This window comes from Pagrus pagrus, assembly GCF_965226575.1.
Source record: "Pagrus pagrus genome assembly, chromosome: 3".
Taxonomy (NCBI): domain Eukaryota; kingdom Metazoa; phylum Chordata; class Actinopteri; order Spariformes; family Sparidae; genus Pagrus; species Pagrus pagrus.
This window is the reverse complement of record NC_140187.1, coordinates 36,120,561-36,176,269: the sequence shown is the minus strand read 5'-3', so window position 1 is coordinate 36,176,269 and position 55,709 is coordinate 36,120,561. Positions and strand designations below refer to the sequence as shown.

Genomic DNA, 55,709 nt, shown 5'->3' with positions numbered 1-55,709 from the left:
AGGAGAACGTAGCCATTTCGGCGTGCGTTTTGAAGCCGTTAAACTCCTTCATTGCATCCCACGATCGCCCGTTTAAACAGTTTCCAAGCATTGGTGTCAGAGTAAAGACCCGACCCGGTCCGATCCGCGTATTAAACTTGTAAATGAATGTTGCTCTGTTCTGGCTGCAGAGGTGGGTAGTAACGAGCTACATTTACTCCATTTGTTTATGTTTTGATGGAGACACTTCCAACACAGGCTCTGTCACATGACAGCGTTTCACCAATCACGAACCTGGCAACCCGACTGCTGGAATTATTTTTTGTTGTTGCGACTACGACCTCGAGACACTAGATGGCGGTGTTCTGCTCATTCTCCATATTATACCTGTATACCATATACTATACTTGTCTCTAGAACTTTACACTCGCGGCCATGCGTCTCTTGTGCTTCGTCACGTCTCTCCTCTTTTTCTCCGTCAAGTTTTTTCCCCAAAACACACACCTCTCACCTTCACTCACTTCCAGTCTACACCTGTCAATCACACCTTAACCAATCAATGACCAGGATCACACTTCTTCTCAATCAGTACTTCCTCTCTCCCTATGAGTTCCTTCAAAATAAAATAAAATATTTAACCATGTACATTTGTGTCATTTTAATCTCATCTCTTACACCTTACTCTTATCACACTATTTTAACCTTCATGAAATATTCCTTTTACATTTTTAATACACTTTTAATAACATTTTCAAACAAATATGAACTTTTTTAAACCATAAATTATTCATTATTTATTTTATGAGTAAGGATTTTTAAACAGGGTTACACCAGTATCGGGTGAATTTGTTTTTGGAGGTGGACAGTAGGGGGTGCTGATACTATGAACTGTAGGAGATGAGGACAGTCAAATGGAGAAGGTTTTGCAGGAGTGCAGTGTGAGTTCTATATTGCGGGATAGTAGGCGGGCTCCTGCTAAATTGAGATGGAGACGGTCCCGTTTAAAGAGATCCGGTCTGTTCAGGAAGGTGGTGAAATTATCAACGTAGGGGATGCCAGTGCTTATAGAGTTGACAATTTGGAATATGACATTGTCTTCTATGATTGCAGTGCGGATCTGTCTCAGTGTGATGGCATTATTTGCCCTCACCATGTTACAGATGTCTTGTTCTTGTTGGTCATTGAGAAGTTTTCTTCTGCCACCCGTGTGAGGTTGTCATCCAATCCTAGACATACAATTCAAAGGACAACACTGTATTACCATTCGTAATGTATGCCTGATGTATTTCTTACAGAATGAGTTACCAATGTAATTGTATTGTTGTTTTACTTAAAGTAACTTTACCACAATTGTAATGCATCACTGCGCAGTGACTGTAATACTACTGTAAACTGTGTCATCAATAATTTGATATAATATTCGATCCAATATCTTTCTTGTCATTTTTAGTGTCATAACATCCCATTGAGGTAAGATATTACTGTAGGCCTATAAAACACACACACACGCACACACACACACTAAAGGAATAGGTAAATGAGTAAATCAATACATCTCTTGCTTTATGCACAGTGTCCTGTCCTATTCAACATATAATTTTCCATCACTGACTGAGTACGTACCTGTTTTCCCTGTGAAAGGTTTGGATGATGGAGGAGACTGTAGAGCGGGGCACATTAGGCTGCACTCGGCGACCTGCCTCCGCCATTGTGAGGCGATGGTTGATAACATGGTCTATAAGTGTGGCCCGAATTTCATCCGGGACAGCATGGTGTCTTCGTGCTCCTCGGCCTCTTCCCCCTATTCTACCACCACGCACCCTTACTCCTCCTCCTCTTCTTCCTCTTCCTTGAGCAGGCAGTTGCCATTGTTCAGTTACTTGGCCAGGTGCCTCCATGTTCAGAAATTGTACTGGTCCTGGTCAAGCTCTATACATACATGTTTGGCAGAATTCACAATCATGGACAGCACCTGTCAGGTAACCAAACATGTTGTTTGATTGGTCATCTGAGATGTGTGAAACTCCTCCTTTGTTAGTCAAGTTCTATTTTCACCTGACTGTCAATTAATCAATTTATCAAATGTTCCAAGAGATTCATATATGGTATTCATGGTATTGGGTTCTTGACTAATTTTGACAATTGAACAGACTATTGTGCATGTGATTACTTATACAATGAAATGATGCTGACATGTTTTGGAGAGAACAACCATTAGACTGAGAATCAACAATCAGTTTAGATCAACAAGATCTATTCACTTGGAAATTGTGCTAAATGTAGGCTAACTGTGCTAACTGTAGGCTACCTGTACTTAATCATTTGCAAAGATGTACTAAGACATTTGCAATTTGATGGAATGAATGAGAAATTCAATTCTGTTGTGAACAACTGTCAAGTGGTTAGGAGGTTTGTCCATGTAATTTTGAGAATGTAATTTCTGTTTCAAGAAATGAGCCAAACCAATGGAGAAAAACTGTAATATATATCTATTGTTCCAAATTTACAGAAGAGGATTAGGGCCACATGTGAATTTTTTTTTTTGAGTTCTGACTTTAAACTCAGAATTCTGAGAATAAAGTCAGAATTCTGAGAAAAAAGTCAGTATTTTGAGATTAAAGTCAGAATTCCGACTTTAAAGTCAGAATTCTGAGAGAAAAGTCAGAATTCTGAGAATAAAGTCAGAATTCTGAGGAAAAAGTCAAAATTCCGACTTTAAAGTCAGAATTCTGAGAAAAAAGTCAGAATGAAGTGAGAATTATGGGTAAACTCCCTGTAAGGAACCAACTTCAGTGAGAGTGACTGTCATTACATGTGAACGGCGTTGGTCTGCTGAAGTAGCATGCTGAATCCCACATTCAGTATGCAGTATACAGTATATACTAACGCAGTATGTAGTAGGCAGCACGGTACTATGCGGTTTCGAAAACAGCCGTTGTTAGCTGTCTAATAACAGTCCCATGATGCCTTGGGTTGAGTCTGTCGACCAATCAGGGGCTGTGTTTCTGACTGTGTGGCAGCTCTGACCTAAGACTGACCTCTGTTGGCGCATGCTGTGTACTACAATACATCACCTCAATACAGCGTCTCCGTCCGTATCAGTTTAAATAGAGAGAGGAGCCTCTGTATTTTTAATGGTATTAAAAGTCATACCTTCGGAATTAATAAATACCCTGGTCTGACGTAATACCTTGATACCGCCCAAGTAATAGCTAATAACTAACAAACGTGCTAACGCTACTAGCTAACCCGTTTGGATTTCACATCCTTCATATCCGTAACCTTTCTTTGTTTTTTCAAACGCCAGGCACCAAACCAACATATATTTCTTTTTCACTCACCTTTTGCTCTTCCATTACTGCAATGGCTTCCTCTGGGACCCCTCGAACACGCAGAAACTCCAACAACTCTATTTAAAATTCTGACTTTAATCTCAGAATTCTGACTTTTTTCTCAGAATTCTGACTTTAATCTCAGAATTCTGACTTTAAAGTCAGATAAAATTCACATGTGGCCCTAATCCTCTTCCGTACAAATTGGTGTATCGTGGGGAGAGAAATTATGTTTAAAGATACATTTCCAGTAATGGAGGACCTGTTGGTGGAATTTAGATGATTTGACTGGTAGTTTACTAATTTCAAAATCACATTTTAGTAGAAGTTCAACACCCCGAAAATCCAAAAGAATTTTAGTAGGAAGATTAAACCAAAAACTTTTATACAGTTTGATAAAACTGTGCAGCTACTTCAGTTTTAGGGAACTATTAATGGGATCAAAATCAATTGCATTCAAACCTCCTTCTTCCATAGATTTAATGACATCATTCTAATATAGTGCTGTCTGTTTCTCCAAATAAAATTAAAATTAAAGCTGCAAGCAGCGATGAACGGGCCCTCGCAGTCCACGCGCGTCGGGGCATGCTGCTGTCGCTTCACGTTGCCGTCGGGGCATGTGGCTGTCGGGGCTTGTTCATGCAACAACTTCCGCTGAGGAATCAAAAGTGAAGGCAGGAAGGCTGTTCTTTCGTCATATAGCAGTTGTTGGAGCCATATAACAATATTTTGGTTTGTTCTATTTTTATTTTACTTGTAGTTTTTTGGTCCCAACACAAGGTGTCACAAGCGCCAGAGAAGGCATATAGGTATGCGCCAGGTAATGAGTGGCAGGTGTGTGAGAGGGAACCTGCATATAGTTTTTTGACCGTGTTAGAGAGAGAGTGTGTTAATATAGAAATTAGAAAAAGTATTAACGTTTTGAGTTCAATTTAATGACATGGATGTAAATGAATAAACGGGTCGCTGCACCGAAAGTTACAGAACAACTGGACATTGGTTTATTGTTTTTCAAGAACACGCGTCCGAACAAAGAGTTCTCCCTCATTGCCGCCTCAACGACGCAAATATATGAATCTTTATAGGAAAGACTATATATTTAAGTCAAAAAACTTGCTAACGAACTCGTTAGGATTGCCGTTCACGGGAACAGCTGATCGACTGGACATCGCTGGATTTCCGTGGCTCGAGTTGGATCGACTGGACATCGCTGGATTTCCGTGGCTCGAGTTGGATCGACTGGACATCGCTGGATTTCTGTAGGATCGTTTGGACTGTGTGGACAAGCAACACAGCGTTTGCTAGCCAGCAGCAAGGACCGCAAACCGGGACCACGGACCACCACCGGGACACACAGACAATACATTTGGACCGGAGGTATGTGTAGCGCTACCAACTATTAAATGGCCAATTAAACGTTGTGTGCACACTTTACCAACAAATCCAATGCATTGGTTCGAACTGGTATTTTATGGAAATGTGGGGTCGTGTATTATTGATCTGTGAAAGGTGTTTATTGAAAGAGTTTTCTGATTGTGTGTGTGTTTGGTCATGGATTCAACGGTACAAAACAAAAATAATGTTGATGAGTCAGCCACGGCTGACGCGCAGCCCAGCGGGGGCGCAAACAATACAGAAACTGAAACGCAATCTGCCATTAAACATCCAATTAAACTAACAGAAAAGGCATTTTTGGATAAACTGGAAACGTTGCAAAAAACAAGAAAATCTAAACTAAATAAAGCATCTAATCTAAAAGTAACCATTCAAGAATTAATGCAAGGTAGAGAATATGAAACGGAAGTACATTGTTCTTTCGGCAAATACAAAACTCTGTGCAATGAAGCAAAGGAAACACACAATTCTCTGTTGAAATACTTACCCTCTGCAGAAAAAGACAAACATGAGGTATGGTTCAAAGCAAAATTTCTGAGCATAAATGAGTTTATTGATGATGTGAACAAGTGGATGGAAAAAACAGATATTCCCAGACCTGGTGAAAATGAGGATTGTGCTGAAAGTGAGGTCAAACCCAGTGACAGCATCTCCAACATCGAGACGAATGTTTCTGGTAAAAAATCAAGCCTGAAAAGTTATGCCAGCTCAAGAAGCGGAAAATCATCCACTGCATCAGCACGCATTCGGGCTGAGGCAGAGAGAGCTGCACTTGAAGCTCGCGCTGCGGCATTAAGGGAGAAACACGCTCTGGAGGAACAAACAGAGGAACTGAGGAGGAGAAAGGAAAGGCTGGAGCTCGATACTGAAATGGCTGCTACTGCTGCTAAGCTAGCAGTTTTATCATCTTCCAGTCTCCAAGCGCTCTCAAAAACACAATCTGATGGAATGCAATCATATTTTGAAAAAGGAAAACAATTAAAGGAAGCTTCCACCACTCTTAACCCAAAGGCAAAAGAATATCAACCTACACTTGTGGACTCACAACGCCAACCATTTATAAAACAACATGCATATAGGAATGCAACACAAAATAACAGTCAGGATGCTCAACTAAGTGAAACAACAAATCATGGAAAAGCAATAAGCATACCTCCTTTGGGCCCTCAACTAACAAATCCAAATGTTTCACAGTCTCAAATACCTCTTCAAAGAAATGATGAAACATCAGCACTTTTTGACCTACTGCAAAGGCAAAATGAAATATCAACGCTGCTAATACAACAACAAGCTGCTCATTTACTACCACCAAGGGAAATTCCATTTTTCGATGGGGATCCTCTGCAGTATAGAACATTTATCAGAGCCTTTGAACATTGTGTGGAGAACAATGCCAGCAACAAAGGGGATTGTTTGTATTTTCTGGATAAATACACCAGAGGTCAGCCTAAGGAGTTAGTGCGCAGCTGTCAGCATATGGCTCCAGACAGAGGCTACACTATAGCTAAACAACTTTTAGAAGAACACTTTGGAAATTAACACAAGATCGCTGCAGCATACATGGAGAAAGTTCTCAACTGGTCAGTCATAAAACCTGAAGACGTCCAATCCCTTCAAGCATATGCACTATTTTTGCGGGAATGTTGTAATGCAATGGAGGATGTGCAATACATGAGAGAACTGGATATGCCCTGAAAACAGTCATCATGAAGCTTCCGTACAAGCTGAGAGAAAAATGGAGAGTTTCTGCTTATGAGATACTGGAAGGATTCCATCGTAGGGCACAGTTTATTGATATTGTCACATTCATTGAGCACCAAGTTAAAATAGTCTCTGACCCAATCTTTGGGGACATTCAGAATACACAACTCACTGCAGGAAATAAAAATGTTAACACATCAAAATCCCAGTCAAAGCCAAGATTTAAAAGAGACAGTTTTGCAACCACTGTTACCACCATTGAAACCCCTGCATCTGAAGGATCTAAATATTCTAAACCGGTTCAAAGGCAAAGAATTTCACCTGCAAAGATCACCAGCATTTGTGCGTGTTGCAACAAAGGTCACCCACTGGAGGAGTGTACAAGATTTGAGGAGAAAATGCACAGGGACAAGATAAACTTTCTCAAGGAGAAAGGAGTCTGCTTTGGCTGCCTTCGCATTGGGTATATGAGCAAGGACTGTGATAAACGCTTGACTTGCAAGGTGTGCAGCCAAATCCATCCCAGTGTTCTCCACATATACCAAAAGGTGAAAACAGGTAACGCAGACCTTAAACAGCCCAAGGAACCATCAGTGAGCAGTGCACTGGTCTCTCTGCAGCCATGTGATTATACAGGGGCCGGAAACAGTGATGGGATTCTGTCTATGTTACCAGTCCAAGTAAAGTCCAACAAAGGAGACAAAATCATACAAACATACGCATTTCTGGATCCAGGCAGTACAGCCACCTTCTGCTCTGAAAACCTAATGAAGAAGCTGAATATGACAGGGAAGAAGGCTCAAATCAGTCTACGAACCATGGGCCCAAGAACATCAGTGTCCAGTTACAGATTGAGAGGTCTGGAGATTTCCGGTCTTACTGGAAAAGAGTACTATGACTTACCAGAGGTTTACACCCAGAAGAGGATGCCTGTGAACACGGATAACATCATCCACAGAGAGGAATTGGCTAAGTGGCCATATTTGAATACTGTTGATGTTCCTCGCATCCAAGCAGACGTGGAGTTGTTGATAGGAACCAACGCCTCCAAATTGCTCGAACCCTGGGAAGTAATTAACAGTCATGGGAATGGACCCTATGCCATTAAGACCCTATTGGGGTGGGTTATTAATGGCCCCCTTAAAGGATACAGTGATGAGTGGTGTGAGAGTGGCCACCTCGCTGCTACTGTTAATAGGATATCCATAGAAAGGCTGGAGGAGTTGCTGAATAATCAATACAACCATGATTTTAATGAACATACATCAGAAGGCAAAGAGGAGATGTCAAAAGATGATGAAAGGTTCATGGAAATCATGAAGGAGTCAGTAAAGCTTCAAGATGGACATTACATCTTGAAACTTCCTTTTAAGAAAGAAGATGTCTCTCTGCCAAACAACTAATGTGTTGCTAAGCAACGCATGCTTGGATTGAAGAGGAGGTTCGAGAGAAATGAGAAGTTCCACAGGGAATACACTAACTTTCTCAGTGAAGTTATCAAGGAGGGGTATGCTGAACTTGTTCCTGAACATCAGTTGGAACGATCTGATGGAAAAGTGTGGTACATTCCACACCACGGAGTGTATCATCCCAAAAAAGGAAATCTTCGTGTTGTGTTTGATTGCGGAGCCGAGTTCAGAGGAAATTCTCTCAACAGTCAGCTTTTACAGGGCCCTTACCTTACTAATTCCTTGTTAGGAGTTCTCACACGATTCAGACAAGAACCTGTGGCCGTAATGGCTGACATCAAGTCTATGTTCCATCAAGTCAACGTAGCCCAGGATGATCGAGATTTCCTGCGTTTCTTGTGGTGGCCTGAAGGCAATTTGAAGCACGAACTTGTGGAGTATAGGATGACTGTGCATCTGTTCGGGGCATCATCTTCATCCAGCTGTGCTTGTTATGCTCTACGTAAGACTGCAGAAGATAACCAAAACAGTTTCCCTGCTGAGGTAATTGACAGTCAATTTGAACTTTTATATGGATGACTGTCTCAAAAGCTTGCCGTTTGAGGAGGAGGCCGTCAAATTGGTCAAAGACTTGACAGCTGTTTGTCATAAGGGAGGCTTCCATTTGACAAAATGGCTTAGCAACAACCGTGGTGTACTGTTATCCATTCCAGAGGAGCAGAGATCAAAGATTTTACATGAATTGGATTTGGACAGAGATCAGTTGCCAGTTGAGAGAGCCCTTGGCCTTCATTGGTGCGTTGAGACAAACGCTTTAAAGTTCAAAATGGCACTCAAAGAGCAGCCCCATACCAGACGTGGGATTCTATCAGTGGTCAGCTCTGTTTATGATCCTTTGGGATTTCTTGCGCCACTCACGCTTTCAGTTAAGCTCATACTACAGGATCTGTGTAGGAGGAGCTTTGGATGGGATGATCAAATTCCCTCAGTTTTCCAACAGCAGTGGATCAAATGGTTAAAAGACCTGGAAAAGGTAACAGCATTCAGTATAGACAGATGTCTCAAACCGCTGGATTTTGGACAACCCACTCATTGTCAATTACATCACTTTTCAGATGCCAGTGAACGTGGATATGGTACTGTGACATATCTCAGGATGCAAAACAACCACAACCGTATCCATGTCTCTTTCATGCAAGGCAAAGCCAGAGTGGCACCACTCAAGCCAGTGACGATTCCTCATATGGAACTCACTGCTGCACTTCTTGCTGTTAAAGTGGACACAATGCTTAAAGTGGAATTGCAGCTTCCACTTGAGAAATCATGTTTCTGGACTGATAGTACATCAGTACTGAAGTACATCAGGAATGAGGACAGGAGATTTCAAACCTTCGTGGCAAACAGGATATCTTCCATTCGAAGAGCAACTGATGCCTCGCAGTGGAGGTACATTCATACCACCCAAAATCCTGCAGATGAAGCCTCAAGAGGATTAATGATGGATAATTTCTTGACAAACAAAAGATGGATTGAAGGCCCTGAATTTTTGCAGAAAGCAGAAGAGGCATGGCCAGTAAGCAGCTTTGATTCCAACATTGCTGCTGGCGACCCAGAGGTCAAAAAGGAGCTCATGATCAATGCAGTGATTGTCGAAGACACACCAACTGCCACCCATCAACTGATAACCTATTTTCCGGACTGGTCAGTTGCATGGTTTCTGAAAATAAGGACATTTCTACAGGAGATGGCTAAGAAAAGAAAACTACTCAGTCAAGAGATTGCAAACATCAGCAATAATCAAATGGAACAGGAAATGCAACAGCTTAAGGCTGCATTTGGAGTACAGAGCTTGACTCCAGACGACCTTGTTGAAGCAGAAACCTCAATCATTTGCTTTGCTCAACAGGAAAGTTTTCCAGACGAGTTTGCTGCATTATCATCTGGCAAATGTGAAGTGAAAAAACAGAGTACGATCTACAAACTGGACCCCACCCTGGAGGATGGATTGCTTAGAGTTGGAGGGAGATTGAGTAAAGCGGCCATGCCTGAGGAGACAAAACATCCAGTCATCCTATCCAAAGACCAACATGTATCCTGTTTAATATTAAAGCACATTCACGAACAGCTGGGCCATAGTGGGAGAAACCATGTTCTCTCAAGATTGCGGAGGAAATACTGGATCACCAGTGCTAATGCTGCAGCGAGAAAGATCCTGTCCAACTGTGGATTCTGTAGGCGCCATAAAGGAAAGTTGGGTGAGCAGAAGATGGCCGACCTGCCCGTGGAAAGAATCATCCCAGATCTTCCTCCATTCACCAATGTGGGGGTTGATTATTTTGGACCAATCGAGGTCAAAAGAGGACGTGCCCTGGAGAAGCGCTATGGAGTCATTTTTACATGTATGGCATGTAGAGGAGTACATTTGGAGGTTGTGTACTCATTGGATACAGACTCCTGCATAAACACTCTGCGCAGGTTTGTTTGTAGGAGAGGAGAGTCTCTCATTTACGCTCTGATAATGGAACCAACTTCATTGGTGCTAAAAGAGAGTTGAGAGAAGCTCTTGCTGCTTTAAATCACAGCAAAATACAGGACGCTTTTCTGCAGGAAGGAATAAAATGGAGCTTCAACCCACCAACTGCTTCTCATCATGGAGGTGTGTGGGAGCGCATCATAAGAATGGTAAGACGGATTCTAACATCAGTCTTACATCAGCAGACCCTGAATGATGAAGGATTCCAGACAGTTTTGTGTGAAGTCGAATCAATTCTAAATGACCGCCCCATCACCAAGTTATCTGGAGATCCCAATGATCTGGAAGCTCTCACACCGAATCACCTGCTCACAATGAAAAGAAAACCAGTCTTACCACCTGGACTGTTTGAAAAGGACGACCTTTACATCAAGAGAAGATGGAGGCAGATACAGTATATCTCTGACCTTTTTTGGAAACGATGGCTAAGAGAATACTTACCTTTGCTACAGGAGCGTCAAAAATGGAGTAAAGAGAGACGAAGTCTTGTGTCAGGAGACATTGTGCTTATTGCAGATCCTACTGCCCCACGCAGTTCGTGGTTGCTTGGAAGAGTCTTACAGACTTATCCAGACAGAAAGGGGTTAGTGCGCTCTGTAAAAGTGCAAACTAAAACTAGCATACTAGACAGGCCAGTGACCAAACATTGTCTTCTACAAGAAGCTGTGACATGAGCTGCATTTGCAAAATATTATTGGTAACCTCTGACCTACAGAGAGGGTTTTGATTTAATGATGTATGTAAAATTATTTGCTGGCTCCATTATGTAATATATGTGTTATAATTGTTTATGCCCTCCTGCCATGAACAATTAGGGGCCGGTGTGTTGGAGCCATATAACAATATTTTGGTTTTTATTTTAGTATTTTATGTATTTTATGTAGTTTTTTGGTCCCAACACAAGGTGTCACAAGCGCCAGAGAAGGCATATAGGTATGCGCCAGGTAATGAGTGGCAGGTGTGTGAGAGGGAACCTACATATAGTTTTTTGACCGTGTTAGAGAGAGAGTGTGTTAATATAGAAATTAGAAAAAGTATTAACGTTTTGGGTTCAATTTAATGACACGGATGTAAATGAATAAACGGGTCGCTGCACCGAAAGTTACAGAACAACTGGACATTGGTTTATTGTTTTTCAAGAACACGCGTCCGAACGAAGAGTTCTCCCTCATCGCCGCCTCAACGACGCAAATATATGAGTCTTTATAGGAAAGACTATATAGCAGTAAAAGCGCTCCCTATTGGCGGATTTGCACAACATTTTTCACAAACCGTCATCGGGGCATGGAACACAATTAAAAAAACTAAAGTGTTAATGGGACTGCATTTGATGAAGATATGCAAGTGTAACCCACTCCTGGTTAACACACTGATAATCTAGGTTCGTAAGGAGCTAAGGGAAAGAACTGCAATAACCATACAGGAAAGTACAGACGACAAGGTAGGTTGCAACAGAATGTTTAGTAAAACGAACTTGCAGGTGATAATTCACACACTATGAATAACAGATTAATGACAATGAAACAAAATGGGCCCTTTAAAATAATAAATCTGGTCTGTCAAAAAGTCAAAGTCTGTGTGTCTTGTGATCACTGTCACAGTAAAACGTCTTTCAAATCCACCGTCTGAAGATTCCTTAATATTCAAGTGTCCAGTGTTCTCATGAATGTTCATGGTTTATGAGTGAATGTATGTGAATGTGTGACAGTCCTGGCGGCTGGCACCACCCTACCAACAGCTGGAGTATTCGATGAATCGGTTCTGGATTTCAAGCAGAATCACGCTGGGAAGCTCGCCATCAATTGGAATGGATCTCCTGAAGAAGCTCTCACTCCGTCCATAAGACCTGACCTGTTTTGTTTTATAAACAGGAATTTAACATTTTATCTAATCTATTGTTGTACAACTATTACTCCAAAGCATAACAACAATGTAACACTAAGCAGAACATACTGTATAATACTTAATTATTACATTTTAAGGCCTTTCATTACACTTCAGTAAATCTCAATCAATAGCTGAATCATTGCACAGCAATATTATACAACCTGCATACGTTATTGTATTCTACCGTAAAGATTATAAGCCGTATACCTGCCACATATGGCTCTGCTGACATTTGCAATGCCCACTCTCAAGTGAAAATACAAATACATTTACATAACTTACATCTCTCACAGTGAAATGTTTAACCATTCACTTCTTCAAAAGTATAACACAAATGAACATTTTATGGTATTTCAATACCCCTTTCTCATAGAACACGGTTTAGTTGACTAATTAGCAGCATTAGCATGACCATTTTGCTTGCTATTAGCAGCTAGGCTGCTAGCATCGACTATCTCAATAACAGGCAGGCTACTTGACCTAGCATACACGGTTAGCAACATTAGCACAACACTGCTATCTTACCGAGATCGACCGAGGAAAAACCCTGACTTTTCCACTCCAGATCCCCGGATAGTTCACTTATCTTCTTTATTGATTCACTGGCGTGCATAAACTATACGTTTTAGCAATAGGCGGTGGGGGCCAAGGGGAGATTACGTGTATTTAGACGCACCGAGGGAGGACCAAATTTTTTGTGGACAACATCTTAATTTTTCAACAAATTAAACAAAAATTGTTGGCACTCTTACCTCTTGCACATTTTTTGTTTATCGGTAACTTTGAGTTACCGGTTCCGGCAAACCGAGCGGGCAGCTATGCTCGGGGACCGACATGTATGACGTCATTGTAGGTATTGTCCAATGACAATTGGATTACCATGGTTACCATGGATCTGTTGTTTAACTCGCCGCTGCGTTTAAGCTACCGGCATCGGAGTACAGTACATCAACACTTTGCACACACATTGCTAATATAACACGAATTTTGCGTATCAATCACTTTAAGAGGAGGTAAAATTAATCAAATTAACGGTCTATAAAGTTCGTTATTAAGCTTGATGAAAGGAGGAAAATGTATAATGTCCTGTCATCCCCTCATTTGAAAACTTCAGTCTTCTGTAACATTAATGATGTCCTCAAAATGTCATTGTGAATTTTGCACATAATATTACCAATTTCCAACATCTGAGGTCCAGTGAGTTTTCTTTCCACCTGTCAATCTTGACAAAAATTATGAGCATAACGTCACAAAAATTAGTCACACACACTACACCTCTCTAACTACGTTTGCTAGCAAACAAAACAAAACAATAAAAATGGAAATTAGCTTTGAGATTATATATATATCAAAGCTAATTTCCATTTTTTTACAGGTGGAAAGAAAACAACTCACTGGACCTCAGATGTTGGAAATGGTAATATTATGTGCAAAATTGTAAAAAAATGGAAATTAGCTTTGAGATTATATAATCTCAAAGCTAATTTCCATTTTCAGTCTCTTTGCAAGCTAAAGCCATACACATAACACAACCACTATATAGTATGACAACAAACCTGGGTTGTAAGGTTAAATGTCAGCACTGCCTCTTCTGCCACAGCACTCACAGCAGTAATAAATTTCTTCCATCCTGTGTCTGTAAACAGGGTTACAGGAACATCTTTTTCAAAAACACCTCCATTGTTTTGTGTGCTAGCAAACGTAGTTAGAGAGGTGTAGTGTGTGTGGCTAATTTTTGTGACGTTATGCTCATCATTTTTGTCAAGATTGACAGGTGGAAAGAAAACTCACTGGACCTCAGATGTTGGAAATTGGTAATATTATGTGCAAAATTCACAATGACATTTTGAGGACATCATTAATGTTACAGAAGACTGAAGTTTTCAAAAGAGGGGATGACAGGACATTATACATTTTCCTCCTTTCATCAAGCTTAATAACGAACTTTATAGACCGTTAATTTGATTAATTTTACCTCCTCTTAAAGTGATTGATCCGCAAAATTCGTGTTATATTAGCAATGTGTGTGCAAAGTGTTGATGTACTGTACTCCGATGCCGGTAGCTTAAACGCAGCGGCGAGTTAAACAACAGATCCATGGTAACCATGGTAACCGGCAAACAAAGGGAAAAAAAAGTTAAACTCCGGGAAATTTCGAGGCGTGTCATTGAACAATACCTACAATGACGTCATACATGTCGGTCCCCGAGCATAGCTGCCCGCTCGGTTTGCCGGAACCGGTAACTCAGACAAAGTTACCGATAAACAAAAAATGTGCAAGAGGTAAGAGTGCCAACAATTTTTGTTTAACTTGTTGAAAAATTAAGATGTTGTCCACAAAAAATTAGGTCCTCCCTCAGTGGGGATTGTCTAAATACACGTAATCTCCCCTTGGCCCACCGCCTAATAGTGCTGGTATGCTGTAGACGTGGGTGGTAATGTAGACAAAATTGTCTGCAGTAGAGGGTTAGGCAAAACACTGAAGCTCCACCAATGCAAGGGTTCCTGTTCTGTAATGACAGATTGCCCTTTAGACATGGTACAGTAGAAAGGAAAAATTTCCACTATAGTGAGCAAAAACAAATCACCATTTAGTATTGCACTTTCATAAATTTGGGGAACTCACAAGAGACAGATTTTGAGAAAAATCTCCTGACCTTTAGTCCATAGTTGGTAAACACTGAATTATATATTTCCCATAATGCAACCAACAGCATCTTAAACCCCCCCTGCTTGGTAAATACCAAGTGGCAAACTCAAGGGCTGAAAAATGAAGCTAGCCGTGACCTGTCTACCAGGCTTCACCTCATTTAATTTGAGTCACTGATCTTCATTCTTTATGTTTGTGGTGTTGGTGCCTTTTGGATATTTTTTTAATGCAAATATCAGACAAATAAATATGGCTCGCTGTGCATATAATTGGACTAACTGACCGGAGTGGAGGAACAGACACAGGTGTTTTGGATTAACAAGCAATCTTGTTAGTGTTAACTGGCAGACAGCTGCTGGAGCTGGCGAGTTGAGGGGAGACAGCAGTGGGCAGAGCTTGGAGCTTCTGGAGGAATAAACGGTAGTAAATCTGTAGTCGAAGAGAGCACAGAGTTTATGTTTTAAAGATCTGGGATTAAAAAGTCGATTTATCTTCACTGTCACTTCTCAACCTGTCTGCAGCAACAAGCTGCGGGGGTGCTGAAATTCACTGTAATGTATTGTTATTCTTTCCTATTTGACTAAGGAATGGAGGGTATATGTAGGCTACTTAATGAATGTATAGTGAGGAGACAGGGAAAAGAATAGAAACAGAGTATCTGGTGACTTTGTAAACACTGACACACACACCCTCAGTGTCTGCTGTGGCTCGCTATTTTATGGCTAATGTACAATTAGGTAATCTGTCTGTTTGGGTTGAATAAACCCAAGCAGACAGACATAAAGAGTTCTGACTTTCTAATTTTTAATATCAATAAAAATCAACATGTGTTGTAGTCTTTTGTCAAGAAAAGTTTGGGAATGCATAACACATTCTTTAGATTATTTATATATTCACAAAAAGTAGACTATCAAACTACTACCCTGGAGCGTATACATCTTACAAACGGAGCTGAGTTACCGTGATCAAACCAAACTAATGTGAATGTGAGGTGGAATTTGCTTCTGTTGTGTAAACACAGATAGCTTGTTAGCCTTAGCTAGCCTGTTAGCTTCCAACTTGGTTGTCTCATTTAACTAACTACGCTCACTTCAGCTCCACCCACACTCCATCTCTCTGCCCATTTTTGATTATCTGGGAGTTACGTGGATTCAGGTACTGCCCAGATGGCAAGCGCTTGTCAGCACGAGGACCTATTGTATCTGTAAGGATTATTTTTTTCCTTCCAAACGATTGCATATTTGGCGGCCTGAACATACCCCAAAACTCACCAAACTCGGAACATAAGTCACATTTGTGTGCCACTATTAGAATTCAACATGATTGTGGGTGGGTGTGGCCAGGGGACTCCATAGCGTCACCTAATGTCGAAAAATTCGCACACATCATTTTTGATCATCATGAAATTCACAGGACTTATAGGTCTCATCGATTTAGCCACAAATTTGTTTTATTGGAATTTTTGCTGCAACAGAAAGTCGGCCATCTTGAATGTCGTGCGGCAGTTTTAATTTTTCCGGCACTGTTTAGAGGACTTTAGGATGTTCGCAGACTCACCAAATTTGACATGTAGGTTCAAACTCAGGAGTAGTTTAATTTGATGCCACAACTGCCCTCAGGTGCGGCACAACAGCTCAGTAGCGCCCCCTAATGCCTTTTCCCATTTGGTACATACAGACAAACTCCTACAAACACCAAATTTGGTAGATCCATCACCAGTCACAAACATTGATATCTGATATGGGTCTGGGCCTTTTAAGTGCAAAGATGGCACCACAGCGCCCCCACAAGGATTGAGAAGGGCGCTTAAGCTTGAAGCCCTGCCACCTAAATGCACATAAATGAACGAAATTCGGTATGCATATGTATCATGACCAAACACACAAAACAAGAATCAACACCCATACCCTCAGTCCAACAGGAAGCCCGCCATTTTGATTCGAAGTTGAGATTTCGCCACCGTTTTAACCCATTTCCTGCCTCGTACTTTAACAAACTCGTCCTACAGATTTAACACCACAGACTTCACATTCACTCAGGATCATCTTCCGACCTAGAAGATGAAAAGTTATCAAAAGCTTTCGCCTCCGTTCTACCTGGTGGGCATGGCAGTGCGGTCAATTTCGATCCTTCGCCATAAAGCAGGAAGTCCTTATAAGTTCAACATACAATTTCCTATCTACACCAAATTGCTCACACATGTAAAGGGGTTCGCCCTGAATACGTCTATGCATCAATACTGTGTCTTATCTATAGCGCCCCCTAACACCAGGTCATGTGAAGAACAACTTTCTCCGATCTTCATGAAATTTGCAGGACTCATAGGTTTCATCGATTTAGACTGGAATTCAATTTGTGGAATTTCTTGCCCTAGCAGGAAATTGGCCATCTTGGATTGCGTGTGGCCATTTTCTTTTTTCCAACATATAATTTTCCCATCTATACCAAATTCGTCACACTTGGATAGGGGTTTGCCCTGAATACGACTATGCATCAATACTGTGTCTAATCCATAGTGCCACCCTCTGGACACAGGAAGTCACTGCAAATTTCACTGTTGTGTTTTGGGTGACATGTATCCTATTTAGGTGGGATGCGCGCGCCCTCCAACTGCACCACAGCCTGACGTACGTGGGTCGAGGGCCTGTTCATCACTGCTTGCAGTTTTAATTACTATTTAGACTTGAAGATCAAAGCTGAGCTGCCAAGATGGCATTACCAGAACATGTTTCTCAAGCTGAGTATGACTAGTAAACTCTTCAGCGGCTAAATAAATATCCTTTCTACGAAGGTCATTACTGGTGTCTTTATATGTATGCTTCCAATAGATATTAATTAAACAACATGAAGAGGTCTGAGTTTCCAATTTTAATATCAATAAAAATCAACATGTCAAGAAAAGTTTGGGAATGCATAACACATTTTTTTGATTATTTACATATTCACAAAAAGTAGACTTTCAAACTACTACCCTGGAGTGTATACATCTTACACAATAAAGTAATAAAATACATAAACATCCACATAACAAAAAATATGTGGAGAATATAAAATTATTGAAAATTATAAAAACAATTAGATCTTATACTATCTAAAATTGCATTTTCATATTAGCTTGAGTACAGTATCCTGAATGTGCAATTTATTTCCAAACTCCACTGTGTTGAAGTCTTTTGCTTTAGTACAAATGCAACTTCATATTTTCTGCTCATCCATCATTAACATTATTCGTTGTGATAACAACATTCTCAACTTCTCAAGCAATGATCTTTTTGGCTAGTGAAGCCTGAACATGGCTAAATAAAAAGAAACCAATTAATGCAATGTTTTTGCTGTATAAACAAAACAATATTCTTGATATGTGCTCTCTCAGAGGTCAAGTGATATCCGAAAATGCTGTGCTCTTTGGGCAAGTTCTTTTGCAAACTCTTGGGCCTCGTGCAGAGCCTTCTTATCTGGGAAGTGCAATGCTGCCCTTTTCGTGGCCACAGCCAGCTGCTTCAGGAGAGCACACAGGTGGTTGCTCTTGCACAGAAGGCTCTGGCTTGACCCTCTACGTTGTGCCTCCCTGCACAGGGTGTCCACCAGTCTCTGGCCTACCATGATTACCAGCTTACTTTGAGAGATGAATTTTTCTGGTGGCTGGCCATCTCGAAGACTTTCCACGAATCCCCCAATGGCCTTCTGGAGAGCACCAAAATAAAGTCGGCAATGCTCGGATAGGGCGGATGGTCGATGTTCTTCTGTGCCACTGCCAGACTCAGTGTTATCAGCCTGAGTGGTGGATAAATGGAACAAAGAAGGTGAATATAGCCACATATCTTGTCTTCTGGACTACAGTGTTCCTTTCTTTTTATGACTATACAGAAAGCTTTAAATCCTGGATAGCTACACTGTAGATATTGTCAGAAAAGTTGAGATTCACACACTCTTGCCGTACACAATCTGCAAGTATAAAGGACATTATACATAGTCCTAATGGTGAGTCAGAAATATATGAGCTCTGCTAATTGTGTTGTGTTGAACATGTAATGATTGTGTCATGATTACAGTGAAAGTAAGGAAGCTAAAATATGTTGAAAATAAGAAACATTTAAGATCAAAATGAAGAAATTAATCAGTTAAAAATTGGTTGTACTAAGCTGAGGTTGAGAAAGGTGAAGTATCTGGATGACAGTGCAAAGATATCACCAGACCATTAGTCATCGAGCGGAGAGACGAGCAAAAATGACCTTATAAGGAAATACACAAAAAATGAAGTTTTTTAGAAGCAAAGGTGTTTTTTGGTCCCTGGTTTAGATACTCACCTGTGCCTTGTTAGAGACTGGTGTGACATTTTTTTTGGGTTCCCTCTGCACTTCCTTCTGCTGCTTTTCAAAGTCAGTCTTAGTCTGAGGAAAAGACAATGTCAAAAATACTGCATTTGTCAAAATGCTTTGGGTTTTTCTTGGTTAATCGCTCATCATTTAGTTACCATAGTACCTGTAGTATTTATAATAGAAGATTGGAAGCTTTTACCTGTAACTCTACATAGTCGTTTTCATCCTCCACTAAGCCCCCTCCTTGTTCACTTGGCTGACCTGTGGTGTTGATAGGTTCTGGATCTTTCTGAGGGGCTCTGAACAGAAGCTTGCCATTGGCATTGATGATAGACACCAGGCGCTTGACGTCCTCTGGAACAGTGCGTGCCACCATAACGAAGCGCTCCAGTTGGTCAGGTGTCTGGACCTGCCCCAGGTCCTGACAGAGTGTGCTGAGACGCCAGCCAGCCATGTTCAGCGCACTTAATGTTTGTTGAAGGATCACACCTGAGTCTTCTACAATGGACAACTGTTTATAGAGCCTTGTCTGGAGGTTGGCATCGGTCAAACGGCAGGCATTGCCTTTCACATCAAGGGCAAAGTTCAGGAAGAACGTCAGAGAACAGGTGATCTCCTGTGCTGCTTCTTTGATCTCTTTCATGTGTTTCTCCAGATGTCCTTTGCTCCTCCAGTGACTGCTGACAAAGTCCATGAGAGAGGGCACAGCCCTGCAAATGGACTCCTGCAGGTCCAGAAGTCTGCGGCAGGCCTCCTCCTGGCTGAGTGTCACTTCTCGCAGAGGCTCAGGAGAAGATGAGCTCAGAGCCAGAGAGTCACACGAGCTAGTGGAGGAGCTGGAGGCCGTGCTGACCCTTTGACTATCGGCTGCAGAGAGACGTAAGGTTCTACTGCGCTCTTCATCCTCATGCACCAGTGACTCCCCACTTACTGGAAGATCATGGAAAGATGCACAGGCCAGGAAGTTTCTCATTCTCTGAGGACGCACCCTTTTGAGTTCATGAGTGTTGCTTGGTTCGCCCCTGCACTCAAGAGGTATATGATCGGTAGGTAGATCACTGTGAGCTTGGATGAGGGGTTCATCCTGAGGTGGAACTGCATAAACTAACTCTTCTGTAAGCCTCTGTGTAGGGGGCTTGTCATAATTTGGGACTCTTGACAACACTTTGGGTGGACTTGGAACATCAACAGAATTGGATTTTGGTAAATCATATAAGGAGGCAGTTGGACTGCCTCTTTGAATGGGCCGTGCATGTGCTGGAAGAGTGTCATAAAGCTGCCTGCAAACAGCTTTGGATGGCATGGTATCATAGGAGCCTTTGGATGGACTTTGTTTCTCAGGACCCACTGGCACATCATAAATCCACTCAGGCTTGTGGGGGTTGAGGAGGGTGCTGTATTCACTGATGATTTTCTGTTGGGCCTCTGTGGCGGAGGGAATAGGTATGTCATAGTTTGGGTCCTGGGACAAAGGTGGTGGAACTGCATACACCTGTGATCAAGAACAACGTTGTCAATATCACAGCTATATGGAAAAAAGGCCTTTAGGAATGAAGTGGTGGAAAGTAAGTGCTTCTCTATGCTTCAAACTAAGTACTTGTAGGTTCCTCTCAGGGCTCTGACAACCATGCTGACAGTCGGCCATTGGTAATGCAGCCAGGAGGAGCCTAAGACGGCAGGCCTTTAGCCGCACCTTTGAATGTGGCCATTTGCTTTTGCCTTTAACATAGTCAGACATCATGTTATATGAACTGGTTCATTTCGTACTGAATCTTAAGCAAAGGTGAAGAATTTGTAAACATCAGTGTAACAAAAACAATATTTGTGAGAACATCATAGATTCCTTGCTGCATTAATCCCTCAAAATGTCTGAAACTTACATAAGAGTCTCCTGGACTGCTACACCTTAAACTCTCCAGAGAGTCAAATCTTTTCTCAAGCTCAGAAATTGGAAGGAGTGAGTATTTTCGTGGCATGTGTCTTGGAGTTGTTGGAACCTGCAAATAGAACATCACAGTTAACAGTAAAGACATCAGACCCACTCAAGTGGCAGACTATCACTACTTTTGATGCATGTTGCTCACACTGAAAAGAGAAACTCTTCTTGCTTGGCTTGGGACATCGTAAACCTCCCCTTTTGGACTGGACGCATTGCTTGAGAATGAAGGCTGCAGACAGGACAGACAGGCTGTTATACTGATATTGACTGGTAACACTTGCACTGCTGTGATCAAGGCTGCATATACCCAATTGACCGCTACATCAACACATTTATGGGGACAGTGTTTGCTCTGAAGCCCATTGAGAGTAGAAGAGAACCTCATTATGCATGCACTTTGTCAATTAACACAACTCTATAATAGAAACCATGCTGCTTATTGAATATTAGGTGGCTACTGCAGAAAGGAACAGGACTCCCCTGGAGCAGGAGAGGAAATGGTGAACATGTGGGTATATTTCTTCCCACCTTCTACTACACCGGCACCCATACAGACACTTTTGTCTTTCTGGGGTCCCTGGCACGGGTTGCTGTTTGCAGTTAAACGTGTCTGAAGTCTGTTTGTCTTTTATAGGCCCATAAAGACTCTGGTTCTGCATGCCTGTCCCCATGGAAAGGCCCTTGGTCCCCATCTGTAAGCTCTTTTGCCAGCGGGGGTGCCTCTCTATACCTCTGTACCTGTACCTCTCTAATCATGAGGGCTTACCTTCCCAAGCAAAAGGACTGACCTCAGACTAAAAGGCAGACTAACTTCTACTGAATGCAAATGGTAGTATGTCTTTTTGCTACTCTCTACATTAATTCAGTAACAGTAGTAAAAACTGTTTACCTCAGGTCCTTCTGTGCTGTGCTTAAGTGCTGATGGGTCTGGGCTTTTTGAAGCTGATAAAGGAATGGATGGGACCTTGTAGATCATGTCCATGCATTCATAAGCTTGACTACTGGAGGCTCGGGGAACACTTGGGATCTGATAGATATTTTGCGCACCGTTATCATTTTTATCATCAATTAATGTGGGTTTTTCTGTGACGTAGCTTAAGGAGCCTACAATGGGTCCATTTTTTTGTGGTAAAAGCTGCAGTCTGTTTGCAGGGGCCAAGCCTTGCCGTCCATAAAGAGAACACATCCACCATCCACTGGTGCCAGCCAGGTTCTCATCCATCACTGTGATGATATCCCCTTTTCTGAAGGCCAGCTCATCTGCACACTCTGCAGTGTTGTCATACAGAGCCTTTGCAAGCTTGTTCTAAAATAAAGAGCAGAGAAAAGGGGAATTAAGAATAAGAGGTAAAGCATCTGGAGGCAGGTAGTGTGGCTAATTTTAAAAGAAAAATATGAGATACTTAAGACACATATAGATTATTCCAAGAAGTTTCATATGCAACAGTTACCTCGTTAGTTTATATACCAGAGGTCCCCAAACTTTTTCCCTTGGAGGGCTAAAAGTTAAACTCAATGGTGGGCCACAGGCCAAAAGCCAACACCTTGTATTGAATTGTATAGTTAAGATGGAAAATGGTACTTGGTATCCCAAGTTCCCTTACATAAGTGAATTTCTGTGTCCCTCTGCCTGCCATGCTCAGATAATGTAACATAATGCATAATTAAGGATCCTTCATACTTGAAGAGAAATTTTACTTCACAAAATTGCTAATTTTATTTTTTTCAAATTTAATGTAAATTTTGTTTAGCTAGAAAATTGAACATTATGGCAGGACAATGGCCCACAGGCCCAGCTTTGTGCAGCCCTGTTCTATTGTGTAACTTTCACAGTATCCACATTTAAATGTAATAACTTAAATCTTGTTTTGATATGCAGTGCCATTTATTCCACAGTTACTGCATGCAATGCATTTCTTTTTTTGCTGCTGTAGGCCAATGACAACATTTCCTCTTGCAAAATGTTGCCTCAAGTTGCACATCTGATTTGTCATCAGATTAACAAGTCATTTTACAAATCATAATTAACACAACTAGTTGTTGCACAGTTACCCTTTCTCTTATTGTTAGTGATTGTAAAAATCAACAAATCAAAGCAGAGCCCTTTGTATTTTGAATGACATTTTTTTTTGCTCTGTATTTTCACTTCCTACTTGTGCTTCCTACAGAGAGGTAAATGGAAAACAAGTTTCTACAAAGCTTCCTCTTGCAAATTTTTGAGCACCCTATCTCATCACAAAAATAGACTGAACCGTGCAAATGAAACCTCATTTCACTCTACATGTTTTGAATCCAATTTGTTGATTACTATGCACGCATGTCCTTTGCATGATTCCCTGAGAAGTCACTGCCTTGTGTTGAGGAATTCTTCACTGCCACTAACTGTGCAACCTCCCTGCTCTTTTTTGTATGTGACAAATCTAAATCACATTAGGCATCAGACAATGAACAAAAACACAGTTTCCTTTACTTATTTGCTGTGGTTGCTCCTGTTCTGCACACTTGTCATTATGAGAGACAAGCTGCATGGCACATGCCTCTAAACCAAAACCACTCTGCAGAGCTCAATTCACAGGCAGCAGCTTGTGGTTTGACTTACTGTGTAGCTACAAAGAAAATGGGTGTTTTCACACTTATCTCATATTATTGCAATTCTCAAGAGAAATGTGTATGTTTAGGTGACCAGTCAAATATTGTTCATTCCAAAAGAACTCTGTCTGGCCCAAATTTGGAAGAAATTGAAGACCCAATTTTGGAAGAAATTGAAGACCCAATTTCCGATTATTGATCTTTTGAGCTCTCAAGCTCATCACAGTGTACATATGTATTTATTTTACTACTGTTTATTAAACCATCACAGCCTACATTATTTATATTTAAGTTTATTTTGTTCTGTTTTATGCCTATTGACTGCACTTTTATGTCTCATCTCTTAGATTCTTATTTTATCTGCATCATACAATTAAGAACGTGAACATGTAAAGGCAATTCCAATATCAGGAAAGCATCAAACTGTCAGAGTGCTGCCTGTGCTGGTCATGTGCTGTCACAAAAATAGTATGCAATACTGTCAGACATGAATAAGATGATTTTTCCTACCTCAAAGCCACTTAAGAGGTTATAGGGGAAAAAACAGAGTATGTTGGGTATATTGTGAAAAGATACATTTTTTGATACTTATGTTCTCTACAAAAATGATCTACATAAAATGCAAACATGTCAATATAACCCATAAGGAATGGGTGAAATGCAGAGAACAAGTTTTAGTATGTTATATCGAGTATGATTCTATGTGAAATATAAAGATGCCTCTTCTTTCTTCTTATAAGTTAACAATGATAGTTATGTATGTTTATCGTCTTGAATTTAACATACTGTACATAAATAAAACAATATATACTGATTTGGAGGCATTAGTAATCATTGTGATACATTTTTTGGCTGTATTATTCATATTTTCAAGGAAAGAAGCTGCTGGTGGTAAGGCACTAAAACAGCTTATTTTGTTTTCCCATCATCGTCTTTTGTCAGCAGGGCCTGCCAGTATCAACACAAAATCAAAGTTCCTTGTTTTAGCTTTAGCTAAGTAAAATTCCAGTACCTATGATACTATAAGTGATCTATTGCAAATAAAGGTCCTGCAGTATTATCAGTCAAGTAAAAAGTACTAATTTATTATATATCATATGTTATTTGATTATTATTATTATTTATGTAGAAAGACAAAGAGAGTCTGTTGATATAAGAACTCAAGAGCCAAACTAAATACACTCCTCTCAGTGGTCAGTGGTCCTTCAGAAGCTACACCCTCAAATTCACGGACATGCATTGCCAAGACAACAGCACTAATAACTGGGCTAGCTAATCAGTGGAGAAGTATGGTAACGTTACGTTGCGTTACGTTACGTTACGTTACGTTACGTTACGTTACGTTAAATTACATGGTAATATCTCCAATGTTATTTACGTTTCACTATTATAATGGCGTAGCAAAGGTGTTGAAGAGAGAGAGAGAGAGTAGCCAGCCGGAGCAGACAAAGGGGCAGAGGTTGGAATGCAACTGTTTTTTCTGTTGCTGATTGGCTGGAATAGTGTTGTGTGACTCTGTCAGAAGTACTTTGTTGTTTCTCATTTACAGAGCCAGAGCTGTGAACGAACATTGTATTTTTGTTCCAGCACACATAGAAGTGGACCGTGAGGTGCTGTTGGAACAACAACACTGCTCTCTCTCTCTGAGGGTGAATCCTCTAGAACAAAGAGCTCATTCACCATCAGAGCCCAGCACACTCAGCACCTGTTGGGATGCAGGCCTGTGGAGCACACTGACCGCAGCGCACACACACACACAGACACACACACAGACAGACAGACACACACACACACACACTATGCCTCAGTAAACCGCCTGCCTAATCCTCTGGGTCATGCCACAGACATGCAAGCGAAATACATAGGGTCAGATGACAATCGGCAAGCGTACCAGCATTACACCAATCAGCCACAACATTAAAACCAATGATAGTTGATGTGAATATCAGTGATCTTCTCGTTACAATGCAATGTTCTCCTAGGAAATCTTGGGTCCTGGCATCCATGTGTATGCCACTTTACATGCACCACCCATCCAAACACTGTTGTGGACCAAGTACACCCTCCTCATGGCGTCAGCACTCCCCAATGGCAGTCGGACCTCTGTAGGACAACGTGCCCTGACACATCGCCAAAAGTGCACAGGAATGGCTCTAGGGACGTGACAAAGAGCTCAAAGTGTTGAACTGGCCTCCAAATTCCCTAGATCCCAATCCAGTTGACCATCTGTTGGAAGTGCTTGAACAAGTCCGATCCATGGAGGCCCCACCCCCAGTCATACAGGACCCAAAGGATCCACTACAAACGTTCCGGTATCAGACACCCTAGGACACCCCAAGAGGTCATGACCATGCCTTGTTGGGTTAGAGCTATTTTGGTTGCATAAACGTTTTAATGTTGTGGCTGATCGGTGTATGTTGTTGCACTTGGTCCTTGGGATTATCAGTGTACACTATCTTAAAATTACATTACCAAGCTCTGCTTGTACAAGACACACAGGGTATTTTTTCCATTCAGGTCATGACAACGTATGTATGTATAAGTCTGTAAAAAGCCTGCTGAGTTTCAGTTTCTGTAACTGCAGTGGGTAAGAAATGCCATTTTAACTGCAGCCTATCATGGAACCTGATAATCTGTGATGAGGTCTTTCTTTTAACCAAATTTTATATATACCCATTGTTGTGAAAACAATGACTCAACATGTGAAACTATCAGAATCCAGGTCACTTGTCCCCTCATGCTGATCACTGAGTACAGCGACAAAGTAATATTCAGCTGTGACTCTTTTAGATTCCTGCACACGCCTGCTTGTGCAGATCAGCCCCTCTGACAGCTGGCCTTCAGCAATTTAACTGCACAGCTGTCTCTGCCTCTCCCTTGCCTCCCGTCTCTCTGCTCCATCCTGTTCACAAATTAACATCGGCCTGTCCGACACAACGCAAGAAATGCCTTTAAAAGTCACAGATAGGAGCTTCTGTTCAGGCAACAAGTCACATCAAATAATGTACCTCAGCCCATCTCAGCTATCTCAAATCAATTCAAGGCCTGAAGTGGAGTGGATTATTGTTTTCATGACACACTGTTTTCTGTCAGAAGTCAGAAAGAAGACAATTCTATTTTTAACTCACAGCTAACTGTTAGCCACACACAAAACACTCATATCGGGCCCACAAGCCCAATATCTAAAGGTGCTCTATACATAAAGTTATTATTATTATTGTAAGTAGTAGTAGTAGTAGTAGTAGTAAAGAAATGAATTTTACAGTATTAGAAAAAAAACAGCAGGAATTCATTTTATAATGTATACAGAAAAAAACAGGAAACCTTTGAGAAGCTGGAACCAGAGAAATGTTTGACATTTTTGCTTGATAAATGACTTAAAGAAGAAGAGGAATCTTTATTTAGGTCACATATCATACAATGTACAACATAGTGAAACTGGTACGCTGCATTTAACCTATCCCAAGGGAGCAGTGGGCATGGCACACACTCGGCAATCAACTCCAGATCTGAGCCACTGCCTTGGTTAAGGGCACTGACTGGAAAACCTAGTGTGCATATTTTGATGGTGGGTAAACCAGAGTACCTGAAAGCAAGGGCGTAGAATTGGGTAGGGACGGTAGGGACACGTCCCTACCAATATTCGGCCGCTACTGTGTAGTCACTATCAATACAACCGCTGTCCGTAGTGTTTAGTCAGTGATTATGGCACACAAAGGGTTAATTGTCGGTGTCTGCTAGAAGTCCCGCCTCTAACCTAAATACCGCTCCCTGATCGGCTGCCGGGTTCTCGCTAACTTACATGTGATTGGCTGTCCCCACTGTCACTCCTTCTGCTGGTCAAAACTACCTGCAAAGTGCAAGTTGAATCGACGAGAGGCAGTGAATGTTAACTGAGCTGCGAGTGTAAGTTGTCAACATGTTCAGCATTTGTTCTTCCTGGGTCACGTCAGCTAGATGGATTTTAATATCAGTGGTGTCATTTACATTTGTGTTTGTGTCTTTTTGCGTGTGTGTACGTGTGTGCGTGCGTGTGTGCTGTATATGATTTGAAGGATGTCAAAGAAAAGAAAACTGGATATAAGAGACTTCTTTTGGAGTCAAAGTGTAAGTTACTTCAAGGGTGTATAGGTAGAGGCTCAACAACACAGATATTGAATAAAAGAGAATATTTAATGCCAAAGAGATACACTTTTTTAAAGTTATTTTTAATTTTTATTTTCATGTATTTGTGTAGAAGAGAGCAACGGTTTAAACACACAAATAAAGAAAAATTGTGGTGGAAATACAATAAAACCTCAGATTCTAGATGATCATGTGATTTTTTAATTATAAAATATAATTAATTAATATTAAGTAATCTTAATATTTAGTAAAAGCCTTTTTTGCTCAGGCAGTAACTGTACCATCAAGCTCTATGATCATTGTATCCCTAATGTATCTGTTCATGTCATGCATCAACATATTTTTGTAAGGTGACAGACAGCAGAGAGGCTGGAGGAGATGGAGGAGGAGAGGCTGGAGGAGGTAGAGGAAGAGAGGCAGGAGGAGGTAGAGAAGGAGAAGCTGGAGGAGATGGAGGAAGAGAGGCAGGAGGAGGTAGAGAAGGAGAGGCTGGAGGAGATGGAGGAGGAGAGGCTGGAGGAGGTAGAGAAGGAGAAGCTGGAGGAGGTAGAGAAGGAGAGGCTGGAGGAGATGGAGGAAGAGAGGCAGGAGGAGGTAGAGAAGGAGAAGCTGGAGGAGATGGAGGAAGAGAGGCAGGAGGAGGTAGAGAAGGAGAGGCTGGAGGAGATGGAGGAAGAGAGGCAGGAGGAGATAGAGAAGGAGAGGCTGGAGGAGGTAGAGGAAGAGAGGCAGGAGGAGGTAGAGAAGGAGAGGCTGGAGGAGATGGAGGAAGAGAGGCAGGAGGAGGTAGAGAAGGAGAGGCTGGAGGAGGTAGAGAAGGAGAGGCTGGAGGAGGTAGAGAAGGAGAAGCTGGAGGAGGTAGAGAAGGAGAAGCTGGAGGAGATGGAGGAGGAGAAGCTGAAAGAGAGGCTGGAAATTCACAGGTGAGGTTAAATAATGATGGATATGTTAGTCATGAGATTCAGCACTGTGACAAATGTTAGTGTGATGATGATCTGAATAGCAATGCTTCACCCATGTGGCTTTAAGATCAGAGCTTTATATCAAGTCTGGTGTTCAGAGGCCTCATCATGTATTACTAGTGTGTATGTGTTTACAGTAGTTGCTACACAGTTGTCAAATTTATATTGTGGTTTATTCCTCGTATGTTCCTTATTTAACCTATAACATCTGCATGACGTGAAATTATGATTGCTAATGCAAAAAAACGTCAACTTTCGGGAGTGCTGCCTTGGAGCACTTTTGTGTCCCCACCAATCTCAAAATCAAACCTACTCCCTTGCCTGAGAGGACACCCACGCAAGCACGGGGAGAATATGTAAACTCTGCAGAGAAAAGCCCTGCCCCAGCGTAATTCCAACCCAGGACCTTCTTGCTGTGAGGCAGCAATGCTAACCGCTGCGCCACCATGCTGCAGAAAAATAAATTATGTAATGTCTGCTGAACAGCAGCCACAAGTGAATATTATGGGGTAATGCTAAATGCTTAAACTAACTGGCAGTAGCACAAGTGAAGAAGAATATTATACAGTAATAATTACCTAAAGATAGCTATAAAACTATAAACTAATGAGACCAGGTAAGGCTGTAGCAGAGTGTATTGAAGTGAGCAAGGCTGTGTTTTATTGCTTATGAATTAAACTTTTCAAAAAAGAACATGTTATTTATTCTATGTTCTACAAAAGCTCGAAGTTGAGCTTTAGTGTTCACATATAACAGTCAATAGAGGTAGAAGTCCACTGCAGACTCTGCGGACTGGCAGCTCCCAGTAGTTAACACAGCTGGATTGGGACGGTACAACACAGCCTCTGAGAAGACAGAGGCAAGTTTGACAACTGGGAATACAGTACCAAAGTGGTTTTGGTGGTTTGGTTAATGCCAACCTGGGACTGAATCAGCGAATAGGACCGCTAATCTAGCTGCACACCTAACCAAGCAAACTACCAAATGGCAGCTACACTACAGTAACAGAGCTGTCCTTCAGGAAACTCCATAAATCATCTCAGTACTGCAACTTGCTTCCATCATTCTCATAGGCCGCATGTGCAGTGATCTGTGAGGCCTTGCCCCCAGAAACACATCGGTCTGGCAGTGTCCTTTTTATACATCCATGACAGCATCATAGAAATTAAGAGAGCATTTATTGGATGAGAAGTTAGTATATGCCCAGTGGAGGAAGAGTCATCAACATTTTTTAGCGTTTCCCAGGAAGTTACAAACTCAAAGATACCATTCAAAATATCTTATTATTAGACCTGCTACTGGTAAATAATTGAGATATATAGCAACACACTTTAACATCAATTTTGAACTCCTGGGAACTTTAAACAACTGATTATCAGAATTGATCGTGAGTTTAGGTTACTTTGTATACTATACTGTATAGTTATCTAATTAGGTAAATATACTGCAGCCATTGATGTACATTAATGAAGTATCCCTTAAGAGTACTAAAGAAAGGAAATCCCCAATTTTGAGTGCTGCTGTGGGTTCATTGCAAACTTTTCCCCATATGATCAAGGAGCACCTGTAGAGATACATTATTGAGTTAACATAACAGCATCCAGTCCCAGAGAGTCACTGGAACAGGAACCAGTCCAGGAAGTGGTTCCCAGTGTGGGAACAACGCACTCTTGGTTCACGCTGATCTTTTGCCCTTTGACAGTCTGGGCATGACCATGGGTTCAGGTCAGCACCTCATCCATTATACAGACACATGCCAGGCCCAGCTCAGCACCCACGGTGGTGCTGAACAAATCTGTCACATGTAACTAAAAAGTTTGCTAAAATCTAGACAGAGCAGCAGGGGCAGGGTGTTCAAGATGAGCACATAGTTAAGATTGGACAGGAAGTAAGCATGTAAATATGGCATATTAGACTTTCCCACAGTATCTTAGATATAAAGACAGGGGCAGGGGGAGAGACGAGGAGGAGAGAGAGGCCATAGGCAGACAAACACAGGGAAAAGCACACAGAGAGATTTGGTATTTCAGTAAATTATTTTCTGACGTAAGGAATTGTTCCTGGTCATTCAATTTTATCATCCTAAATGGTCCTCAGATGTGCTCCATGGAAAATCACCTTTGTCAACCGTCTCTCCAACACAAACAAATCCAAGAGGAGGTTGTGGAGACAGCAGTTACACTGACTCGCTTACAGCTGCCCTGGTATTTCCTGTATGGGAACTGGTGAGAACTATGTCAAAATCTCATACGAAACCACACACAACTGATGAAAACTCCCTAGGACCTTTAAGTGGATTATCAACATTCCATGTAGACTTATTGTCTTCTTTTAAAAATATAAGACTAAAGAATAGGTAAATGGACTTCATATGTTTCCAAACTAGAAAAGAAAGCCTTTTGAAGGTTGTTAAACTACTGTTTTGTGCCATTTTGGGATATAGATATCAACATTTGCTTTACTCTGATCTGTTTATGATCTGTTTATGTATTGTTACATGTTAAAATAATTGAACTGGCAGTTTTTATGAGTCACTTTGACTTGAGAAGAACTTGCTATGATTCAAGAGAATCATATGATTCATGAGAATCATAGCAAGTGACAGCAAAGGCACTGAAGTGACAAGCTAGGTTTAATTTCCCTCTGCAACTACTGTAATTTAATAACATCATTGCTGTCGCGAGTTGTTCACCAATTCATGCTACTACAGTACATGGCTGATCAAAACTACAATAGAGCATAATTCAAGTAAGCTATGGACTTTTAAATCCCAACAGAGGGCTGGAACAGCTCCCATCTATGGACAACACCAAACAGATGTTGATAAGTTTTATCGGGCTATAACTAAAATAAACTCTTTTAGTCTAATTTTCAAGACAAATGGTAAAGGATTTCGAATTGAGGACAGCTGCTCATAATTCAGGACTGTCCTGAATGTTTGATACATCTGCTCAACCTAGAGAGGAGTGTTTTTTACAAACAAACAAATTGAAGTTGTGTGAGTACTATAACTCATTTATTTAATTACATTTTGTATACTAGCAAGCCGATGGAAGTTACAGGTTTCAGTACAGTACAATTTAATCTGCACTACTGGTGCAGCTTTTTTTGTGAAGTTTTTTAGAGAAGTACTAGAGACGACCGACAAATAGGCTGATTCAGCTTAATTTCGATGTGTAATGGCTGCCAGAAGACCTGTTTGTGTTAAATAAGAAGTCTAATTTCTTAAACTATGTCTAGCAAAATAATGAGAGGAAGTAGTTTAGGATGCACTGCAGTGAGTAGTTTCAATCATCTACAGGACAGAGTTGTTGCAGTGGATGACAGACTGGACAATATGAGCAACAGCATATAAAAAGCAGACCGCAGGCTCACTGCTCAGTGGCAGGAACTTATCTCACCCCTCACACTCTGGTTTTATTTATATTCACACTTCCTCAGTCTCTTCTTCTGCCTTTTGTCACTGTGAATATGTTCACCATGTGGTCACTTTGTTGATTTACTTGTAGCTGATACAGTTAGTGTTTAAGAGCATGTTGGTTGGTTGAGATTGTATTACTTAACTTTGACCCATTGGTTTCAGTGCAGATCATTGTTTCATCTTTCTCACTGCACAGATACAGAAATTAAAAGGTGCTATATTAAACATTTGAAAATGATTACTTTCTCATTGAGACAAGATGATAATAACATGAAAGAAATAGGGGACATTTCCTGTGAACCTGTACACTGCTGTTAACAGTGTGTAACACGGTCAGATTTGTAGAAAAACTAATGGGACTTAGAGGAACCCTGAGGAATTTTGACTCCCATTGAGCGATGTCTTGATGACTGGATGAGTGGACTTCTGTAAGCATCACTGAAGTTCGTAGTGGCATGTCATAGAGATAGTGGAGTAATATTTTAGTGACTAGCTCAGTGTGCTCTCATGCTGATTTGATCAAATTCTAAATGTCTAATTGACCAATCAGATTGCTCGGTTGGAATTGCTTGTTTACCTCTAACAGTCAATGAGTAACTATTAGCATTAATCTGGCGTCATGTTCATGTCCACCTGTTGAATATGAGTCTAATAAACACTCTTCACTTCTTTCAGCTCTGTTTTGGTCTCATCAACTGGCTCTTAGCTGCCAAATACTCTAATTCTTGAACAGCTAGTTACCAACTCTGTCTGCTGTTTAGTACTGGGCAGGTATGGTATAGTGGGTTTACTAGAGCGTCGATTCACTGAAAGCAGTGAATCGAGGCTCTAGTAAACCCACTATATCATGCTGTGGCTGGAAACAATGCTGAGGAGAGCTGTGACACTGAACCAAAATATTAACATTGTGGGTCATAATGCCAAAGTATTAGCTGAAATTCCGTCAAAAGCTCCCCAGGGCGGTGGTGAACTGCAGACTCGGGTGATAATTACAAAGAAGGTTGTGACATAGATAATATAAAATATAGATTACAGCAGCTTTGAAAAGCAGTCTGATGGAAGACACAACCCCCCCAATCTTAGAGAAAAATTCAGTGGTACAAGTGCTGTGCAGGTATTCTGTGCTTTTGAGCGAATAAACATGAATGTAATCTGAATTTAAAGGACAAAAATCTACTCTCCCTCATAAGGAAGTAAAGTCAGGTAAAGTTTTCTGGAGCTTTACAGCAAAACAGTGTTGTGGCATTCTCCTAAACAACTTATGTAGATTGGGACTTGTTTTAAAATGTAAGAAATAACACCAACAAAAAAACATAAAATGGTTCCATATAGCTCAACTGGCATATCCATGTCGCCAGAAGCACAGAGATCCCAAATTGATTTGAAAAGACCTTATACGTTACACCCTTTTTGAAGTCTAAAAGGGTTAGCGTGCCCCCTGTCTAAACCCTAACCCACAAGGAGATCACCCTAACAAAAAGTAGAGCGCACAGCAGCAATTGTGCTTAAAATTTTAGAGATGAGACAAACACTGTGGTGATCAGCTGTTTGAATGCTGATAGCTGATGTTAAAGTGACATATTACTAGGTTTTATAATGAATAAATTAGTTTAAAATAAACCAAAAATAGTAAGGGTGCAAAGATTCACATGTTCAAAGTACAAAATGTAAATGTAGATGCCTACCTAATGTCCCAATTATCTGTTTCTGAGCAGCCTGAGTTGATAATCTCACTCCTAAAGGCTTGTGTGTTAATGAGGCTCAAAGTTTCACTCTCAGCTCTGTAAGGGTAGGCCCTCTCAGGTTACAGCCTACAGGAGAGCAGGTCAGAGGGGCTATGTGTAGAAATAGGCGGTAATTGACACCGCAAGTTAAAGTGAAATCCAAGCAGGTGGTCTACAGGGACATTCCTCTGGATGAGCAAGAGTACACAGCAGAGTTGATACAAAAGATATCACAGTGTATAGTCAAAACTGAGATTTTAACTCATTCAAAGTAAAAGTTGACTCAGTAACAACAAAAGTTAGTTGAAATTTGTAATTTTAAAGTCAATGGTAGTGTAGCAGCGGCAGTACTCACCATTTTTGTTCAGCAGTTGTATTCAGAGTCCACCAGGGGTTAGCTTTCAGTGAACCATCTCAACAATGAGTGTGTGTGCAAACTCTTGGGGATTTGCTCCTTCTGTGTGTTTCACAAGCATGTTGTCTGAGCTGTCACTGAGAACCAGACTGTTTTACACCCAGGGTGGAGAAACTAAGCTCCACGTCATTGACAGAGCTGCTGTCCTGCAACCCCATTGGCTGGAGAGACTCCCCCCACTCTTTAGCTGCTCCACCCCACCAGTTTTTTCCTCCACTCATTCTTATGCTCTCTCCCTTCCATCTTCCTGATAAAGCAGAAGTATGACGCTTCAGTAGTTTACTTTTCTTAATAACTGAGGGAATTTTTGTTGTCGGGTTTTATTTTGCTTCCTCTTTTCTTATAAATTGGACATATTCTCCAGTGTGACAGCTTTATGAAGCAGGCTGGGGCAGAAGCAGAAATTCTAATGGCTTTACTCAATGTTGTCTGGACAACACAGACTGATCTGTGAGAGTTGGGTTGGGGGTTGGGTAATGCAGAGGAGTGATGGGCCAAGGTGACCTTCCAGTCTGAGGGTGCAGAACAATCAGGAAAATCAGGCACTTTGAGAAGTTTGCTGTATTCTTTTTTTTTTTGGTAAGGATGTCACTAAATATGAGGTATTTTAAGATGAGAATGTTTTACCAACAGCAAATTAAGCCAGCATTTGAAGTTTGGATTTCCTGTCTTTATGACTTTTATGTCTTTATTTATTTATTTTTGGCAGACCATCGTAATCGTAAGAGAAAAGCAGAAGGAAAAGAGAAGGGGGATTTCCTGTCTTTATGAATGAAGCCACAGACAAAAGCAAATACCACAAAAAGTAAGCTCATATCTACAATGACTGTGGTAGTGTGTATGAGTTGTGGTATATCACTGCCAATTTGTGCTCACTGCAGGTTGCTCACTTTTTGCCGTGACAACTGTGGTCTTAAAATATCTGCAGGATAATGCCATAGCTGTGGTTATGAACTCTGAGGGGGACTTTTCACCGTCAAATTCATAGAAGAGGCATGTTCCTGTAAATTGTTTAATAAAAATCTGAATTACAACAAAGGACATCAACAAAATATAAAAGTGGAAAAGACTAATCACCTCTGCCGTCACCTACAACACAAAACTGAGAAACTGAGTTACGACTGAAGTTTCAGAGCAGTAAATGAAGTTCACAAAGTGTTATCAAAAACAGAAATAGTGCCCTCATTATTCATTCTTAAGATGGTGCAATGACAACACTTTCTAAAATTCCACTGCAAAGCTTCAAATGAAATAAAGGACACCACAGATCAGGAGAAAGGGGTGAGTTCACTGAGATCATGGAGACAGCATCCACTCTGGTTCTCTGAGAGCCGATGAGGTGGTGTTGAAGAGGAGGCCGAGTACAAACATGGGGACTGGATGCGTCTCAGTCTGTGGTGGTGCGGCGGTACCAGAAGCGGGCTCTGAAGTCATCGCTGCAGGTCATGAAGCCTGGATTGGTGGGTGAGTGGACTATGCAGCGGACAATGTTGTTGTGTCCCAGAGACAGCAGGTTTTTCCTCTCGGCTGTGCGTGAGTCCCAGCAGCAGAGGCTGATGGTGCGCTCGTCAGGAAGCAGCACGTAGTCCTCTGTGTGGTTGAACACGCCCTGAGTACGATGCATCTGACGGCCGCTCAGCCCTGCCCCTGCAACACACAGAAGGAACATGTTACTAGGAGGGTTCACTGCACTACTAAGTTCAAACAATTTTTTTTATTTACAATTAACTGACCGCCTGTCAAGCTTTCCTTTCTCACAAAAATGCAATTTCTTGCAGTTTTTAAGCCATTTACAATGACAATCGTGGCAGATTTACGATAAAAATTCTTAGTAGTCTTACAAACAAGGGCTCCTTGACAGTGATTAATAAAAAAAGGGCTTCTCATTTCTCGTGGGGGACCATGGATTTTGTCGGCTGAAATGACAACTGTCTAGAGACAGTTAGCAAATATAAGCAGGTGTAGTTTGCAAGCTAATTAAGCATATGTGAACATTACGTTTAAAAAAGGCCATCTCCAGCTTAAACGGAAACACCCACAGCTCCCTGCTTATTTACTAGCAAAATTCTGTTGTTTTTTTGCTGGTTCTACGGCAATTGATCAAACTGTAGAATGTACTTAACCAATTTTTGTAGGCCTGCTTCTATGGACTTAACAGTTAATAAATGTTATTTAAGGGTGCTCCCATCAGGATTTTTAGGGCCAATTACTGGAAACAGTATCAGCTAATACCGATCACTGAGCAGAAGGAAATTTCTTCACTTTATTGTCATCTATAATTGTAAGTTATTAGTGGCATTGTAAAATCATCATTAAAATGGTCTGGAAATAAATAATTATATTTATGTTATATCGATTCAAAGAAATAGATTCAAAACATAATGAAAAGTTATCTCAAAACTGTAAAATACAGAATTAGGAAAAGTAAATAGGACAGAAAACTTAAAAATTCTGTTTCTCAGTCTTTGTGCCCTGAAGCCAACTACTCCACCACCTGTGCCATTTTTCCAGCAGCACTTTAAGCTGAGCCCAGACAAATGCTGGATGGCGATAGACCTGTGCAGTTTTCAATGTTGGCTAACATTACTTTTAAAAGTAACTCATCATGTTACAAAATTTACTGACATTAAAAGGTAACATGTTACGGTACTGAATTATCTACTGAGAAAAAGAATGCGTTCAAGTGCTTTAGAATTACCAGAAATTACATGCATGCACATGTTCCTGAATTATTGACTCTACCGTCATTTTGTAACCTTCTTTACGGCCCACAATTGGTAACTGCAGTCTAATAATAGGAATGCCAGACACAATACAACATTTACAGCTCTTTATTTTGCTAACAATCTGACAGCGAACTGGGCAGAGGCATACAGTATTGGGCACAGCTGTTTCAATGAAAACAATACAACACTGTGGCTACCCAAACTGGACCTTTGTCAAAACCGCTAAAAGATCCAGAGCAGACAGAGAGAAGAGAAAACGTAACTACATCGTCATTCCCTATGTCGCGGGAACATCAGAGAAACTCAGGAGGATCTTCAATAAACATCATATCCCGGTTCACTTTAAACCTAACAACACACTGAGGCAGAAACTTGTCCATCCTAAGGACAAAACACCCAGGCATAAACAGAGTGATGTAGTTGATGCTGTTCAATGCAGCCAAGACTGCACATATGTGTACATTATGGAGACGAAACAACCTCTCCATAAACGAATGGCACACAGGAGAGCCAACTCCTCAGGTCAAGACTCTGCTGTCCACTTACATCTAAGGAAGACAAATCATTCCTTTGAGGACAACAATGTAAACATCTTGACCAGGGAAGACAGATGGTTTGAAAGAGGAGTAAAAGAATCCATCTATGTCAAACTGGAACGACCGTCTTTGAACAGAGGAGGTGGCCTAAGACATTACTTATCACCCACCTATAATGCAGTACTGAGTTCCCTCCCCAGACATCTTAACAACCATTCACACCTGGGCTCACCTCGCCCTAGCAACCCACATGAAGGCCGGTTGAGTGGCCCTAACGACTCTGAAACTCAGAGCTCACACGTGTCCTTAAAGACTCTGTCCCACACAGAGTTTAAAAGCCTGCAGGCTCCCATCGAGTTAGTTAGAACTGAAGAAGCCACTTGGATGAGAAGTGAAACGTCTTCAACAAACTGAACCAAGTCCAGTTGCCTATGATACAGCACTTAGAATTACCATGACTTGAATGACTGAGAACCTTCATCAACAACTAAGGCTCTTATAGCCTAGTATATGATGTTTAAAAATGCAACTAATGAACCCGCAAAATAATGTAATGTAATGAAAAACTAACTAAATAACGTACTACTTGAATTGCAGAACTAAAGTGTTTCATCCCCTCACAACATAAAGTAAACTGAGTACTCAGATTACAATTATTTTATAAAGGTAAAATGTGTCACAAAAAAGTGTTTTAATGAAATTTTGCAGTGCTGCAGAGATGCTCTGGCCTACAAAGCTTGTTCTCCAGATGTAATAAAACATGTTTGTTTGGCAGAGACTGGGAGAAATGCCACATCATCATGATTTTACTTGTTTTTCAATGACAATGAAAATTGTGATGTAAGGCACTTTGTTTGATGACTAGATTAGATTATTAATATAAAATAAAAATCAAACTAAGAAATTGATGTACTGTTATAGATTAATGTATACAGCCAAATAAAAGCAATATAAGCTCTCTCTTAACCAGTTAAAGTGATGAACACATTAATACATTTGTGATTATATTCCAGTAGTATAATATTCAAAAGTGCATTTTTATATTTTGGAAAACTATATTATATACATCACATCCCTTCATTCACTGGACACCAGCCGTGGCATGTTCTACCAAAAATGAAACCTTTTGCTCATTTGAAAATTTCAACACTTTAGCTGCTCTGTAAATTGTATCTTTATTCGGGTTGGTGTTAACACAACAGTAACAGGTGACATTACAGTAAAACTAAAAAGAAATAAAATGTGACAAGACAAAGAGCCAGTTATTGCACTGAATATTTTTTTTTTACCTATAATATTAATATATTAAGTCAAGCATAACTCTATTTCAGTCCTTATCTTATTAAAAAATAATTTCTGACCAAACACTTCATTCAGCTTCATAATAGTTCAAATAACAGCACTACTTAACTACCTTGCTAGGTGGCACTGTTGCCCAATATATAGTCCTCGCAGGCATGTGAACTCCACAGACATCAACCCTCAAATACCTCCAAACAATGTCAACTTGGCGAGGACTGGTCAGCACAATGAAAATGGAAATCACAAGCTGTGCAAAGAGGCTTGAAGCCAAAAGTTGAAATTGCATTCCTAACTGACATGTCATGAATAGGTTTTTTGCATTTTGACATTTTCAAACCCCTCGGTCTTTGATGCTAAAAGTGCAATAACTGTATATTGCACAGCTAATACTGCTATCTGCAGACACAAGACACTTTCAAGTCCAATTGATTCCATTCACCCAAAGTGAATTTATTGTATTTATTTGCTTTATCTAACACATCCACTCACAATTTGTAATTATCATTAATATTGGTTTATATAGCATTTATGTAGTGCCGTTGTAATGTTTTTCAATTGGCACTTATTGTGTAGTAGACGCTCACACTGGCCCTCATTTATCAAACGAACGTACGACAGAAAACTGGGCGTACGGTCATTTCCACGCAAAGCTCGGCATTTATCAATTTGGACGTGAGCGGAGGCTACTATCAAATCTCACGTCAAGTGTCGACTCGTGTATGCAGGTTTTCAAGTCAGTGTTGATTTGCGGTGCAGCATAGTACATCTGGCGGAGTGCGTGAAATTGTTATTAGACCATATATCCCTGACATTAAAGGTAGCCTACTAGTTTCAAATAGTCTGCATTTAACAGGGTTTACAGTAGTTCGGTAAAGTTGGAAATATATTAACATATTCGAACTTCCCAGATCAATAACTCATAAGCGAAACATTGTTAAAACACAAACAACGACTCTTTACTAGCGTAGTAAGGTAGACACAAGCTACAACCGTATTTTCATCAAAATGAGCGGTCCTCTGGGCTGGACAAATAACATTGGTCTCTATGGTCAGCCATCTGTGAGACGAGGGAGCAGGGACTTCACTATTATTCACTGTAGTGTCACCAAAATCACTCGACACATCAATGGTCTCCTGCTGGTTATACTACAACTGTTAGTTTGGACAAATGTGGTTTGGCATAATTTTGAGGAATTCTCAATTTCAATTTCCACTATTGATGTGCTGAGTGATTTTGGTGACACTACACTAGGGCTGCACGATTATGGCCAAAATGATAATCACAATTATTTTTATCAATATTGAAATCCCGATTATTAATCACAATTATTCATTATGTTAGGTAAAACATATCTTTTTATTGCACTTTATTTTTTAAACAAACCGTATGTGAACAAGGCTTCAAATTGAAACTTAAAATAATAATAAATCATAAATAATCAAATAAAATGTACCCAAGACAAAGGGCAAAAAATAAATATGCCATTGCAGAGTGCAATCATAAAGTGCCTGGGTTGTCTGGGTTGGCGCTGGACATGGACGGGGATTTAGTGGATCAGCGTTAGCTTCGGCCTTCATCCATTCATCATATTTGGGTTTGTGGTGTTTTTTCAGGTGGTTGAATAAGTTAGTTGTGTTGCCCTGTGGTGCAGACACAACTCTGAAAAGAGAAGGAGTTTAGGAAGTTAGAAGTTTTAGAAGTGTTAGGGGTGGGACACCGCCGCGAAATGTCGTCCAGATAGAGACAGAGTGAGCGATTTTTCAGGGTTGAGCGACATCGCTGGACGGAGCGATATCGCTCGCGGCACATCAGGACAGGCTGATTGAAAAGTACACGGTCTAATCACTTTTCCTCGCTCGCTGTTGCGTCACTGTACGTCAGGACGGGGTGTCACACTGTTGAATATAATTTGAGGCTGCCGCTGCTGCAGGGTGCGCTTGCTTGCTATTTAGGCAGCTTAATGAAGCCCTAACCTTTCGTTCGCCACATGGTGGTTGGCTGACTATTGAGTTGAGAAAGTGCTTGATTTGATATGCAACAGAGCCCGCTTTTTAGATGTTAATATCGCGACGATCATCGAAATTTAATCGTGGCAGCCAAAATCGTAATAGTGATTAAAATTTGATTAATTGTGCAGCCCTACACTACACTGAGTAATCTTGAAGTTACTGAATATGATTTGTAGCATCTCTTTTCGGTGTTGCAATTTGTAGACGGTCCCTGCGCCCTCGTCTCACAGACGGCTGACCATAGAGACCAATGTTATTTGTCCAGGACCGCTTGTTTTGATGAAAATACGGTTGTAGCTCGTTGTCTACCTTACTACGGTAGGAAAGAGTCGTCGTTTGTGTTGTAACAATGTTTCGCTTATGAGTTATTGATTTGGGAAGTTCGAATCTGTGAATATATTTCCAACTTTACCGAACTGTTAAAGTTTTATTGCTGTAATATTCATTTCTCTTTCATTTTGAGATTTTGAGGCAGGTTACATAATTACAAGCAACTAAACTAAATTGAAAGCAATGTGAAAGGTTAGATGCTTATTCAGTTAGGCCTACCTATTTAAACAAGAGCTTGGTGGATGTATAAATTATTCAAACCTCAGCTGGAGTTCGATTGACGACGGCAACGCTGTTGACCGCAGCAGTGATTTCTTTCCATATGGCATTCTTCTGACTTCCTTTAATGCCACTTTTCAGGCTGCCAAATAAAATGAATTTGTTTAATTGTATGTGCGATGTTATGGTGTCAATTTCAAGAAGTTCCTCTTCTTGGACGTATTACGCATCTCCATGTCGTAAACTCTAGGGGCAAGGCCTCTGAACTGAGAATATTTAAGGGCGTGATATTTAAATGACGATTGTTTTCAGCCGCCACATTTATCAACGCCCAATCATTCTTATGCTGTGATCGGCGAGATACGAATGTTTCATGAATCACACGTGAACCCTGTCATAAGATGATTTCTGTGCTTGGATCTGCACTGGTTTCTGTTAGATTGATAAATGAGGGCCAATGCGTATAGCTTAAGATTACTTATCAATACTATGCATCTGTTTTTGCACTTCCTTTTGTTTCTTTGACAATTTCCCTGTGCGCGTTTCTTGTCTAAATTCTGTTTTAAACCAATATCAACCTAACTCTTTCAAGTCAAAGGAAGTTCTTCTGTTTTTTATCTCAAGTTATTTGTACCAAAGATGTACCTGTCAGTAGTTTTATTTCAGTGCTTATAACCTATATCAAAGTAACTTTTTATCCATACCTTGTCATTTACAATTTGCAATTTTCCAATTTTATCTTCATCTACCATGCAAGTACTTTAATATGTATGTACACATTTTTGCTTTACTTTGTAGACTGGGTATCTATGGCACAAATAATTAATTCAGGATGACTAAAACTCTATTTCAACTGCATGTAACTAATCATTTGTTGGTGTAATAGACAAGTGCAGTGTTTTTTTGGGGGGTGGGGATGGGAGGATGTGCTTATTGAATGGAATGTGTCTCACTTTGAGCAATGCATCCCTATTTTCTTTTGCATGTAGAATTTACAGCATAAGTTCATTCTAACATACAGTATGTCACTTCTCTTTAATCCCGCTGTATGAACCTGCACTGTGCTTCTAGTAAAACACACCCTCCTTACCTGTGTACTTGACCAACGTTCGACCTGTCGAGATCTCCCACAGTTTGACCACGGAGTCTTTGCCACTGGACAGGATGTACTTGGAGTTCTTGGAGAAGATGGCGGAGCAGACCTCAGCTCCATCATGGGCCTTCTCAAAGGTGGTCACGCAGCGGTTGGAGACGCCATCCCACAGCTTGATGCTGCCGTCTTTGCTGCAGGTGACGTAGCTGTTGGCGGAGGGGTTGTAGCTGACGCCGCTGATGGTGTCTGTGTGCTGGTCCAGCGGGTTGCACGACACAAAGCACTGGAAGGTGTTGACATCGTAAAGGCGGAGGGTGGGGTGCTGCGTTCCCACCAGGAGGAAGTCACCTGAAGGGTGGAAGGAGATTGAACGGAGCATTTCTGCTTCCTGTAGGGAAACAGATGGAGAGAGGATTATGTCAGTGCACAATCCAATTTCTAACAATAACTATGGAAGGTATTGAGGATCGCTTATAAAGTAAAATAGGAAATGTGTATATATACACATATGTATCTATACACATATATGTGCACGCAGACACACACACGCACACGCACACACACACACACACACTGCCGTCTCAGCCCTGTTTACATTAGCTTAGTCAATTACTACAAAGCTTGGCATCTCCATTTTCAACAGAATAAATGTCCTTTGCCCAAACCTACCTGTATATATTTAAATGCCCTTTTAGCAGAGGGCTTTGAGTAGTCAAAGAGTTTGAGGGTGTAATCTCTTGAGCCAGAAGCTAGAATCTGTTCAGTCGGATGGAAGGCGAGGCAGGTGACTTCGTCTACATGGTCATACAGTGTTCGAATCACAGGGTGATTCTCCATGTTTTGCTGTGCTGTCTCATTCATCATCACCTGACGTATAAAGAAACACCAACAAACAGTAAACATAAGCCAACTGGAATGGATGGAAAACGTGCAGTGTACTCTGATCTCAAATCTGCCTCACCTCAATAGGCATGGCGCTCTTGGCCAGCATGCGTTCAGTGTCCAGGATCTTGATGGAAGCATCAGCAGAGCCAGTGGCTATCAGCTGGCCATCACGACTGTATGAAGCTACGCGGCATGGGCCCTTATGGGATGTCACATAGCAGGTCTCATACTCTGATGCCTCTGGAGACATGGTCTGGACATCTGCATCAAATTCCAGATCAATACCCACACCAGGCGCCACTGTATCTGAGCGCCCAATGGCATACTGAACTGCACTGTCATCATTCTCCATCCCTGAAAAAGGTTGCAATTTTACAACTGGGGCCTCATAAACACTCACACACTGCTTAAACATGCAGACATAAAGAAGATGTGTCCTACCGATCTTTGCCAGCTGCATCAGCTGCTCAGAGGGAGACACGACACTCTGTGGTTTGACCTCATTAACAAGACTGTTGGCGATGTTGGTGTATCCATCGTAGAGCAGCTGGCTGATGATGAGCTTGTACAGGTGCTGTCGGTCCTTCAGAGTTGGTTTAGGACGATACATGATGGGTCAGGTTGACCAGCAGCGGGCCCTTACCAGTGGCAACTTATCTGGCTGTAGAAAAAGACACAATAACTGGTGTTCATTTATTTCCGTTTCACAAAACAAGAATGTAATCTCGCGAAGTACTAAGTATGTAAGTAACAGCTAAGTTTTATAACCATATCTCCAATACGTTTCAAACAAACTGTTAGCTAGGACTGTATGCCACAACAACTGAATGGAACTTGTGCCTAGCAGTGTTGCTAACAACGTTAGCTTTGTTGCTACAGTTGAGACGGGGCAAAAACAGTAGGTTTGGAACGGGAAAAAACACAAACGGATTGGACATCTGAACTATGCAAGAGCAGCATCAAGTAATGTTTAAAGACATGAGCTGAATATTAATTTTTAGCTAGAAACTGGAAAAACATTCAAAATATCTAACCCTCTTCCAACTTGCAATGGCGAAGCAAGACCCAAATGTGCGTTACGCACGGGCGTTACGCTGTACGTATTTACGTCATGGATGTATTATTAGTGGATACAGGACCGGAAAATGGCCGCCGTTGATTTCAACGGAGTTGCTCGCCTGGCGCATGGATCTATAATATAACCTGGATATGACGACGCCTCTCAGCAGGCACGCCGATTTTTTCCAGTGGCCACTCGCGGTATTGCAACAAAAAATCCCATGGGGCCCAGAAAGCATTTTTCCCATAAGCCGTAATAGTAAAAGAGAAGCCTGTAAAACTGTTCTCAGGACACCTCCAGCTGTCACCACTGTTAATTGCTAATCTTTGTATTCCATTTTTTTAAGTCATGGACTTTTAAACCGTCAAAAAGTTTTCTAAAGGCCAGAAAAGCCCCCCCAAAGTCTCATTTTCAATGGTGACGTCACAGCTGTGTGCGTGAACTCCCAAGCGCGGTCGTGCTGTGTCTCGGGAGCGAGGATGCCTGTTGGCTTAATGACAGCTCTGAACGGGGCTAAACGTGGTGGGAAAAGTGAATTAAACGACTCCAGGGTGAGTCTTTTTCAAGACAGCGTTGTGATACAAGTTTCATATTTTAATGCCATGTATTTTTAAATGCAATTTTAAAGGTATTTTGGCGTTAAATCACCCGCTTAATGACCACATTTTCACTTACTGCCGTCCACTGCTGTGGAAAAGTCAAAAAGTTATTTACCATGCATGTGATAGTGTCGGTGATGATGACTGTTTAATATCCTTTTCATCCTGTCATAACGACCTTTTATTACGGTTTGAACCGTCTCAGTCTGATGGCCTGGAGTCATGCAGTCTGCAGCAGAGCTGATGATGATGATGCAAGTATAAACTACAACGCAATAAATAATAAAGCTGAATAAAATAGAAAAAAAAGATAAAATGAATTAAGAAATGCACATTTTAGTTACGTAATGTCAAAGCATTCTCTATTTAAAGAAAGTAAAAAACAACAGTTAACATGCAGTCACATGTTATACTCTCACTTGGCTCTTACAAACTATTTTTCTCAGGTTTGCAGACTGTAATCACAAATTAAACAATTTTTACTTGGGACAGATTTGTTTGAGCCTTGGAAATATTTTACAATTATTTTTTTTATACATATATGAACAATCAACTTAATGCACATGAATAATGGCACTTGCACTTCGGTAGATATTTGCACTTTATTGGATTCGCACACAACATTGTTTACACATCACAGCAGCTCCGCCTGAAAGGGAGCGTCAGGATCCTGAATAGAGGAGACTGGACATGCTGTATCACTTTGTTAGTGTTTGGTGGAACATGTGCCATCATTACTGTGTCTCACATGTGTAGACTGTAGTGCCATAGGTGTGTGCATTTAGTTGAGTCACTGTGTTCAGTATGAAACACTAAACAGACAGTCGCTCTGACCACAGGCTCAGCTCTCTCGTCTCTGTGGCACCGTGAGTCCGCGACACAAACGCGCCCCGTAACATGTAATCTGTTGTTTATGACAGATCGGACTACACAAATACACACAACATAACATGTATATGATAATCCATCGATCCACCGATTGACTTCGCTGAAAACAAATGCATACGACCGGGAGGAGGGTTAGGAAAACAGCGGAGAACAACGTTTTATCCTTACTTAAAAAAAATAAAACAACACAAATTTACCATGTATAGTCTATAACCATGACTTTGAGAACATCATCGGTTGATGTGCGCTATAAATCCATCATTTGATTGTGTTGATCTGTCGTTACCAGTCAAACTCATCCACAAGCACTCATGAGCGCCATGGATGTATTATTAGTGGATACAGGACCGGAAAATGGCCGCCGTTGATTTCAACGGAGTTGCTCGCCTGGCGCATACGCCGAAAAAGTTTCTGACTTCCGGGTTTACTTCCGCGTTATGGGGCCCATAGAGCATGCGCAGTTGAGTCACCCCCCATGATGCTCTGGGGCCTCCCATCATGCCCTGGGGCAATGAGAACGAGCAAATTGCGTTCTGGACAAGCGCTGCGCGCTCATGAGTGCTTGTGGATGAGTTTGAGCGGTAACGACAGATCAACACAATCAAATGATGGATTTATAGCGCACATCAACCGATGATGTTCTCAAAGTCATGGTTATAGACTATACATGGTAAATTTGTGTTGTTTTATTTTTTTTAAGTAAAGACAAAACGTTGTTCTCCGCTGTTTTCCTAACCCTCCTCCCGGTCGTATGCATTTGTTTTCAGCGAAGTCAATCGGTGGATCGATGGATTATCATATACATGTTATGTTGTGTGTATTTGTGTAGTCCGATCTGTCATAAACAACAGATTACATGTTACGGGGCGCGTTTGTGTCGCGGACTCACGGTGCCACAGAGACGAGAGAGCTGAGCCTGTGGTCAGAGCGACTGTCTGTTTAGTGTTTCATACTGAACACAGTGACTCAACTAAATCACACACTGATGGCACTACAGTCTACACATGTGAGACACAGTAATGATGGCACATGTTCCACCAAACACTAACAAAGTGATACAGCATGTCCAGTCTCCTCTATTCAGGATCCTGACTCTCCCTTTCAGGCGGAGCTGCTGTGATGTGTAAACAATGTTGTGTGCGAATCCAATAAAGTGCAAATATCTACCGAAGTGCAAGTGCCATTATTCATGTGCATTAAGTTGATTGTTCATATATGTATAAAAAAAATAATTGTAAAATATTTCCAAGGCTCAAACAAATCTGTCCCAAGTAAAAATTGTTTAATTTGTGATTACAGTCTGCAAACCTGAGAAAAATAGTTTGTAAGAGCCAAGTGAGAGTATAACATGTGACTGCATGTTAACTGTTGTTTTTTACTTTCTTTAAATAGAGAATGCTTTGACATTACGTAACTAAAATGTGCATTTCTTAATTCATTTTATCTTTTTTTTCTATTTTATTCAGCTTTATTATTTATTGCGTTGTAGTTTATACTTGCATCATCATCATCAGCTCTGCTGCAGACTGCATGACTCCAGGCCATCAGACTGAGACGGTTCAAACCGTAATAAAAGGTCGTTATGACAGGATGAAAAGGATATTAAACAGTCATCATCACCGACACTATCACATGCATGGTAAATAACTTTTTGACTTTTCCACAGCAGTGGACGGCAGTAAGTGAAAATGTGGTCATTAAGCGGGTGATTTAACGCCAAAATACCTTTAAAATTGCATTTAAAAATACATGGCATTAAAATATGAAACTTGTATCACAACTCTGTCTTGAAAAAGACTCACCCTGGAGTCGTTTAATTCACTTTTCCCACCACGTTTAGCCCCGTTCAGAGCTGTCATTAAGCCAACAGGCATCCTCGCTCCCGAGACACAGCACGACCGCGCTTGGGAGTTCACGCACACAGCTGTGACGTCACCATTGAAAATGAGACTTTGGGGGGGCTTTTCTGGCCTTTAGAAAACTTTTTGACGGTTTAAAAGTCCATGACTTAAAAAAATGGAATACAAAGATTAGCAATTAACAGTGGTGACAGCTGGAGGTGTCCTGAGAACAGTTTTACAGGCTTCTCTTTTACTATTACGGCTTATGGGAAAAATGCTTTCTGGGCCCCATGGGATTTTTTGTTGCAATACCGCGAGTGGCCACTGGAAAAAATCGGCGTGCCTGCTGAGAGGCGTCGTCATATCCAGGTTATATTATAGATCCATGCCTGGCGCATACGCCGAAAAAGTTTCTGACTTCCGGGTTTACTTCCGCGTTATGGGGCCCATAGAGCATGCGCAGTTGAGTCACCCCCCATGATGCTCTGGGGCCTCCCATCATGCCCTGGGGCAATGAGAACGAGCAAATTGCGTTCTGGATAAGCGCCGCGCGCTCATGAGTGCTTGTGGATGAGTTTGAGCGGTAACGACAGATCTACACAATCAAATGATGGATTTATAGCGCACATCAACCGATGATGTTCTCAAAGTCATGGTTATAGACTACACGTGGTTAATTTGTGTTGTTTTATTATTTCTAAGTAAGGATAAAACGTTGTTCTCCGCTGTTTTCCTAACCCTCCTCCCGGTCGTATGCATTTGTTTCAGCGAAGTCAATCGGTGGATCGATGGATTATCATATTCATGTTATGTTGTGTGTATTTGTGTAGTCCGATCTGTCATAAACAACCGATTACATGTTACGGGGCGCGTTTGTGTCGCGGACTCACGGTGCCACAGAGATGGGAACTTTTTTTTTTTCTGTGGCCAGAGCGACTGTCTGTGTAGTGTTTCATACTGTACACAGTGACTCAACTAAATCACACACTTATGGTACTATAGTCTACACATGTGAGCCACAGTAATGATGGCACATGTTCCACCAAATACTAACAAAGTGATACAGCATGTCCAGTCTCCTCTATTCAGGATCCTGACGCTCCCTTTCAGGCGGAGCTGCTGTGATGTGTAAACAATGTTGTGTGCGAATCCAATAAAGTACAAATATCTCTACCGAAGTGCAAGTGCCATTATTCATGTGCATTAAGTTGATTGTGTATATGTATAAAAAATAATTGTAAAATATTTCCAAGGCTCAAACAAATCTGTCCCAAGTAAACATTGTTTAATTTGTGATTACAGTCTGCAAACCTGAGAAAAATAGTTTGTAAGAGCCAAGTGAGAGAATAACATGCGACTGCATGTTGACTGTTGTTTCTTACTTTCTTTAAATAGAGAACGCTTTGACATTACTTAAGTAAAATGTGCATTTCTTAATTAATTGTATCTTATATTTTTCTATTTTATTCATCTTTATTATTTATTGCGTTGTAGTTTATACTTGCATCATCATCATCAGCTCTGCTGCAGACTGCATGACTCCAGGCCATCAGACTGAGACGGTTCAAACCGTAATAAAAGGTCGTTATGACAGGATGAAAAGGATATTAAACAGTCATCAGACCCTGGTGACACACATCACCGACACTATCACATGCATGGTAAATAACTTTTAGACTTTTCCACAGCAGTGGCACTGGCAGTAAGTGAACATGCGGTCATTAAGCGGGTAATTTAACGCCAAAATACCTTTAGAACTGCATTTAAAATACATGACATTAAAATATGAAACTTGTATCACAACGCTGTCTTGAAAAAGACTCACCCTGGAGTCATTTAATTCACTTTTCCCACCACGTTTAGCCCCGTTCAGAGCTGTCATTCAGCCAACAGGCATCCTCGCTCCCGAGACACAGCGCGACCGCGCTTGGGAGTGCACGCACACAGCTGTGACGTCACCATGGAAAATGAGACTTTGGGGGGGCTTTTCTGGCCTTTACAAAACTTTTTGACGGTTTAAAAGTCCATGACTTAAAAATACGGAATACAAAGATTAGCAATTAACAGTGGTGACAGCTGGAGGTGTCCTGAGAACAGTTTTACAGGCTTCTCTTTTACTATTACGGCTTATGGGAAAAATGCTTTCTGGGCACCATGGGATTTTTTGTTGCAATACCGCGAGTGGCCACTGGAAAAAATCGGCGTGCCTGCTGAGAGGCTTCGTCATATCCAGGCTCGTTCGAGATGAACTGCGCCTCGCCTGGAAGGTGGACGAGACCAGGCGGCAGCAGCAGGGGGCGGTGGCAAAAAGCTGCAGTCAAGTCGGACAGTTTCCAGCCGCCGTCAAAGAATATACAGGAAGTCACAGAAATATTTACATCCTGTTAGAGCCACCTGTAGGCTATCTGTAGTTTGCACAACACGTTCGGATAGCTATGGCTGAAGAAACTGCACATGCGTTCTTGATCGCTGATGAAATTGAAGCAGAAGAGATCCCCCTACTTTTCCACTTTGCACATGAATTACACTGTGTTAATCCTCTTAATAGGCAGATGGGATGTGGTGTGATTTTTAATATTTAATCTCACAAATGTAACAAATAGAAATACAAACTTTGAGGTCATACAAAGTGGATTTTTCTAAAATGATAACTACTTTTCACTGTGGTCTAAATTTGTCAATCATAACTTTTTATTTGTTTAACGATGCCACTGTTATGACTGAGGTGAGAGTCAGAACGACTGGGCAGATTTCAGTCCTTGGAAGTAATTTATTGAACAAGAATTGCCTACAAAGTAGATTTATATAAAGGCACTGTCATTTATAAATCATACAATCCCTAAATTTAAGAAATTGAACTACTGAATTAACAGTCCAAACGTTCTCACAGCTACTGTACATATATAGGCTACACATGGGGAGGACAAGCAGCAAAGGTTTCTTATAATCTTTATTCATTGATGTATTTATATTTGTAATTATATACAGTATATCAACCACACAAAATATGTCTGTTAACAGATTAAACCTTCATTGCACATGAGATTCATATAATCTAACATTAAATATAACCAATACACAGAAAATAAGAATTGTCGACTGAACGTAGTCCTAACTAAGAGCCAATCAGCTCTTTGATCAGGCGACAGCCAGGCGTTTCCCATCATGCCCTGAGGTCTTGCAGTCGGTGGAGAGCAACTGCGGCGCCTGGCTCTAAAGACTGCGGCCGCCTTGATCTCGCGAGGTTATCGTTGCAGGCGCGTCAATGACGTCAGAGCAAGTCGGGATCAAGTCGGACACAAATCTAACCGGCATGCATTGTACGGTGGTCGTCGGTGATCGATTCTGCGCAGGCCTGGCTCACCTCGAACGAACCTTGTATAGATCCATGATTTACGTCTACGTCACAGCCATAACATTTTCTTCTTCCCAAAGGTTTAAATGGCAGCTTGCATCATTGGTGTTGCATTACTGCCATCGTCTGGAGGTAGTTAACTCCGACAGTGTCCGCGAAGTGGCTTGAAAGATTGCCCTCCTGTCATATTTATAAAGATACAGATTCGAAATCGTATTTGACTTGATCTGAAAAAACAGAAATTGGCGAAGACTATTAGACTTTTTAGAAATGTCTAATTTATTCCTTTTATTTAGCAGACCTATAAATTCTAGATTATGTTTTGTTTGTTGTTGTTTGTTGGTGTCAGCTACAAAACCCTCCCACGTCCTTCCTTTGGCCTGTCAGATCATATTTCTCTGCTTCTTCTGCCTTCTCTCTCCATTGATAACGTCTCTCCATTGATAAAGAGGGTGAAACCATTAGTAAAAACCAAGGGCGTAGAATTGGGTAGGGACGGTAGGGACACGTCCCTGTGTAGTCACTATCAATACAACCGCTGTCCGTAGTGTTTAGTCAGTGATTATGGCACACAAAGGGTTAAATGTCGGTGTCTGCTAGAAGTCCCGCCTCTAACCTAAATACCGCTCCCTGATCGGCTGCCGGGTTCTCGCTAACTTACATGTGATTGGCTGTCCCCACTGTCACTCCTTCTGCTGGTCAAAACTACCTGCAAAGTGCAAGTTGAATCGACGAGAGGCAGTGAATGTTAACTGAGCTGCGAGTGTAAGTTGTCAGCATGTTCAGCATTTGTTCTTCCTGGGTCACGTCAGCTAGATGGATTTTAATATCAGTGGTGTCATTTACATTTGTGTTTGTGTCTTTTTGCGTGTGTGTACGTGTGTGCGTGCGTGTGTGCTGTATATGATTTGAAGGATGTCAAAGAAAAGAAAACTGGATATAAGAGACTTCTTTTGGAGTCAAAGTGTAAGTTACTTCAAGGGTGTATAGGTAGAGGCTCAACAACACAGATATTGAATAAAAGAGAATATTTAATGCCAAAGAGATACACTTTTTTAAAGTTATTTTTAATTTTTATTTTCATGTATTTGTGTAGAAGAGAGCAACGGTTTAAACACACAAATAAAGAAAAATTGTGGTGGAAATACAATAAAACCTCAGATTCTAGATGATCATGTGATTTTTTAATTATAAAATATAATTAATTAATATTAAGTAATCTTAATATTTAGTAAAAGCCTTTTTTGCTCAGGCAGTAACTGTACCATCAAGCTCTATGATCATTGTATCCCTAATGTATCTGTTCATGTCATGCATCAACATATTTTTGTAAGGTGACAGACAGCAGAGAGGCTGGAGGAGATGGAGGAGGAGAGGCTGGAGGAGGTAGAGGAAGAGAGGCAGGAGGAGGTAGAGAAGGAGAAGCTGGAGGAGATGGAGGAAGAGAGGCAGGAGGAGGTAGAGAAGGAGAGGCTGGAGGAGATGGAGGAGGAGAGGCTGGAGGAGGTAGAGAAGGAGAAGCTGGAGGAGGTAGAGAAGGAGAGGCTGGAGGAGATGGAGGAAGAGAGGCAGGAGGAGGTAGAGAAGGAGAAGCTGGAGGAGATGGAGGAAGAGAGGCAGGAGGAGATAGAGAAGGAGAGGCTGGAGGAGGTAGAGGAAGAGAGGCAGGAGGAGGTAGAGAAGGAGAAGCTGGAGGAGGTAGAGAAGGAGAGGCTGGAGGAGATGGAGGAAGAGAGGCAGGAGGAGGTAGAGAAGGAGAGGCTGGAGGAGATGGAGGAGGAGAGGCTGGAGGAGGTAGAGAAGGAGAAGCTGGAGGAGGTAGAGAAGGAGAGGCTGGAGGAGATGGAGGAAGAGAGGCAGGAGGAGGTAGAGAAGGAGAGGCTGGAGGAGGTAGAGAAGGAGAGGCTGGAGGAGGTAGAGAAGGAGAAGCTGGAGGAGGTAGAGAAGGAGAGGCTGGAGGAGATGGAGGAAGAGAGGCAGGAGGAGATGGAGGAGGAGAGGCTGGAGGAGGTAGAGAAGGAGAGGCTGGAGGAGGTAGAGAAGGAGAGGCTGGAGGAGATGGAGGAAGAGAGGCAGGAGGAGGTAGAGAAGGAGAGGCTGGAGGAGATGGAGGAGGAGAGGCTGGAGGAGGTAGAGAAGGAGAAGCTGGAGGAGGTAGAGAAGGAGAGGCTGGAGGAGATGGAGGAAGAGAGGCAGGAGGAGGTAGAGAAGGAGAGGCTGGAGGAGGTAGAGAAGGAGAGGCTGGAGGAGGTAGAGAAGGAGAAGCTGGAGGAGGTAGAGAAGGAGAGGCTGGAGGAGATGGAGGAAGAGAGGCAGGAGGAGATGGAGGAGGAGAGGCTGGAGGAGGTAGAGAAGGAGAGGCTGGAGGAGGTAGAGAAGGAGAGGCTGGAGGAGATGGAGGAAGAGAGGCAGGAGGAGGTAGAGAAGGAGAGGCTGGAGGAGGTAGAGAAGGAGAGGCTGGAGGAGGTAGAGAAGGAGAAGCTGGAGGAGATGGAGGAGGAGAAGCTGAAAGAGAGGCTGGAAATTCACAGGTGAGGTTAAATAATGATGGATATGTTAGTCATGAGATTCAGCACTGTGACAAATGTTAGTGTGATGATGATCTGAATAGCAATGCTTCACCCATGTGGCTTTAAAATCAGAGCTTTATATCAAGTCTGGTGTTCAGAGGCCTCATCATGTATTACTAGTGTGTATGTGTTTACAGTAGTTGCTACACAGTTGTCAAATTTATATTGTGGTTTATTCCTCGTATGTTCCTTATTTAACCTATAACATCTGCATGACGTGAAATTATGATTGCTAATGCAAAAAAACGTCAACTTTCAGGAGTGCTGCCTTGGAGCACTTTTGTGTCCCCACCAATCTCAAAATCAAACCTACTCCCTTGGTAAAAACGCTTGTGTGGACAGATGAAGGTACAGCAGCCTTACACGACCGTTTTGAGTGCACTGACTGGCAAATGTTCAGAGACGCTGTCACTCATGATAACAACATCAGTCTTGAGGACCCAGGACAGGAAGGCCTGATCCTCGAGACTGATGTTGTTATCAGTGGGTAATTAAAATTGCACAGAACATCACTTGTACCCAATTGCAGAGCATCAGTGACATTGGTGAAGTGAGATGTCTGCACAGAAGATACTTAAAGACAACACCAACCCCAGCCACAGTCTGTTCACCCTGCTGCCATCTGCCAAAAGATACAGTATCTGTATACAGCTTAATTCCCAAGATTGTGAAACTCCTGAGCTCATCCATAATACTTTATTGCCAACACACATTGCCAAAAAAAAAGTATTGTATTAATAGTAGTATTGCTGTAATATTGTGAAAAAACTGTAGCTGCATGCAATGACTAAATTCCTCAAACATAGAAATAGCAAATGAAGTTTTCCATTGTTACAACAATGTCTTTTGTCATTAAAACTAGTACCTGAAGTTGCATTTACATGGTATGTGAAGGCAACATGCAGTTAAAAACTGTCTTTAACTTTCTTTCTTTACAAACAACTTTGCCCAATGATCAGTGCTGAAATAATGTGTTGATTGACATAAAATTAACAAGAATTTTGATATCTGATGTATATTTTATATTGGCAGAATGCCAAACATTTGCTGTTTATGAGTTAATTGTGAGGATTTGCTGCTCCTCTCTGTTTATATAGTTTGCTTTTGGAGTGTTGCTCAGGCAATAAAAAGCAATATGAAAATGTTACCCAGGGTTTTTAGAGATTGTAATGAGAATTTCTGTCTTGTTTCTAATATTTTCTAGACTTAACAATTAATCAAAAACAAACATAAACAGATTGATGGATAATATAAAATAACTGTTAGTCAATGCGGCTTTAAATGCTATGTACTGTGTACCACCTAAGTCATTTTCCTCTATGTGCATAAACCTTATTTTACCTCACATATGTAGGCCTACACTCATCATGACCCAGCAGGGGGTGCACAAGTACAGCTTCTCAATGATATAAATAAAGAAAAGCTGTTAGCTTCTGCCCAGGTTTTGATCTGTTCTGATGCTATAAAAACAAAACTGCAGTTTGTAAGCTTACTTAAGCATTTTGCTGAGCTACATGCAGAACACAGCAGCTGAGACTGTGTAATAGTAAACAGACAGACAGGGGCGATAATTATGGATTACAGTTTGACAGGTATGCACACCTAGTTTGGCAGCTGGTAGTAGTTGGTGATGAAGACAAAAGTGGGGCATGAGACTGATTTTCTTCAGCTACTGAAAAGGCATAAGTGAAAATGTAAGTGGATATAGGCTTCCAGCAATTCAGCAGCCACCCACACATAGTCTCTCAGTTGCCACCTCCTGCAATTTGGCTCATCAGTTCAAATGCTGGCCAAAAAGACAGAAATGTAGTGTCATACAGAAGATGCAACTGTTCAAGAGATACACCCATTCACATTCTACCTCTGTTATTTATCATTTCATGTGCAACAAGGGACAGATTCAAACACTAGTGAG

General features: G+C 41.3%; 2 protein-coding genes across 7 annotated transcripts; both read right to left on the bottom strand.

Annotated features, from left to right (window-relative positions):
- Positions 1 to 444: 444 nt before the first annotated feature.
- cass4 (Cas scaffold protein family member 4) lies at positions 445 to 34,448 on the bottom strand. 6 transcript variants are annotated; one of them, XR_014622366.1, is made up of 9 exons: positions 34,321 to 34,445; positions 22,034 to 22,450; positions 21,290 to 21,373; positions 21,086 to 21,202; positions 19,405 to 20,697; positions 19,194 to 19,277; positions 18,504 to 18,660; positions 1,603 to 1,951; positions 445 to 1,205 (listed from the first exon to the last, which is right to left on the bottom strand). XR_014622366.1 is itself a non-coding variant. In XM_084349839.1 (8 exons), exons 1-8 carry the CDS (start codon positions 34,321 to 34,323, stop codon positions 1,902 to 1,904), a joined length of 2,205 nt encoding a protein of 734 aa, XP_084205965.1. In that variant the 5' UTR covers positions 34,324 to 34,445; the 3' UTR covers positions 445 to 1,901. The 6 variants fall into 6 exon arrangements, 5 of the variants coding, with proteins under 5 accessions (XP_084205965.1, XP_084205966.1, XP_084205964.1 ...); XM_084349839.1 differs by having other exon boundaries at positions 445 to 1,951; XM_084349840.1 differs by lacking the exons at positions 445 to 1,205; positions 1,603 to 1,951 and adding an exon at positions 12,065 to 12,200.
- Positions 34,449 to 35,378: 930 nt separating this feature from the next.
- On the bottom strand, positions 35,379 to 44,614 carry cstf1 (cleavage stimulation factor, 3' pre-RNA, subunit 1). Its single transcript, XM_084349316.1, has 6 exons — positions 44,516 to 44,614; positions 43,923 to 44,142; positions 43,558 to 43,835; positions 43,266 to 43,463; positions 42,594 to 42,984; positions 35,379 to 36,027 (listed from the first exon to the last, which is right to left on the bottom strand). The coding sequence occupies exons 2-6, from the start codon at positions 44,089 to 44,091 to the stop codon at positions 35,768 to 35,770; spliced, it is 1,296 nt and encodes a 431-aa protein (XP_084205442.1). The 5' UTR covers positions 44,092 to 44,142; positions 44,516 to 44,614; the 3' UTR covers positions 35,379 to 35,767.
- Positions 44,615 to 55,709: the final 11,095 nt, after the last annotated feature.

Bases quoted from the DNA above. Each gene is read 5' to 3' on its own strand.
- cass4 (XM_084349838.1), bottom strand. The intron at 21,374-22,033 runs GTAAACAGTTTT...TCCTGTCTGCAG, and splicing joins ACAGCACAGAAGGACCTGAG to CCTTCATTCTCAAGCAATGC. The intron at 18,661-19,193 runs GTGAGTATCTAA...TCCACCACTCAG, and splicing joins CAGTCTCTAACAAGGCACAG to GCTGATAACACTGAGTCTGG.
- cstf1 (XM_084349316.1), bottom strand. From the start codon at position 44,091: ATGTATCGTCCTAAACCAACTCTGAAGGACCGACAGCACCTGTACAAG. The intron at 43,836-43,922 runs GTAGGACACATC...AACCTTTTTCAG, and splicing joins GATGCAGCTGGCAAAGATCG to GGATGGAGAATGATGACAGT. The intron at 42,985-43,265 runs GTAGGTTTGGGC...GTTTCCCTACAG, and splicing joins GGGCATTTAAATATATACAG to GAAGCAGAAATGCTCCGTTC.